Here is a 72,089-nt window from a genome sequence, read left to right on the forward strand (position 1 = left end):
TCAAGGCCTCGTCCACAATGATAAAGAATGATAAAGAGTAGAGGTGATAATGGATCCCCTTGCACAAGGCCTTTTTGGATCAAAAATTCCTTTGTTGGGCTCCAGTTTATAAGAACCAAGGCTCATCTAGAGCATAAGAAGCCTTTAAATCCACTTCACCATACAGCCTGAAAGTTCATTTGAGACGTCCTTATCCAAAAAACACCAATTAACGTTGTCGAAGGCTTTCTCAAAGTCAACCTTTAATAGGAACATCTTTTTGATCCTTTTTTGTTGATTGAATAAGTTCATTTATAATAAGAATACCATCGAAGATATCTTCCCTCTATAAACGATAATTGGAGATTACACTTTTAGACGGCTTGCCAATAATTTTTAAGTAATCTTATGAAGACTTCCTATAAGACTAATTGGCTTGAAATCATTGAACGAGATTGGGTTAAGAACTTTTGAAATTAACGATATGAAGGAGCTATTACATCCACGTGAGGAAACTACAGTAGCCGCAAATTCTTTCACATAATTGGCCACATCAGTTTCCAGAAACTCCCAAAACTGTTTTATAAAATTGAAGTTAAAATCGATCGGACTTGGAGCCTTCGAACTTGCACATCTGTGACGCCCCGTACAAAACCATCATGTACGAATTGTCAACAACAGGTCCATTACACGGTACAATACTACATTATGTTTTAAAACAAGTTTAGCATTCAAAAAGGATAACGTTTTACAAAAGATAACGTGACATAAAGGTCGTTACAAGCCATTATTCAAATAACATAAATTGTGAATGCAAGATAAAAGTTCCATGATTGAGACATCTCTAAGTAATGCAGCGGAAGTCTAACACAGCGAGTCTGTAACAGCAACTCTATAACACCAAGACAGCAAGTCTAAAACACCAAGACAGCAAGTCTCACAGTGGAAGCAACAATGTCTAAGCACCTAAAAAATACACGCTTAAAGTTCAACACGAATGTTGGTGAGCTATAGTTTGTATTCCGTAATGTAATGTAGACCACGAGATTTCGTATTCCAAAACAGTATGCAAAGTATATGCTTATCCGTGGGCACCCGGTAACTAACTTAACGTAATAGTAATACCCCCTAAAAGTACACTTGGCAAGTGCGTATGTCCTCGAAGTATCAAACACCCGTTAAATGCTAGCGCGACTAGCCCGAGTGGGGATGTCAAACCCTATGGATCCATATCTAATATTCGCGTTCACTGGTTCAAAAACCAATGATTAAACGTTACCGTGCTAAGGGGAATGTTTGTGCCGTTATATCACCCACACATATGTAAAGTTTAAGTACTCGTGTCTAGTATGTAAAAACATAAAAAAACGCATGTATTCTCAGTCCCAAAAATAGTAAAGTAAAAAGGAAAGCTATAACTCACAGTGAATGAGCAGTAAAAGTCGATACGAAAAGTATGCAGGTAGTAAGTCGGTCCGAAAGGTCGTCAACCTAAGTCAAAGGTCACCAAGTCGGTATATTGTCCCAAAAGTTTAAAATTACGTAAGTAAAGTCCTAAACATCATCATCGTCATCATCGTTCGTAAAAGATAAAGTAAGTTCTCATCAAAAATAGAGATCGAAACAAAAGGCTGACTTCGGACAGCTGCTACGACCTCTATACAAAACTAAAAAACGTGTGGTCAGTGGCCAAGACTCCGTATGTGAGTCCTATAACCGCTGTCCAATTTTCAGAACTTAACTCGTCTTCGTTTGACCTTGGCGACGGTTTAAGTGCGAGTAGGTCAGAATTTTCAGCACATCGTTACAAAGGCGTAGTGACTTTCGGAAGGCTATAAATCCTAAACCGTATACCGGATTTAGGCGAGGCCTAAATGAAAAGTCATCTAATCGAAACGAAGTATCTGAAAATAAATTTCCCAGAAGTCCAGGATTCTATCAGACCCCGAAAAACAGCAAACAAGTGCTCCGGTGAGTTTTTTGGTGCTTGATGCTCATCACGGTTCTCATCCTTGATGCGTGTAAGCTTCAAGTGTACAACTCTTTGATGTTTTAGCATCACTTTGACCAAATTTCAACCATCAACACACAACTAAGAGTAAAAGCTAACATTCTACAAGTTTTGAACATCAAGGTTGCCTCTTTATTGCATAAACCCAATAAAGCTTCAACCTTTGTCCTTTTTACACAAGTTTATGCATCTTCATCATATGAGATGATGAAGACTTGATCTTTATCATCACAACAATCACAAAAAGGTTCCAAGTAAGTGAGATCTACAATAATAACTTAGATCTCAAGTATTAAGAAAATCCTAAATTAGAAAGCTTGGATCTTTACAAGATTAATGAGATCATAAGCTAGAAAGCTAAGATCTAGTAAAAGTAATGAGACCATAAGCTAAAAAGCTAAGATCTTTAACAAAATAATGAAACCCTAAGCTAGAAAGCTTGGATCTTTAATGTTCTTGAAGATCCTTAAAGCAAAAGACTAGATCTTCAAGTTACATGAAAATCATAAACACAAGTTTTGATCTTTATAACAAAATAAAGAAATTATTATCTAGATCTAACAAGTAAATGAAGATTCACGGCTAGAAAGCTTGAATCTTTCATGTTCTTGAAGGATTCAAACCAAAGTTTGAATCTACAAGATATAACAAGATCAAGAAGCTAAAAGCTTGATCTTCACATGATGATGATGATGTCGACTACAAGAAGAAGAAAAGAAGAAGTATAAAACTTGAAACTTACAATTTTTAGAGTGAGAAAGAGTAGAGAGAGAATAAGAGAGTAAGTGTGTGTAATTTGTGAATGAGATCAATTGTGAAATGTGAGGAATTAGCATGGTATTTATAGGAGGTGATGGGGTGGCATGGTGGTGGTAGCCGTCGGCCATGGGGGGAGGGGGGACAAGGGGGACAAACTTTTGCTTTTTGGTTAATGGTTGTCTAAAGTTGGTGCTTATGTTGGGATCCCATGCAACAATTGTGAGTATGGTTAATAAAAATGCTAGTATGTTCTCTCTAATAAATGGGCATTTGTCTTACATTTATATGGGTCATAAACTTATTAAAATTGGGCTAATTAAATAGTCCATTAGCTAGAGTAGGGTGTGCTTGAGTCCAACAAGGTAGAAAGTCCAACAAGACTAACTGGTGAGCATAAGTAAATTACTAAGCATAATTAAGCAACCAAAAGCCCAAGTAATTGTTTTTAGAAAATAACAATTAGTATTATGTAGTCGTAATATTCTAATTACGACCAAAGTTAAACGTATACCAAAACATTTAGCTCGTTCTCAACGTCAAGTGACACTAACGGTCATAAAAGCCTTCGAGGATCAAGTTAAGTAACTAACTACTTAATGGCACGTTGTATGGTATAAACGAAGGTAATTAATCATGAAATAAGATCCCAGAATATAAACCAACACAGTACGCATAAATACGCAGTTTCGCAGAGAGTAACAAGCACAAAAGCAAGTCGAAAAAGTCGGTTCGTTACATTACCCACCTGTTAATGAAAATTTTGTCCCGAAATTTTAAGTTGAGGTAGACGGTAGAGTTGTGAAGAGGTGAGGATACTTCTGCATCATCTGATCCTCTCGCTCCCAAGTAAACTTAGGTCCTCATTTAGCATTCCAACGAACTCGAACAATTAGAATCTTGTTGCGTTTCAAGGTTTTGACCTCACGGTCCATAATTTCAAAAGGTTCTTTCACGAAGTGGAGTTTGTCATCAATCATAAGCTCCTCAAGTGGTATGACAAGTTCTGGTTCAGTAAGACATTTCTTCAGATTCGACACGTGAAAAGTGGGATGAACAGCACTCAACTGAGTCGAAAGATCCAAACGGTAAGCAACGGGTCCAACACGCTCCAAGACTTCAAAAGGACCAATTTATCGCGGATTTAGCTTCCCACGCTTTCCGAAAAGGATTACACCTTTCCAAGGTGCGACTTTCAACATCACTCGGTCACCTATTTGGAATTCACTATCTTTACGCTTAAGATCGGCATAGCTCTTTTGACGATCACGGGCCGTCTTGAGCCTCGCTTGAATTTGGACAATCTTCTTCGGTTGTTTCATGGACGAGTTTGGGTCCAGTGAGTTTCTTTTCACCTACTCAGCCCAACAGATAGGAGAACGATATATGCGGCCATACAAAGCCTCGAAAGGTGCGGCCTTAATGCTTGCATGATAGCTATTATTGTAAGAGAATTCGGCTAGCGACAAATGCTTCTCCCAAGCCTTTCTGAAATCAATTACACAAGCACGCAACATGTCCTCCAGGGTTTGAATCGTGCGTTCGCTCTGTCCGTCGGTTTGCGGGTGATACGCAGTACTCATATCTAAACGTGTTCCCAAAGCTTTTTGCAAAGAACGCTAAAATCTAGAAGCGAAACGGGCGTCTCGGTCTGAAATAATTGATAAGGGTACACCGTGTCGAGATACAACTTCCTTTATGTATAGTTGCGCGAGTTTCTCCATCGTATCAGTTTCCTTCACAGCTAGGAAGTGTGCAGATTTGGTAAGACGGTCAATGATAACCCAGATGGTATCATAATTGCCTACCGCCTTAGGTAGCTTCGTGATGAAGTCCATGGTTATTCCTTCCCACTTCCATTGCGGGATTTCGGGTTGCTGAAGTAACCCGGATGGCCTCTGATGTTCGGCTTTGATCTTAGAACAAGTTAAACACTTTCCGACGTAAGTCGCAACATCCTTCTTGAGGTTTGGCCACCAATATTGAACCTTGAGGTCGTGGTACATCTTACCAGCTCCTGGATGAATCGAATACCTTGACTTTTGGGCTTCATCTAGAATTAGGCTTCGTAAATCCCCATAACTAGGCACCCAGATTCTTCCGGCAAAGTATCGGAGTCCAGTCTCCTTGACCTCGAATCGAGAAACGAGAATCTTCAAGTGCTCTTGAGCAATATTCTCCTCCTTGAGAGCTTCCTCTTGAGCTACACGGATTTGGCTATTGAGATTCATGTGAATGATGACGTTCAAGGCTCGGACACGAAGTGGTACCATTCTTTCCTTTCGGCTCAAGGCATCGGCTACAACATTTGCCTTGCCAGGGTGGTAGCGAAGTTCACAATCGTAGTCGTTCAACGTCTTGATCCACCGTCGCTATCGCATATTCAGTTGCTTCTGATCGAATATGTGTTGGAGGCTCTTGTGATCGGTGAAGATAGTACTCTTGGTTCCATACATATAGTGTCTCCACAGTTTGAGTGCAAAGACAACGGCTCCAAGCTCAAGATCGTGAGTAGTGTAGTTTCGCTCGTGAATCTTCGGTTGTCGAAAGGCGTAAGCAATAACCTTCTTTCGTTGCATCAATACACACCCAAAACCTTATCGGGAGGCATCGCAATACACAACGAAATCATCACTGCCTTCGGGAAGAGATAGAATAGGAGCGATGGTTAACTTCTGCTTCAGGGTTTGGAATACGGACTCTTGCTCGGTTTCCTAAATGAACTTCTTCCCCTTGGGAGTTAACGCAGTCAGAGGATGCGCAATTAGAGAGAAACCCTCGACGAATCTACGATAGTAACCGGCGAGGCCTAAAAATTGGCGGATATAAGTAGGAGTAGTGGGGGTTTCCCACTTGCTGATGGCTTCGATCTTAGCGGGATCAACCTTGATACCCTGATCGCTCACGATATTACCAAGAAATTGGACTTCCTTCAACCAAAATCACACTTGGAGAATTTGGCATAGAGTTGCTCTTGTCTCAAGAGTTCAAGCATGAGTCGAAGATGTTGCTCATGTTCTTCTTCGCTTTTGGAATAGATTAGGATATCATCTATGAATACGATAACGAATTTGTCCAGGTACGGCTTGCATACACGATTCATGAGATCCATAAACACGGCAGGTGCGTTGGTTAAACCGAATGGTATCACTAGAAACTCATAGTGACCATAACGGGTTCTAAATGCAGTCTTCGGCACATCGCTCTCCTTCACCCTCAACTGGTGATAACCTGATCGTAAATCATTCTTGGAGTAAATGCTGGATCCTTGTAGCTGATCGAAAAGATCGTCAATCCTGGGAAGGAGATACCGATTCTTGATCGTCGACTTGTTCAGTTCACGATAATCGATACACATGCAGAAAGATCCGTCCTTCTTCTTCACGAACAAAACAGGTGCACCCCAAGGCAATGAACTCGGTATTGATAAATCCAAGGTCTAGTAGTTCCTGCAGTTGACTCTGCAACTCTTGCAGTTCGGAAGGTGCAAGTCGATAAGGTGTGCGAGCTACAGGTGCAGCTCCTGGCACTAGATCGATCTGAAACTCCACTGATCTCGGCGGGGGTAATCCCGGCAATTCTTCTGGAAATACGCCGGGAAATCCGTTCACAATTCGTACTTCATCCACGCTTCTCTCCTCAGTTTCTAACTTCTTCACGTGCGCTAAAATAGCAAAACGCCCCTTTTCATAACCTTTTGTGCCTTCAAGCAACTAATAAGGTTCAGCTTCGGGCTACATCTATCTCCGTAAACAATCAGTGGCTCACCATCTTCGCGAGGTATACGAAGAATCTTCTCACCACAGATAACTTCGGCTCTTACCTTGGACAACAGTCCATACCGACTATCACATCAAAGCTTCCCAACTTAATGGGTATCAAATCAATCTCAAAATCCACACCAGCTAAGTTTATAATACCTCCTCGGCCAATTTAGTCAACTTTCTCAAGTTTTCCATTGGCTACTTCGACAAGTATACTCTCATCCAAAGGTACTAACGACCAATCTATCTTAGAGCAAAAGTGTCTACATACATAACTCCTATCGGCACCGGTATCAAATAGGACAGAAGCTAATAGTTTATTGATAGTGAATGTACCTGTAACCAAGTCAGGATCTTCACGGGCATCTCTGGCATTCATGTTGAAGACTCTTTCACGTGCTGGCCCGTCATCCTTCTTCTTGTTAGGACATTCATTCTTGAAGTGGCCCTGCTGACCGCACTCAAAACACTTCCTTGGTCTACTTGGGTTTGTCCTCACAGCTGGGGCGGTGATTTTACAATCTCTGCCAATGTGTCCAGTCCTTTTACACTTCTCACACACTACATTACAGTATCCAGTGTGATGCTTGTAGCATCTCTTACACTGGGAAGACTACCTTTGTAGTTAGGGTTAGAGCTAGGGTTCGGGTTAGGATTCCTCCAGTCGTTGTTTCCCTTAAAATTCTCATACCTCTTAGTCGGGTTCTGGTCAAAACCTTTCCCCTTACTTATGTCCCACTTACGTTTCCCATTACTAGCTCCCGATTCTGATTTCGCCTTCTCTGGCTCTTGGCAGGTAATTTGATTCATCAGGCTGTGCGCCATACGCATAGCTTCTGGGACATTAGCTGGTTTTGATGAAGTGACATTTCCTTGAATGTCCTAGGGGAGTCCCCACAGATACCTCTCCATCCGTTTGTACTACGGAGTAACCATTGTGGGGCACATCAAAGCTAACTCCAAGTACCTTCGGCTATAGCCATCAAGGTCAGTTCCTACAACTTTCAGTTCCCAAAACTCCGCTTCCATTTTCTGAATTTCGGTTCTGGGGCAGTACTCTTCGATCATAGCCCTCTTAAACTCCTCCCATGGTGTAGCATAAGCTTCGTCAATTCCTCGCACCTGGGCGAGCGTATTCCACCAAGTCAAAGCGCCATCTGACAAAGTGCAGGATGCGAACTTAGTCTTATTCCCTTCGAAGCAGTTACTCACACGGAACACAGCTTCCAACTTCTCAAACCATCTCGCCAGTCCAACTGGCCCTTCTGTTCCACTGAAATTGTGGGGCTTGCAGCTCTGGAATTCCTTGAAAGTACACCCATTCTGGAAGTTCGGGTTAGCTGGTGGAGCTTGGGGGTTGCATTCGCCATAGCTGCGGCTACTCGAACGGCTATCATCTCCTCAAGCTGTGTTGCGGTGGGTATTTCTCTTGGACCTCTTTCGTTAGCCATCGATCTTCCAAACAAAAATTTCGACTTAAGTCAAAATCCATTAACCAACAACGTCACGGCATACGGTAAACAACATGGAAACAACACAGTACACGATAACTAAGCATGGCAACAAGCAGCAGGTAGCACAAAAGCCAACATGTAATAAAATGCCATACAATAAATCGGCAACAGTAGTTCCATTCCTAATAAGAAAATTGCATACAACATCATAAGGTTCGTACAATACATAAATGAAAAACAGGAAACTACAAACAGAAAACATAAAGAAATCTAATACAACAGTCCTATGGAGAGGGTGGGTAAATGATGTCCATCAGGTGGGTCATCTGGTCCTCGAGCTCAGTTACCCTAGCACGGAGGGCATGCACTTCTCTCGTCAGTTCCTCGACGGTGGGAGATGCTGGTGGGGCAGGTGGTGCAGATGGTGCAGATGGTGCATGTGGTGCGGATGTAGTACTAGAAGTAGACAGCACTGAGCGGTCGACCTTACGCATAAATAAATCGGCAGGATACGATACAACCCTCTTACAGGCGGTGACCCTAACCAACTGTCCATGTGCGTACACGAATGGCTTACCTCCATTAACCCCTGGGATAACAGTACCATCAAAGCGGTACCGCTTCTTCAGCGGGGTAGAGGGTGGCTGAACGGGCTCCTCCTCGAAGTCCTCCTCAGAATCCTCCTCGAAATCCTCCTCGTTGGTGTCATCGGATGATGATCCTTCTGAATCGTCGGAAGGTAGTGCAGGTACATCACGGGCGGGAGAAAGCGTCTGGCCGGTGGTCATGAGTCGATATCTGCCAGGTGTAATCGGTACGACTCGTCCGTCAGCGATGCGTCTAGCCCAATGTCCATGCTCGTTACGGAAGAGACCGTCTCCGTCTCCCCCAGGAATCACAGTACCACCGGAATGGTGCTGTGGCCCCGGGAGTCTAGGGCTGGGTGGTGCTGGAATCTCCTCGGGATCCTCGTCTCCGTCTGAGACGTCCATGAGGTCAAGCACGTGTCTACTATCTCCAGAAGACGAATCGCCAGAGTCGCCGGAGGGTAGTGGTGAGTCAGCAACAATAGTAGGCGAGGTAGCACACGTATCCGAGTCACTCTCGAAGTCAAAGGTCATGGGCAGCATGTCTGTCATCTGAACAAGGAAAAATAACTTTTTCCATGTCAGAAAGACATATAGTAAGCACGTAATCAGGCACTACAGCATCCTAGCAGTACATAGCATGGCAATCGTAACAGTATTAAACAAAAGTAACATGCAATCAAAGGCAGATAGTAGCATGCAGTAGCGAGAAAGTAGCGGCATACAGCAAGTTCACATAGCAGTAAAGGTAAGCAGTAGCATGCAGTAGTAGTAAGCAGTAACAAGTAAACGAGCAAGTTGTAGATTAGTCCTATTAGCGAATCCTACTCGGCTCAGTCAAGACTCACTAATGCAACCTAATTCCCTACAACCGATGCTCTGATACCAAATGTGACACCCCATACAAAACCATCATGTACGAATCGTCAACAACAGGTCCATTACACGGTACAATACTACATGTTGTTTTAAAACAAGTTTTGCATTCAAAAAGGATAACGTTTTACAAAAGATAACGTGACACAAAGGTCGTTACAAGCCATTATTCAAATAACATAAGTTGTGAATGCAAGATAAAAGTTCCATGATTGAGACATCTCTAAGTAATGCAGCGGAAGTCTAACACAGCGAGTCTGTAACAGCAAGTCTATAATACCAAGACAGCAAGTCTAAAACACCAAGACAACAAGTCTCACAGCGGAAGCAACAACGTCTAAGCACCTGAAAAATACACGCTTAAAAGGTCAACATGAATGTTGGTGAGCTATAGTTTGTATTCAGTAATGTAATGTAGACCACGAGATTTCGTATTCCAAAACAGTATGAAAAGTATATGCTTATCCGTGGGCACCCGGTAACTAACTTAACGTAATAGTAATACCCCCTAAAAGTACACTTGGCGAGTGCGTATGTCCTCGAAGTATCAAACACCCGTTAAATGCTAGCGCGACTAGCCCGAGTGGGGATGTCAAACCCTATGGATCCATATCTAATATTCGCGTTCACTGGTTCAAAAACCAATGATTAAACGTTACCGTGCTAAGGGGAATGTTTGTGCCGTTATATCACCCACACATATGTAAAGTTTAAGTACTCGTGTCTAGTATGTAAAAACATAAAAAAACGCATGTATTCTCAGTCCCAAAAATAGTAAAGTAAAAAGGAAAGCTATAACTCACAGTGAATGAGCAGTAAAAGTCGATACGAAAAGTATGCAGGTAGTAAGTCGGTCCGAAAGGTCGTCAACCTAAGTCAAAGGTCACCAAGTCGGTATATTGTCCCAAAAGTTTAAAATTACGTAAGTAAAGTCCTAAACATCATCATCATCATCATCGTTCGTAAAAGATAAAGTAAGTTCTCATAAAAAAAGAGATCAAAACAAAAGGCTGATTTCGTACGGCTGCTACGAACTCTATGCAAAACAAAAAGACGCGTGGTGAGTGTCCAAGGCTCCGTATGTGAGTCCTCTAATGGCTATCCAATTTTCAGAACCTAACTCGTCTTTGTTTGACCGTGGCGACGGTTTAAGTGCGAGTAGGTCAGAATTTTAGCACGTCGTTACAAAGGCGTACTGACTTTCGGAAGGCTATAAATCCTAAACTGTATATCAGATTTAGGCGAGGCCTAAATGAAAAGTCATATACTCGAAACGAAATATCTAAAAATCAATTTTCCAGAAGTCCAGGAGTCTGATCAGACCCCGAAAAACAGCAAACAAGTGCTCCGGTGGGTTTCTTGGTGCTTGATGCTCATCACGGTTCTCATGTTTGATGCGTGTAAGCTTCAAGTGTACAACTATTTGATGTTTTAGCATCACTTTGACCAAGTTTCAACCATCAACACACAACTAAGAGTAAAAGCTAACATTCTACAAGTTTTGAACATCAAGGTTGCCTCTTTATTGCATAAACCCAATAAAGCTTCAACCTTTGTCCTTTTTAGACAAGTTTATGCATCTTCATCATATGAGATGATGAAGAATTGATCTTTATCATCACAACAATCACAAAAAGGTTCCAAATAAGTGAGATCTACAATAATAACTTAGATCTCAAGTATTAAGAAAACCGTAAGCTAGAAAGCTTGGATCTTTACAAGATTAATGAGACCATAAGCTAGAAAGCTAAGATCTAGTAAAAGTAATGAGACCATAAGCTAAAAAGCTAAGATCTTTAACAAAATAATGAAACACTAAGCTAGAAAGCTTGGATCTTTAATGTTCTTGAAGATCCTTAAAGCAAAAGACTAGATCTTCAAGTTACATGAAGATCATAAACACAAGTTTTGATCTTTATAACAAAATAAAGAAATCATAAGCTAGATCTAACAAGTAAATGAAGATTCAAAGCTAGAAAGCTTGAATCTTTCATGTTCTTGAAGGATTCAAACCAAAGTTTGAATCTACAAGATATAACAAGATCAAGAAGCTAAAAAGCTTGATCTCCACATGATGATGATGATGTCGACTACAAGCAGAAGAAAAGAAGAAGTATAAAACTTGAAACTTACAATTTTTAGAGTGAGAAAGACTAGAGAGAGAATAAGAGAGTAAGTGTGTGTAATTTGTGAATGAGATCAAGTGTGAAATGTGAGGAATTAGCATGGTATTTATAGGAGGTGATGGGGTGGCATGGTGGTGGTGGCCGTCGGCCAGGGGGGGGGACAAGGGGGACAAACTTTTGTTTTTTGGTTAATGGTTGTCTAAAGTTGGTGCTTATGTTGGGATCTCATGCAACAATTGTGATTATGGTTAACAAAAATGCTAGTATGTTCCATCTAATAAATGGGCATTTGTCTTACATTTATATGGGTCATAAACTTATTAAAATTGGGCTAATTAAATAGTCCATTAGCTAGAGTAGGGTGGGCTTGAGTCCAACAAGGTAGAAAGTCCAACAAGACTAACTAGTGAGCATAAGTAAATTACTAAGCATAATTAAGCAACCAAAAGCCCAAGTAATTGTTATTAGAAAATAACAATTAGTATTACGTAGTCGTAATATTCCAATTACGACCAAAGTTAAACGTACACCAAAACATATAGCTCGTTCTCAACGTCAAGTGACACTAACGGTCATAAAAGCATTCGGGGATCAAGTTAAGTAACTAAGTACTTAATGGCACGTTGTATGGTATAAACGAAGGTAATTAATCATGAAATAAGATCCCAGAATATAATCCAACACAGTACGCACAAATACGCAGTTTCGGAGAAAGTAACAAGCACAAAAGCAAGTCGAAAAAGTCGGGTCGTTACAACATCCCCACACCGCTTTTTTATATCTTCCATTGAAAAATCATATTTTAATATCTACTGATCATCCTCATTAAGTCTTGCAAAGTTACTGTTGCTGAAAGATGGACGATAAGAATCAGCTTCCATGATTGTTTTTGCATATATTGAGAAGGCCGCGTTTTTATTGAATCTGGATCTGTTGCCCAAGAATCGTCAATAATGATGATACCAGAAATTTCATTAGTCGTCTCTTTCTTTCTAACAATAGAAAGAAAATAACTACTGTTTGCTTTTATATAGAACGCTTCTCACATTCCAGCTTGTGAAGATTATGAATGTAAACATTGTGCAAGTGGATTTCTTCTTCTGAAGGCGTGCATAATTCGGCATCTAATTCACATGCCACTATTTTATTCTTAGGGTTTTATGATATGAGAAATTACATACATACTTATACTTATCTAATTATATATCATGTACTTATGTGTCCTTTTACATAAATTCTCATGTTTAAGTTTCAGCTACAGCTATTTTTGTTCGAAAACTTTTAAAATAATGAATTTCTACTCCAATTTTAAATATAAGCTCTCAGCTTCAGCTCTAGCTCTAACTTTCAACTATAGCTACAATTAGTTAACACCCCTCTAATTCTACCCAACATCCCCTTTAGCAAAACTATAATCAATATGTAACTACTTTCTTGTTGGATCATGGTGCTTAGTTGATTGGCCAACATCCAACATCTAAAACAAATTAATGGGGACTGATACATACACCACTTGAAATTATTAATACACCACTAAATATGCTTTAGAGAGTTATACAGTACAACACTGTCTTACATATTTAGTGGTGTATGGATAATTTTGGTGGTATACGAATCAGCACCCAAAATTAACACACTTTTCCTACATAGTTACATCTATTAAGTTGAGTTCAGGATGTCTTATTTCAGATTTAAAATTACTAGGTAAAAAGTAGTTGGTGAAAAATTGATTACTATGAACTGATTTGTTAACTCCAAGAATTCACCAAATAAGTTGGATCCCTACTGTAGGGTCGTGTCATAAAATCTTATATACTTTTCCTATTGCATAACCATGAATAGCATTTAAGATTAATAAATAATGTAGTACTTAATTTAAATAATTATTTTATTAATACTTTGAAATTGATGGATCTTGTGGTCTTGAAAAATTGTGATACATGTATAGAGTTATCATTTTTTGATGATATACAATGCAATTAGGAGGGTTTCTTTACTAATTGCCAACTATACTACAATGGATAAACTGTTTGTATACAAAAACACAACACCAGGAATCAAACATTTTATGTATAACTACAATTGATGAAAGTAATTAAATAATGTATTACTGCATAAAGCTTGTATTCAGGTGTATATGAATAATATTGATTGCGAGCCTTTAGAACTTGAATCCAGTATGATCACACATCATACAACAAGATCACCGAAGTCGATCTAATAAACGGCCGACTAAACAACTTCGCAGCACCATTTTATCAGCATACATTAGCAAATTACATCAGGAAAACAACCAACTTTTTTTATATGGTCACTCAATCCATCAACCATTTGATAAATCTTATCATTTGCAGGATGCGCAGTATTTTTAACAGTAAATTCATGAACTCCGTCTTCTAATTCGATCAAACTAGCCCCTGATGGCTTATCGTTACCAGTGTTCTTCATCTTCAACCTTACATCAGCAACACCGGCCCAATTACCAGTTGCAGCGTATATATTAGACAACATTGAATAGTTTCCTGCATTTTGAGGTTCTAGTTTTACCAAATGTTCCAACACGTCTTGAGCTAGTTCGACTGCGTTATAAAGTCTGCAGGCCCCTAAAAGTGCGCCCCATATTATGACATTTGGTTCAACCGGCATGGTTCGAACCAACCTAAACGCTTCTTGAAGTCGCCCTCCTCGGCCTAAAAGATCGATCACACAACCATAATGTTCGATTTCGGGTGCAACCCCGTAATCTCGTTCCATGGTGTAAAAATACTGAATCCCTTCATCGATAAAACCGGCATGAGTACAAGCACATAAAACCCCGACAAAAGTAACTTTATCAGGGGTAAATCCGTCTTTTTTCATTCTAGAAAAAAGCTTAAGTGCTTCGTCTCCATCACCATGCATAGCTAACCCATGAATCATTGCGTTCCACGATACCAAATCTTTAACCCTCATCGCGTTAAAGATACTCAACGCTTTGTTTAAGTTACCACATTTTGCATACATATCAACCAAAGCGTTTTCTACAAGTGTACTACATTGAAACTTGTTTCTTTTAATAGACTGATGAACACGCCTACCTAACCAAAGCAGACCGGACTCTGCACACGCAGCTAAAATACTAATAATCGCACCATCATCTGGTCGATACCCTGCTTCCTCCATTCGCTCGTATAAATCAACAGCCTCTTTTGCTAGCCCTTTTCCCGCATATCCAGCTATAATTATCGTCCACGAAACCATATTTTTAACAGGCATTTTATCAAACAGCATTCGGGTCATATCCATATCACCAGCTTTACTATAACCCGTAAGCATCGTTGACCAAGACACAACGTTTCTCTCAGGCATTTTCTCGAACAACTCAAACGCGTCATTTAACGCACCCGCTTTGGCATACCCATCCAAAATAGTATTCCAGCTAACCATATCTCGTTCAGGCATTTCATCAAACAGTTGGCGTGCATCACTTAATCTATTAGCTTTTAACAACCCACCAATCATCGTGTTCCAAGATACAATATCTTTATCCTCCATAACACTAAACACCTTCTTAGCAGCACCAACACCAATCACCCCACACCTCGAATACGAATCAATCAACGCATTCGGAACATAAACATCCGAACTAAACCCAAACTTTTCGATACAACTGTGAATCATTTTAACCAAATTATAATCATTTTGACCACCACACGCTTTCAGCAGAAAAGGGTAAGTGAAATTATCAGGAAACACACCTGAATTCTGCATCAAAAGAAAGGTTTCAAAAGCTTGTGCAGGTTGAGAGTTATGAACATGAGCTCGAATCATGGTATTGTATAAATGAACGTTGGGTTCGTTAACTTGATTGAAGGCTTTAACTGCGGATGGTAGTTGGCGGCAAAGTGAGAATGCAGTGATAAGTTTGGGGATAACGAATGGGTCTTGGTGAAGATTTGATTTGTAAACGAGAGCGTGTATTTGGTTTAATTGCTTAAAGTCTGTACATTTATGGAGGTCCGATAGCTTTTGTTCGAGAAGGCGGCGCGTGGATACCCACGCCGGTGCTCGAACCGGGGCCGGAATTTGCATATTTGGGGATTGTGTGGAAAAGGGGGGGTGGAAGTGTTGTTGTCCATGTAAAACTTAACGATTGGGTTATCCGAATTATTGCAAAATAAGTAGAAATGCAAATTCAATTAAATAAATTAATTAATAATTAATAGATAAAAAACATTTATATAGTACAGAGCAAGAAGCAGCGATTGGTTTCGGAGGAAAAAAAAAAAAAGTACTGTAGCGGGTATTCGGGTCGGGTGGGTGGAGTAAATGATGTTTTAAAAAAAATGTTACTATTAACACAGCGCAGTGATATTTCCACATTCAATTTTTATAAATCCAAACACAATTATAGTTAACTTCCGAAAATACCCTTTATCACATTGGCTTGATACGCGTAGGAATCACCAAAGAAAAAAAAAAAAAAAAAAAAAAAACAAATGTCTTTGTCTCTCTCCTAAAATGTCTGTTGCTTTCTGTTCTTAAAAACAAAAAAACAATCTCAAAGTTAAACACAATTTGCTCTTGAATCCTAGAGATTTTGAAGCCACCACCTACACCATTAAAACTGTTGCACTTTTCCGAACCTGAGAGTACTATTTTTTCCTGAAAACGTCGCCAAACACACCGCCACGCGCAACCTGTTTTTGTCACCGAAATATTTTTCGACCACTAATTTCTTTGTTTTTTCCGGTTGTGTAGTTGTTTGTGGTCTATTTCGGCACCAGGTTCACTATCGACGGGTTTTTTTCGAACCAGAAACACAACAAATCTCCGTTTTCTGTCGTGTGCCGCAGTGTACCGCTAACGTCGATCGTACGTCGTTTGAAATTACAAAGATAATGGTGTTGGGTGACGTGATCAAGAAACACAGAGCACATGAATATTGTTTAAAACCAGAATTTTAAAAGAAAAATATTTGAAAGCTTGAAGAAGGAATGAAGTGTGGTCAAACATTTTATTTTCTTAAGTCAAGATAAAGAGTTGTTATATGGGTTTTGAGATTTGATGAATGAGAATAAAACAGTAATAATTTATTTAAGTAAATACCGAATATGATACAGTCAATAATTGCATGAGGGTAATTTGGGAACTAAATTGAAATTGTTGTGGATTTATAAAAAAGTAAGAGTGAAAATATCACCACCCATTAACAAATGTTGTCAACCAATCATATGTTGACACCATTTACCACAATTTATATATATATATATATAAATTAATGGTTAAAAATTTGTAGGGTATCTTAATAAAATCATCCCGTAGATGGTAGCTACTAGTTGATATATGGTCACAATGCCGGTTGCAGATAGTTAAGTTGTAGTTGATAGCTGATAGTTTATTAGATATATTTAAGTGTTCGGTAGAATAGCTTGAACCGTAGACTAACAAAAAACTATGAGCATTTTCTCAAACTCTAGTTTTAGTAGCTATTAACTTCTTTTCGGTACATTTAAAAGTTTTAAATTCTTAAGAAAACAAATGTTTTTAATAGATAAGAGTTTTTTAAACAGAGATAGAAGTTAGCTTCATAAAGCTTCGTACTAAGAATCAATCAATTAATCAGATTTTAATTTTGAAGAAATTTTTGTAAAAAATGCAGAGAAGTGAAAAAAAAAAAAAATTAAAATGGTAACGTTTTTTTCTAGAAAAAAAAAAATTGTAAGAAATTGAATGGAAGTTTTATTGTGATTTTTCTTCTAATCTTTTTTTTTTTTTTCTAATTCGAAAATAATTCATTTACATCTTCTTATCCATATTCATTTCTTTTTCTTATCATAAAACTGAACATAAAATCACAAACAATCTACAGTAAATTTGTGCTCATCAACAAATGACATTATTTTTTTTCATTGGACACATTATTGGGACACATTAATTGTTCGAATAACCAAAAGTAAATTTAAATCTTATTTGGAATTGTTAGTTTGAATACGTTTTGTATATGTTTCTTGTTTCTGCATGGACTTATTGGAAAATATTGAAGTTTAGCATATTTACTTATTCATCCAAAACTCAATATGTGTTATAGTTCGAAACTTCGAATGCAAGTTCTCAAGGTGAAAAATGCCGATTTGTTGTGTGAAAGTGTTTGGAAAATATGTTTTTTAATGGCTCAATTATGTCTTGTTGCGAGCTTTGTCTTATCCCTTTATTTTGTATTGTGCGTTAAAGTGCCTTAGAGTGTATTTATTTACTTCCAAATTGAATGGTTCATGGTTAAATCACCACAAATAAATGTTCATTTTTTGACACTTCTAATATTTTTGACACTTAGCTCATGAATAACTTTGACATATTTTTGACACCTATAAGTATCAAAAAGTTAAAAGCGTGGATAAATATGGTGTAAAAAAATTGAGGTGTCAAAAAATTTAAAGGTGTATCAACTTTTTGACACTTTTAAAATTTTCTTTTGGCAATTTTAAGTGTTAAAAACTTAGCAACACCTATAGGTGTCAAAAACATGTCAAATTATTTACATTTTAAGGCGTTAAAAAATAATGCAAGTGTCAAAAAATGATTTTTTTTTTTCCTTTTGTAGTGAATGCTGAATCATTCAACATTAAACGTGTTATTTTCGGTCTCTGAATGACATATAATGCTGAATAGTTAAGCATCAATGTTGAATCATTCAGCGTTGAAACACTCTCCTGATCATTAAGCACAAGGGCGGATCTTATATATACCCAGTGGTAGTACGGGCTACCACTAAAATACGCGATGCAGTGAGACTTTTTTTTTGGACTTTTAACTAATGATACCACTGGACGGTGTAATTTTTTTGTATGACACTATTGAATAGTGTCACATTTTTTTTAGCTTTTAACTAGTGATACATGTGGCTACGATTCCTAGATCCGTCACTGATTAAACACCTAAATTTTTTGTATTATCTTCCTCAAATCATATCCGGACGACTTAACAAACAGGTATATTGAATTTTATATTCATGTATTTGTTATAATTCAGTAGGCTTATAACTACCTTTAGTGGTTTGATTCTTGATGTTATAATTCAGTAGGCTTATAACTACCTTTAGTGATTTGATTCTTGATTAAGAATACTAATAATGAAGTGTAAGAACAAAGATGATAATGGAGAGAAAGAAAGAAACACTTTGTAAGTGTGAGAAATGGTGCAAGTTTAATGCTTGCATTCATGGCTATTTATAGCAAAAATATCACAAGTTTAGGTAATACAATAATATTACTTTTGTGTATCAATAATTGACTATCTATTTATATATATATTTATATATTATAACACTCCCCCTTGGATAGCAATTTTGTTTGTTGAAGATCAACTGTAAGTTACTGCCTCGTTAAAAACCTTGCTAAAGAAAACCCAGTGGGAAAAAAAACTTTAGCTAAGGAAAAAAGAGTGCAGCATGGAGTTGACTCCCCCTCAAGTAGACATCGCTTCAGTTGTTACATCTTTTGAACATGTCTCATACCAATGTTATGAACGTGTGTTCTGAAAATAGCAGTTGGAAGTGCTTTCGTGAAAAGATCAGCAGAGTTTTTGCTGGATTGAACATATCTCATTTCAATCTCGTTGTCCTTAATGAGATTTTGAGTGTATGAGAAGAATCTAGGAGGTATGTGTTTGGTTCGGTCACTTTTGATATACTCTTCTTTCATCTGTGCTATGCAAGCTGCATTATCTTCATAGATAATTGTTGAACTTTTATCGCGTTCTAGTCCACAAGAATCAGTAATGATTTGTGTCATTGATCTCAACCAAAAACATTCCCGAGTAGCTTCATGTAATGCAATCACATCGGCATGATTTGATGATGTAGCAACAAGTGTTTGTTTTTGAGAACGCCATGATATTGCAGTACCTCCATTTAGGAATACATATCCAGTTTGAGATTTAGCTTTATGTGGATCAGATAAATAACCTGCATCAGCATAACCAACCAAATCTTGTTTTGATTCGTTAGAATAAAATAATCCTAAATCAGTAGTTCCTCGAAGGTATCGAAATACGTGTTTGATCCCATTCCAGTGTCTTTTGGTAGGAGCAGAGCTGAACCTTGCCAACAAATTAACTGCAAAAGAAATGTCAGGTCTTGTACAATTTGTAAGATACATAAGAGCTCCAATTACACTAAGATATGGTACTTCTGGTCCAAGAATATCTTCATGATCTTCACATGGACGAAATGGATCAGTTTCAACATTGAGTGATCTAACAACTATAGGAGTACTTAATGGTTTTGCCTTGTCCATATTGAAACGTTTCAGAATCTTTTCAGTGTATGTTGTTTGATGTACAAGTAAACCATTAGGCATATGCTCAATTTGTAAACCAAGGCAATACTTGGTTTTTCCGAGATCTTTCATTTCAAATTCTTTCTTTAGAAGTTGAATGGCTTCATGGATCTCTTTATTTGTACCTATGATGTTAAGATCATCAACATAAACAGCTATGATCACATATTCGGATGTTGTTTTCTTAATGAAAACACAAGGACAAGTAAGGTTATTTGTATACCCTTTGCTTATCAAGTAATCACTTAATCGGTTATACCACATACGTCCCGATTGTTTTAACCCATATAAAGATCTTTGTAATTTAATCGAATACATTTTTTTGGGTTTTGCATTTGATGCTTCTGGTACCTTAAATCCTTCAGGTATCTTCATATATATATATCACTATCAAGTGATCCATATAGATAAGCAGTCACAACATCCATGAGATGCATTTCTAAATTTTTAGAAACTGCCAGGCTGATTAAGTATCTAAAAGTAATTGCATCCATAACAGGGGAATAAGTTTCTTCATAATCAATTCCCGGTCTTTGAGAAAAACCTTGAGCTACAAGTCTAGCTTTATACCTTGTAACTTCATTTTTCTCATTTCTTTTTCGGACAAAAATCCATCTGTATCCTACAGGTTTCACATCTTTAGGAGTGAGAATGATGGATCTGAAAACTTTTCTTTTATTGAGTGATTCTAATTCAGCTCGTATTGCTTCTTTTCATTGAGCCCAATCATGTCTATTTTGACATTCAACCATAGATGTTGGTTCTGGATCATCATCATTATTCATGATGTCATATGCAACATTAAATGAAAATTTCTCATCAAGATTTTTCATTTCATTTCGGTTCCATAATATTTTTGAATATGCATAATTGATTGCAATTTCTGTATTGACATCATCAATCTCCTCTGCAGTAGGAGTACTGATTTGTGGTTCTTCTTGAACACTTTCTTTTACTTCATTATCAGCTGATTTTCTTTTTCGAGGATTTTTATCCTTTGAACCAATTGGTCTTCCACGTTTCTGACGTGGCAAAGATTCATGAGTGACGTTATTGCCAGCTTTTGGAATTTCAATTCGAGCTGGAGTATTTACTGCTGGTATATATGATTTTGTCATCGTTTTTGTATCTGTAAATGCATCAGGCAATTGATTTGCAAGTTCTTGTATATGCATTATCTTTTGAACTTCTGTCTCGCATTCTTTTGTGCGAGGATCAAGATACTTTAATTGAGGTTCACACCATGAAACATCATTTCCTTTATTTTCCATTTTCCCCCTAATCTAGGGAACAATATTTCATTAAAATGACAATCAGCAAAACGTGCTGTAAAAACGTCACCTGTCATAGGTTCAATATACCTTAATATTGAAGATGTTTCATATCCAACATATATTCCCAACCTCCTTTGAGGACCCATTTTTGTACGTTGTGGTGTCCTAATTGGAACATACACTGCACAACCAAATATTCTAAGATGGAAAATATTTGGCTCTTGACCAAAAGCAAGTTGTAGGGGGGAATATTTATGACTTGCACTTGGTCTGATGCGAATCAATGCAGCAGCATGTAAAATTGCATGACCCCATATAGATACAGGGAGTTTTGTTCTCATTATCAATGGTCTAGCGATTAACTGTAAACGTTTAATCAATGACTCGGCTAAACCATTTTGTGTATGCACATGAGCAATAGAATGTTCAACAACAATTCCTATAGACATGCAATAGTCATTAAATGCTTGAGATGTAAATTTACCAGCATTATCAAGTCTCACCCTTTTAATGGTGTAATCAGGAAAATGAGCTCTCAATTTAATAATTTGGGCAAGAAATTTTGCAAATGCCACATTACGGCTTGATAACAGACAAACATGAGACCATCTGCTAGATGCGTCTATTAGAACCATGAAATATCTAAATGGTCCACATGGTGGATGAATTGGTCCACATATATCACCTTGAATTCTTTCAAGAAACATTGGTGATTCTTTCTCAACCTTAAGTGGTGAGGGTCTAGTTATCAATTTTCCAAGAGAGCAAGATGTACATGTAACCATTGTATCATGATGGATTTTTCTATCCTTTAGTGGATGTCCATGAGTACATTAAATAATCCTTTTCATCATTGTTGATCCTGGATGGCCTAATCTGTTATGCCATAAACTGAATACACCAGGATCAATATATTTTTCGTTAACTACCATATGTATTTCTGGTACATTTATATGTGTATAATGTAATCCAGAACTAAGTCTTGACAGTTTTTCAACCACATGACTCTTGTCAGTGATACTTAAATATTTCTCATTTTCTGTTGTCACTGACTGATAATCATACCCGTTAAGGTATATGTCGGAGAAACTCAATAAATTTCTGCTTGACTTGGGAGAAAATAAGGCATCATTTATTAAAAATTTTGTACTATTTGGTAGTATGAAATTTGCCTTTCCTATCCCTTTTATCAAGTTAGCAGGTCCTAATATTGTATGTATAGTTCCTTCCGTTTGTTTTAGATCCATAAAATATTTCTCGGATTTAAGTATAGTGTGTGTAGTTCCACTGTCTGCTATACAGAGATCTCCACCACTTGATTGATGTTGTATTCCAGCAAAATTCATATTGAACTTCATATATAAGAAATAAATAGTGAGTACATTAATATTACACAATATTTTACACGCAAATAGATAGTACTGAAACATTTAGCAAACATAATGACAAAGACAGATGATATTAAATCGTTTATTTTTCGAAAGACACACAACTTAAACATTCAAGAAATCTTCATATAAATCAGATGGTTTCTCAGTGACTGTTGGATCGACGTTATCCACAAAGTTTACTTCATTTTCTTTATCTTTCAGCGAATCCTGATACATCTTAACAAGATGTTTAGATGTTCGGCAAGTATTAGCCCAGTGGCCCATTCTACCACATCTGTAGCAAGATTCTTCAGAATTTTTAGAAGAATTTTCTTCAACATCTTGTTTAGTGGGCTTGTTTTGTGGTTGATATTTATATTTTCGTGGATTATTATTTCTTTGACCACCACGGCCACGACCACGACCACGTCCTCGCCCATTACCATTACCATAAGGATGGTTTCTACCATAGTTATGGCTTTTGGCATGATGATGGTGATGGTTATTATAACCACGACATTGCCCGCGTCCTTGTCCCTGTTTATAATTATTTGCAGTATTTGCTTCAGGGATTGCAAGTGTACCAGTAGGACGGGATTGCTGATTTTTCATTAATAGCTCATCATTTTGCTCTGCAACTAAGAGATATGAATTAAGTTCAGGATATGTTTTGAACTTTAGCATTCTCAAATTTCTTTGCACTGTGATGTTTGCAGCATTCATTGTGGAGAAAGTTTTCTCCATCATGTCTGCATCACTTATTTCATGTCCACAGAATTTAAGTTGTGAACATGTATTATACAGAGCTGAGCTATATTCATTTACTTTCTTAAAGTCTTGGAACCTTAATGTTCTCCATTGTTCCATAGCAGCTGGAAGTAAAATTTCTCTTTGATTATTGAATCTGCTTTTGAGACCTTCCCATAAAACATGGGGATCTTCTACAGTCACATAATTATTTTGTAAGCATTCATCAATATGTTGATGAATAAAGCAACATGCCGTTGCTTGTTCTTTTTCAGAACAAGTGTTGTTTTCATTTATGGCTTCAAGAATGCCCATTGATTTAAGATGCATTTTTACTTTTATAACCCATGGCATGTAGTTGTTTCCAGTTGATTCTAAAGGAGTAAATTTAAGCTTTTCCAGATTCGACATTTTCTATTAAAACAAACAACATGATAAATTATAGTCACTTTATATTCATAAGTATATAAACATTAAACATAAATTTAATATAACATAAATGATAAGTAGGTGACAGTGTCGACCATATGTAAGCAATCATTAATAAATGTTATATAACATAAATATAAATATTAGTAAACATAAATGATAATTAGGCGACAGTGTCGGCCATATAAATGTTAGATAATAGAAATATAAATGTTAGTAACATAAATGATAATTAGGCGACAGTGTCGGCCATATAAATGTTAGATAATTGAAATATAAATGTTAGTAACATAAATGATAATTAGACGACAGTGTCGACCATATATTATTCAGGTGGTATAACCGACCATATATCATTTAGGTGGCAGAGCCAACCATAATTAGTATTAAGATTATCATGCTGATAACGTGTTATAATTCAGTAGGCTTATAACTACCTTTAGTGGTTTGATTCTTGATGTTATAATTCAGTAGGCTTATAACTACCTTTAGTGATTTGATTCTTGATTAAGAATACTAATAATGAAGTGTAAGAACAAAGATGATAATGGAGAGAAAGAAAGAAACACTTTGTAAGTGTGAGAAATGGTGCAAGTTTAATGCTTGCATTCATGGCTATTTATAGCAAAAATATCACAAGTTTAGGTAATACAATAATATTACTTTTGTGTATCAATAATTGACTATCCATTTATATATATATTTATATATTATAACAGTATTACATTAATAAAGTAATTTTACCCCATTCATATCTTTCATTCAAATTATTCATATGATGAATCATTCGGCGCTAAATTAGTTTTATCAATTAAGGATTTAATTTTTACTTAGTTCTTTGTTTTTTTATTGAAAAATGGGATTTTTCTTTAAATCAATGCAAAAAATGTAACACATGTGAATGTGAGGTAGTTATTTCATAGAGTAACTTTATTATTAATATTAATATTAATATTAATATTAATATTAATATAGAAGTCTATTTTACATCTTTAAAAATTTTAATGGCAGCCTAATAACAGTTGTAAAAAAAAGATAAAATTACCGATGGGCCGATATACAACCCGAGGAAGTTTATGTTTTTGTGGTATAAATACAAACGAGAAGCCCGCGTGGAACAACCTAGAAACTTTGTGTCAGAGAATAATGGACAGCAGCAGCAGTAAGTCTCCTTCGGCGGTCGGATTGATAGTTTACGTCACGGTTATGACGACGATGATGATGTCAGCGGTTGATGTATCCGCTACACGGCTCAACGTAGGAGATCAAAAAGGTTGGACTTCAAACGTCAACTACACTCTTTGGGCCGCTAATCATACGTTCTATCTAGGCGATTGGCTATGTACGTAACACATTACACAAATTACACCCTTACATCTATAATAAATTCTGCTTATCTTTGTTTATATCTTTATATATAATTGATTAATTAACTCACTAATTTTATATGTTTATAAATATAAATACTGATCATATATAACAGCCTAAATAGATTGGTTTCTAGTATTGTATGCAATTTCAGTATAGTAAATTAATGCCTTCTCGTATTGTCTTTAGATCTTCTTTCTTAGTATTTTTTCAACACAAAAGACCCTTTGTTAGTTTGATTCATAAAGTACGATTTGTTTGATCTTGATCGGTCAACCCTGGTTTATAATGTGATAAAGAAACCACTTATCATTATGCCCGTGTGAGCTTCCTCACTAGTGTCTTTGTGTTGTTTGTACGTACTTTAGTTTGGTTAATTAATATGGTGTTTTAGGTGTTGTTTGTTTTTTAAGATGTTTTAATGTCTGTGAAAAGATGGTCTAAAGGTATACAAAATAATTTAATCTGCAGTACTTAGAAGCATGTTTAGACAGATTAAGACATTATTCTATCTTATGTCTTCAGAAAAACAAACAGTCTGCTATAAAAACGTCTGCGGGCGCCGAAAAACGAACAACGCCTCATTTTTTTGAGAAATTATGTCATGGATGGCATAGACTCATTTCTCATTCAGTTGTGGGATGAAGTGATGAGGTTATGCTGATGAAGAGGTTCATTATAGATTATAGTAGTCCAACTATATTTTGTTAAGATGTGCATGAAGTTAAAAAGCTTGATAGTTATCTTAAAATTTGGTTGTATTTAAGTGAGAGTTACAACTTACAATTGAATTGATGACCAACAAGCCAGACAAGTCCATAATAGACCACCTATTCGTATCTCAAAAGTTTGATTTTACTCTTATTTACCTTATAGGATTCTTCATTACGATACCATGTATCTGATTCTGATCAATATCGTTAATTGTTGGTGTTTTGTAATGACAACTTAACGTTCTTTTTTTGCACAATTAAGTTTTTTGTAATGAAATCATCAATCTTCTATCAAACATTAACTATTTTTTCCTCTTGTTGCAGATTTTGGATACGACAGGTACCAGAACGATGTTCTGCAAGTCAATGAGACAAGCTACGAGACATGCAACGCTGAAAATCCGCTTCATAATTACACCACAGGAGCAGGAAGAGAAGTGGTACAGCTCAACGTTACTGGAGATTATTACTTCATTAGCAGCAAAGGGTATTGCTATAGTGGTACGAAACTGCATGTACATGTCATCGATCTGCCACCACGTCCACAACCTGACCCTGTTAAGAGTCGTGGTTTAAGATTTGCGGTTGGTAGAACCCAGGTTTTTATGTCCATGATTGTTGCAGTTGCAGCTATTTGGGACTCATTAATCCTTTGTGTGTAAAGAAAACAAGAATTTGCAAATTAATGAATTATTAGTATTTATTTATGATCTTGTGTGGATAGCTAAACTGGGATACTTAATATGAGTAATTAGTCTCTGGTTTACATAAATCACATTGTTTTGGTGATGTATTGTGATTCATACGTCGAAGAACCTATAGTTGACCAGTATGCTTTATGTATAAAGAATTGGGATCAAGTAAGAACGTCATTTCGAATCTACAAAGCTGAAAAAATTAATCCATCTCGTGGCCACGGATATTCACCCGCGATAACTCCGAGTTGCCTGCATCAGGTTAGTTGCCTGGGAGTAGTCGGCCCGCAAAACGAGTCGGATACCAGGCATACCCAAAAATCAGATTAATTTCACAATTTAAATTATGTGAGTTTTCATATATATAAACGATTTATATTGTGATCATCACAAAAGTTCTACGCTCACAACCAAGTACTCGTGCTTTGAACAGATAAGTCACCGTCTTGTACTCTTTGTACTTTTTGCCTAGGTCCTTGCTAGTTTTTTATAATATTGACATTCCAGAAAAAAAAAAAAAAAAAAAAAAAGGGAAAAAAAGTCGCCGTCTCCGGGTAGTCTGAACAAAGAAAATTGTTTACTCGTTTATGTTTATATATTTTGATATTTGAGTTTTTTTTTTTTTTTTTTTTTTTTTTTTTTTTGGTAAAGGATTTTCAACCGGTGAATATAAAATAATTTTTTGAGTTTATTTTAATTATATTTAAAGACAATAATAACATACAATTGATAAGAGACTAAAAGGGTGATGGAGAGTTGTTTGCCAAATGATAATCAAATAGTCCTATAATTAAGCCATACCAAATTACCAAAACCATTCAGTATCCACACAATTAATCAAACCACCAAAAATTATGGTTTGTGTTTTATCTGTAGCAGATTTAAGGGACGATTTTTCTTACTTTCACCCGTTTCTTTCAGACCCAAATCTCCCTTGTGTGTCCATATGGGTCTCCCCAAAATCTATCTATTCGTTTGATGGGTTTTGGGGGTGAATGCAAATGTCAATGTACATAAATGGGCTGCATATGCTCCAAACATGTTGCACACTCTACTATTTCCCCTATTCATCATTCTTCCCTGACCGTTGCTAATCATCACAGTCACAAAAACCATGATTATAATCGTAATTATGGGTTAACAACATTGGATAATCACATTAATATTAAAGATGAAACACAAGATGTTAACAAGACCAGTAACGAAAATGATCCTGCTAGAAAAAAAGATGATGTTGTATTAGATATTCGCGATGATGAATTTTTTAAACATGATTGTGTTAACAAGCGCTTAAAAAGACCATCGTTTTCATTTAGCATTAAGTTTGGAAGATCGACTGTCGCGGAACATGTTGCTGCAGGGTGGCCCGCATGGCTTAGTGCCGTTGCAGGTGAAGTCGTTGATGGTTGGCTTCCATTAAAGTCTGATAGCTTTGAGAGGTTCGAAAAGGTATGCCATTCGAATATTATATACATTATTACATTATATTAATTGCATCAAAATGCAATTTAATTAGTTTTCATGCATTATTTATAACGTTTTTAGATTGGACAAGGTACATATAGCAATGTGTATCGTGCACGTGATCTTAGAACAGATCGAATGATGGCCTTAAAGAAGGTCAGATTCGACAGTTTAAATCCCGAAAGTGTGAGATTTATGACTCGAGAAATCACAATTCTTCGAAAACTTGATCATCCAAACATCATGAAACTAGAGGGGATAATTACGTCTCGTTCATCAAGTAACATTTACCTTGTTTTCGAGTATATGGAACATGATCTTGCAGGACTACTATCATCTCCCAACATCAGATTCAATGATTCCCAGGTTTAGATTCTACAAAAAAACATAAAATAAATAAAAATTACAAATTTAACTTCAATTTCTACACAATGAAATGGTTAATATTTCTTACTTAAAAGATTTTGTTGAGTGCAGATTAAATGTTACATGTGGCAGTTGCTGAAAGGAATCGAGCATTGTCATTCACGAGGAATCCTACATCGAGACATTAAAACGTCGAACATTTTGGTGAACAATGAAGGGCAATTGAAGATAGCAGATTTTGGTTTGGCAAAATTTGTTTCTAGCAGGCAACCGTTGACTAGCCGTGTAGTGACCTTGTGGTATCGTCCTCCTGAGCTTCTTTTGGGTTCGACACAATATGGAACATGTGTTGATATGTGGAGCGTTGGCTGTGTTTTTGCTGAACTCTTTGTCGGTAGACCAATCCTCAAGGGGAGAACAGAGGTATGTTACATGTTTGAATGTGCGTTATAGAAGTGGTTATGTATAAGTGTCCACTACTGACTTTTCAACGTCTTTATTTTTTCATTTTGAGTGTAAATGTAAATATAATACTTGATGAAAGTTATATTAATGAAAACACATTTTAATAAGCAATTCATACAAATAATTTTCAACAAATATTATATAACACAAATAAAAATATTTAAAGTCAAAGTTGAAAAACAAAGACTTTAAAAAATCAATAGTGAACACTTATAACATAAACATTGATAATGGGACGGAGGGACTATGATATATGATATAATCAGTATCAGATAATCAGCTGTAACAAAACGTTCTCTTCAGGTTGAACAATTGCATAGAATATTCATGCTTTGTGGCACTCCATCAGAAGATTATTGGAATAAACCGACACTTCCTCTTGCGAAAATGTCTAAACCGCGACATTCTTATGGAAGCTCTCTTCGAGAACGGTTTAAAGAACTCCCGACATCTGCTGTGAATATAATACACACTTTACTATCAATCGAACCTGAAAAACGTGCGAGTGCTACGTCTGCTCTTCAATCTGAGGTAACGGTTTATTTAATCAACTCTAAGTCGTATGAAACGATAAAAAAAATTATAGAGACAAATTTAAAGGACTGTTTTTTTTTTTTTTTTTGGCATTGTTAAGTATTTCCATATGAAACCGTACGCGTGTCATCCTGCAAACTTGCCAAAGTACCCACCTAGTAAGGAAATTGATATGAAGCTTCGCGAAGAAGCACAACGGTGATGATTCTAATTCTTTTTCGACTTAAATGTTTAAAACTTGAAAAAAAAAATCGAGATTTTCTGACTTGAAAAGTGATAAATTGTAGAAAGAAAGCGGGTGGCAAATATCTGATGTCCGGGTCTTCAAGAAACGTTAGAAGAGGCCGAAAATCTCTGCTAGAGCAGACAGAGGTTTCTCTTGATCACACTCTTGTTTTCTTTGTGTTTGCTGAAATTCAGATTGTTATAATTTTCTTGTTCTTTATGGTTGGTTAGGCATGTCGAAGTGCTTATTTCAACGGTCTAGGATCAGCTGATAGTACTGATACACGGTCCGATATTTCTCAAACAACCTATATATCTCAAACTGACACCATTGGCACATTGCCTGCGTTGGCAACCACATCAAGTGGGAACCTTGAGTGGTCAACAAAAAGACGAAAACAAGTCAGTTTTGCAACCCCAACAAGTCGGGACGTACGTCCCATAGAGCCAATAATACACGAGCAACATTTCTCTTATGTAAGTTATCTTTAGAATATCCAGAAACATAAAAGGCATTACCAATGACTCAATGAGCTGATAGCTCAGTGGTACCCGTTGCCTTAGAAGTTGGGGCGCACCATGTGAATGCCTTTACCAAAATGGGCGCAGGTTCGAGTCCCACTCTTGGCAAGGATTTACAACCCTTGAAAAGTGGGATGATACCCGTTCACGACACATTTGGGGTATTCGGTGGAGATATATTACAGGCATCGGACTCTTATGGGGTGGGTGTGGTCGGTTTTCAAAGGAAACACAGAGTTTGAGCCTTTTTTTGTTAGAAATAACTCTTAACTTGTGGTTCTTAACTTTTTATCATTTGATAGAATCATAATGAAGAAGAAAGACCACAATACTCTGGGCCTATGTTAATTCAGTCACATAGAACCAATGGAATGAAAGGTCACACTCGCAACGGTATAGCTAAATCACGATTATCAAGAGGTAAAAGCAATTCCATTAAATAATTTCAAGAACATATTAAAAAAAAGGCCAAAGATTTCATAGCAATGGGATGATTGGTGTTTGGAGCTTGTACCATGTGCTTGGATAATTGTAACGGAGAAGAAGAAGGAAAGAAAAATGGAACTAAAAGCAACATGCTTGGGAGAAACTGGAAGTGGTATACAAAGCACATGTGAAGTTCTCTAATTTAAGAGGGTTGATTGAAATAATAAAGGATTGATGCTCAAAGTATATTTAATTCTCAAACCGAGCTTCTTTGATGTGTTTTATTCTGTTCATTTGACCCTTTTGTAACTTTGTTCTCATCGTTGTTAATATGTCACATTCCATTCTCCAGATCTGAAACATTATAGTTAGTGCTATTAATCCAGTTACTTTAATATAAAGTAACACTATTTGGTATATTTCTAACTAAAAAAGTCATCTATAAAGTATAGTATCACACAGTGGTGATTATTACACCATATAGTTAGTGCTAATCACAATTGTTGAACAAAGTAACAGTACACATTTGGCCTAAATCCAAGGAAGTTAATAATTACACGACAAATGGAAACCGGATATTCATACTGAATATTCATTTCCAAAACTCAAGGTTCAAAAATTAGCAATAATTTACATAAGCGAAAGGTTATGTATGTATGCTACGTTCTGAATATACACAACCAAACAAACAGAACGAGTATGTAACCCTTAATAACCAGGGATAGATGCATAGCGATAACCTTGTGCACCCCTCCATGAGTAATACGCAATTCGAGTCTCGTAGAAGCCTAAAATGTATAAATTATCATCAAAAAGTAAGCAATCGTGAAATGGGTATTACCAAGTACATTCAAATCAGTTGGTTACACAAATTATATTAAATACTGTATAAGCAAATCGCCAAAATAAAGTAATAGAAAATGCAAAATATGTCACACGAATATATCCTAACTTCTTTGTCATATAAAGAAGCATAACATTCTAAGTTTACCAACAAAGAAATCTAAGATTCTATTATTAGTTTATTACCAACAAATGTGTGAAAGTTTGATTTTTTTAATTGATGACTCGAATGACCTTCGTTTTTTTGACGAAATGTGTCTGAACTCCCTCCTTTTTTGGCAAAAACTGAATATTACACTGCGCGTAAATAAAATATTTAATTTAATAGAGTAATATCATTGGCATACCTGGGAGGAAGGTGAGGGCCCCAAGTCCTAACAGGCCATATGCTTGAGATTTGTCTCCTCCCATATGACCTGTAAAGATGAAGATTGATAAAAGCAGAAGCCCACATCCAAGAACAAGCAGAAAAAGTGCAAGAGCGATAGATTTCCATGGGATTTCATCTACGCTTGATGGTGAGTAATCGAACCGTGGGTCATATCTTCCTTCATTGCCCATAATATAGTCATCGTCATCATCCGCAAGCCGAGTATAATTAACATTCCTTCTAAATGCCATCTCAAAGAGTTGTTTGTATGCACCCGAATCAAACTTGGAAAAACTGCCTTAATATATCATATGAGCAATCAGGTTTACTATAATATGGTAAGGAGTCAATTATGTGGAGAAAAGCTATATCGGTTCAATATGTATCATGTTGAGATTGATAAATAATTTCCCAATAATTCAGGTTAAACAAGTATGGACAGTAATAGAAGCATCGTACATTACATAGAAACGTTTCGGAATGAGCACACATCTCTAATGGGTCGAGGCCCAAAATGATATCCAACAAGTACTGTATGCTAGAGTGTATTTTAACAAGTACTCCGTACTTTGTTTACCTAGCAATGTTTTTAAGAGAAAATATAAATCACATAAATGTAATTGGAGCTCCCATATAGCTTGATGTATTAGATGAACTTAAAAGATGGTATATTGCTATATACGGATACGGATATAGCCTAAATAAAAGACCACATCATGTATATGTATGAACCGAACTTATGACCTACTTTAGAAGCTTGACCATTATAGATTCAACTTTCTTTTATAATGATTATTGTTGCAATAAACCAACTTCAAGTTGAATAGCGACTTTAGTTTTCTCTAAGAGTAGGTGTGAAGCAATGTTCATAATAATACACACGACAACGAACTCACATTTCATTTAAAGAGGAATTTGCATTCCATAATTTTCAAATATAGATAAAAAGAGCAAACATGTATGTGTCAATCTAAATACGTCATTGCAAAACTATAAGTTAGATGCAGGCTGAATTCTAACTAAAACTTTTGTTTAAGTTTCTGTTACACATACAGAGGCTAATATTACAAATTTGAATAAAACCTCTGTAGGCTTCAGGTTTTATCACAGTAAAAAGCTTAAGTATTGTGGTAATCCAGACTAAAAACTACAGATATATCAACAAATAAACATAGATACCATTTATCACATTTTAAAAAATATATACGGAGTATATATTAAGCAGCTTCCTTTGGAGCACTGAAAACCGTGCAATTCATATTCATATGGTAACTTGATTGTAGCGCTAATGATGTATATCAACTAATTAACAACCCTAAAACTGAAACTGCCAAAAGGAATTTAGCAAATCGGTGGTAAATTATCTAAATTGGAAACAGAGATGAGATAAAAGCAATGAATCACAGTTGTTGATGAAAAGGCTATTAATTAAATTAGGTCAAATGATGATAATAAGGACAATTAGTTACCTGATTGTTAGGTTTTAATATTGAATTAGTGAATTTGATTGGAGTAGGTAAGCGATATACGATTTAAATTTTGATTAGATCTAATAAAAGCAGCAGCTCCGCCGTTCGTTCCCTAACGTCGATACCAGCCAGTAAACCGTTTGATATATTTACTTACTATAACAAAAGAATATTATATTATCATATTATTATTTATTATTATTATTAATTATTATTAACCCTAAAAGTGGAGTGGTGGCTAGTTTCAGTTATATCAGATTGTCGTTTTGAGTTCGCGTTCACATTATAAACAGTGCCTCAACTTCGACTATATTTACACAACGGCTCCTCAAGTTTACACCTTTTCAGGGTTGCAAAGTGTAAATATATAATTTTATTAAAATAAAAGAAACTAATTCCACCTGGATTTATAACGGGCTCTATCTTCTCGCTCGGTGCCAGTTAAATATTTCAGATACCACCGTTCAACTCGAAAAAATCTTATGAACCCAACGGGACTTACTATACGTGAAATGGACACTTCTCAAAAAACGTTAAACAAAACGACAAACCGTATCTTCCCGCTCGCCACGAGTTAAATTTTTTCGATGGCAACGTCAGACTCGAAATAATTTTATGAACAAAACGAAACTAACTACGTTCGAAACTGACACTTTTTAAAAAACGCTAAACACAACGACAGCTCGTATCTTTCTGTTCATCGGAAGTTAAATTTTTCCGACAGCACCATTACATTCGAAAAAATTTATTGAACAAAACAAAACTAACTACGTTCGATGCGAATACTTTTTAAAAAACGCTTAACAAAACGACATCTAAAACGGCGCTTAACACATGAGACATGTTCCCCTCTGTAAATACACAACACTACGTTAAATATGAATACGCAAGCCGAAAGCCCCCGCGTTCAATTCAATTTCAATTTAATCTTAAAATAAATCTTAAGAAATTTGCTATTGTCTTTGACGTGCTTAAAAACACTCGTCTACAGTTAAGTTAATAACTTAACTGTCACCAGTAAAGTTAATAGTGCTATATAGTTGTTTTAAACGTGTCTAACACTTTATTTTTGAAGAAAAAAAAGAAGTTAAAAAAATTAACTAAATAGATGATTGTAGTATAATTTTTCTTTCAAATTGAAAGAACTCACTTCATTCTCTTTCACTTCTCTTCATTCTATTTATTTCTTTCACTTCTCTGCATTCTATTTATATTTTATATAATATAGAAGGATGTTCTTATTAATTGTAGGGTTATGGGATACGCAGGTATTATGATGGAATCAAACCACGGTTCAACAGGGGGTTTAATTCTTCAGTGGAATTAGGTTCGGACACCGGAAAGGCGGGCTTCCATGACCTGATGAAACTGACCGAGATGCTACAGGGTTTTGAGTTCGTGTTTGACAACCGTGACAAATGGAGTTGGTCTGCAGCAAGCGACGGCACATATACTGTGAAAAAAATGAGTTCCATTATTGATCAGCAGGTATTCGCATGCATCACTGATTCGATAGGCACTTTTCGCAATCTTTTTCTGCCTAAAAAACTTGAAATCTTCGCGTGGCGTGTGATTAAAAGAAGAATGCCGGTTAGATTAGAACTAGACAAAAGGGGGATAGATTTACATTCGGTAAGATGTCCTCTTTGTGACGATGATGTGGAATCAATCGAGCATTGCTTTATTTTCTGTAAATTCTCTATGGAAATTTGGGAACGAGTACATAACTGGTGGGGTCTTGGCGCGTTCACAAACCTAAGTTTGAACAAAATCCTAAGGGGTAATACTGCGGCTTCTACTACTTGTGAAGGGAAACTTATTTGGCAAGCGATCGAGTGGGTTTGTACGTATTTCAATTGGAAAAACCGGAACAACAAGGCGTTCCATGGTAAATCATGGTGCTCCCCGGTGGCTCTAAACGAAATACAAATCAAATCTTTTGAATGGATATCTGTTCGTGCAAAGAAAAAGAAAATCGATTGGTTAACTTGGTTGAATAATCCAAAAGTGTATCTATCTTCTTAGTTCTCATTTATTGATCGGGTTGGGGTGCAATCTCTGCACTAACCTTGTAATTTTGTTCTTATTGTTTGTATTTCGTGTAAGACTTGGGGTGGCCGCTTGGCCTCAATGTATGTATTCGTTTTCGTGATTAATAAAATTTCCTTGCTTTTCAAAAAAAAATATATTATATTTTATATATTATTGCATAAAAAAATTTGAAAATAGAGATTTAAGGGTTATAGTTAACGATTTTTTTTATTAGCACAAGTAAATCTTTATTAATAATAAACGGATGTACAATGAACCCTATATATGAAACTATACAATGCACGGAACTTATAACACGAGAATATTATACAAAAAACGACATATATGAGCAAAAATACATGATCCATGTTGAATTGGAAGAATGTTCGGTTGAACTTGCGAGCAAGCAGGATAGCAGACTCCACCAGTACCGATCAAACGGTGACAAAGGAGGAGACAACTAGCCTTTTAATCCCGAGAACATACACCCAATAGATGATGGACCGTGATCAATTAGCCAATACCCGTTCATGTGTTAAGAGAGGCAACATATGATGAAGGATTAATAAGTCATTGTTGCTATTCGAATCTTGTCTTTTTAGAACGCTTAGAGATCCATGAGAAACTTTGTGTTTGGATTTCGGAAATTATAGTTGCGGGAGACCATTCCTTATCGGCAAAGACTTTGAGATTTCTATATCGTTAACGAAATTTAATCTCGAATCATGAAAATAGTACACTTTTTTACGTACTTTTTTGAGTGGATATCTTTTATCCAACTATACTCTGATCGTCTCCCTTTCTTCAGTTCTCTTTGCTCCACTTTCACGCGGTGTCACATCCTTTTTATTGAAAACCTTGGACATTGTTTTTCCGAACTTGATACCCTTTCTCGGTCCCGGTGGTTCACGGAGGTCAACCACCACCAGGTGGTTTTATTAGTGACAGGAGGAGCGAAGTCATGGTTTATATGGTTTTACGGGGCTCGTGTTGTGATTTTACGGTTTTCTGAATTTTACTTCCAATGGTGATTCCGGGTGGTATTTTCCGGGATCATGAGTTTGGTGTGGTTACCTTTATTCTTCTGGTTAACGGTTACGAGTGAAGTGTTTAGTTTCAAGCTTTAATGGCGGTTCTTAGTTGGTTTCCTTAAGAATTCTGGTTTGCAAGTTTTGGAGAAATATCATGTACATGCACTACCGTTTGTGTAGGTTACGATTCTGGAGGTATGTGGTCATTTGGCTTGGATTTTGGAGTAGTCGTTTCAGTTGATTTTCTTGGTTGTCAAGTGGTTTTTTGCAATGGTCCTTAACATGTGTTTCTCGATATCATGGCACCTTGTTAATGTTATCGGATGCACTTTCAATCGCCTTTAGTTCGTTATGCGGTGACTCTCTGATGTGTGTTCAAGGTATTTTGGTGCTTCGTGGCAATGTTTAATCTCAATCATAGTTTTATGGTTAACCAATTTGAAGTTTCATTGCTGGTGGATGTTAATGGTGCATTAGTTCCAAGTTAATGACGTTATTATAGTTTGGTTGTAGAATTAGATGGTTGGATGACTGGTCTATACAAATAAATTTCGGGCAGTCTTACGTTAATACTCCCGCCTTCCCAAATTTAGTATAGTTATCGTTTTTGATTTGTTACAAATTAATTGTTTACTTTCTTTATAGATAAGAATAAATAGATAAAGTTTTTTATGCCCTTAATTACTTGCATCTAAAACAAAATGTTAAATAAAAAGTAAGGAGTAAAAAATTAGATAAAAGGGAAGGGGTAACCTGTAAATTGAAAAAGATATATATTATAATATACTACGGACCTGTTAACTTTCCACTTAATGATCTGTTTCGGTACAACTCTTAATTCAATAAGTAAAATTAATGTTTCTTTGTCACAATCTAAAAATTTGTCTAGAAGACATATAATCATACATCCCTTTATTGTGACGCCCCGTACAAAATCAAAGTGTACGGATCATCAACAACAGGTCCATTACACGGTATAATACTATATGCTGTTTTAAAACAAGTTTTGCATTCATGAAAAGATAACGTCTTTACCAACGCCAAATGTTTTACCAAAAGATAACGTGCTTCTACGAATAGAAAGCATTAACATAAGTACGTGACATAAAGGTCATTACAAAGCCATTGTTCAAAAAATAACATAAGTTGTGAATGCAAAATAAAAGTTCCATGCTTGAGACATCTCTAAACAATGCAGCGAAAATCTAACATAGCGAGTCTGTAACAGCAAGTCTAACAGCAGAAGCAACAACATCTAAGCACTTGATAAATACATGCTTTAAAATGTCAACACGAATGTTGGTGAGCTATAGTTTGTTTGTAATCAGTAATGTAATGTAGACCACGAGATTTCGTATTCAAAACAGTATGAAAAGTATATGTTTATCCGTGGGCACCCGGTAACTAACTTAACAAGTAATATATCACCCCCTAAAGGTGCACTTGGCGAGTGCGTATGTTTACGAAGTATTAAACACCCGTTGAATGCTAGCGCGACTAGCTCGAGTGGGGATGTCAAACCCTATGGATCCATATCTAAGATTCGCGTCTACCGGTTCATAAACCAATAGTTAAACATTACCGAGCTAAGGGGAATCTTTGTGCCATTATGTCACCCACACATATATAAAGTTTAAGTACTCGTGTCTAGTATGTAAAACATAAAAAGCGCACGTATTCTCAGTCCCAAAAATAGTTAAAGTAAAAAAGGAGCTATAACTCACAGTGAATGTGCGGTAAAAGTCGATATGAAAAGTATGCAAGTAGTAAGTCGGTCCGAAAGGTCCTCAACCTAAGTCAAAGGATACTAAGTCAGCAATTTGTCCCCAAAAGTTTAAAAGTAAATAAGTTAAGTCTTAAGTATCATCATCATCATCATCATCATCATCATCATTCGTAAAAGATAAAGTAAGTTTTCAACAAGAATAGAGATCGAAACAAAGGGCTGACTTCGGATAGCTGCTACGACCTCTATACAAACTAAAATGATGCGCAGCTAGTGGCCAAGGCTCCGTTTGTGAGTTCTCTTACTGCTATCCAATTTTCAGATCCTAACTCGATGTCGTTTGACCGTGGCGACGGTTCAAGCGCGAGTAGGTCAGAAATTTCAGCACGTCGTTACAAAGGCGTAGTGACTTTCGGAAGGCTATAAATCCTAAACCGTATATCGGATTTAGTTGAGTCTTAAACAAAAAGTCATCTACTCGAACCGAACTATCTGAAAATAAACTTTACAGAAGTCCCAGGAGTCTGATCAGACCCCGAAAAATATAAAACAAGTGCTCCGGTAGGTTTCTTGGTGCTTGATGCTCATCACGGTTCTCATCCTTGATGCGTATAAGCCTCAAGTGTACAACTCTTGATGTTTTAGCATCACTTTGACCAAGTTTCAACCATCAACACACAATGTCAAGACTAAGAAGAAATACAACTTACTTAAGAGTTTTAGAAGGATGATGAACCAAGGTTGCATCATGTTCTTAGTCTTAACACAAATACAAGTTCTATTCAAGATTAAAGCTACAAACTTTGATTCAAATTAAGCAAGACCTTAAGTCAGATTACTTAGATCAAACAAAGTAATGAAACCCTAAGCTAGAAAGCATGGATCCCTTAACAATAATTATGAGATTTCAAAACTAGAAAGCTTGAATCTTTTATGTCCTTGAAGATCTTTAAAGCAACACGCTAGATCTTCAAGTTTCATGAAGATCATAAACACAAGTTTTGATCTTTTAGCAAAAACAAAGTGATCTTAAGCTATAAAACTTAGATCCATCAAAGTAATGAAGATCCAAAGCTAGAAAGCTTGAATCTTTTATGTTCTTGAAGATCTTTAAAACAAAAGGTTAGATCTTCCAGTTTCATGAAGATCATAAACACTAGTTTTGATCTTTTAACAAAAATAAAGAGATCATAAGCTAGAAAACTTAGATCCAACAAAGTAATGAAGATTCAAAGCTAGAAAGCTTGAATCTTTTATGTTCTTGAAGGATTCAAATCAAAGTTTGAATCTACAAGATATAACAAGATCAAGAAGCTAAAAAGCTTGATCTTATGATGATGATGATGTCGTGATTAAGAAGAAAAGAAGAAGAAGAAGAAGAAGAAAATTTAAAACTTACAATTTTAGTGTGAGAAAGACTAGAGAGAAAATTAGAGAGTAAGTGTGTGTAAAATGAGAATGAAATCAAGTGTGTAATGAATGATCAAGTGTAACACCCATTTTTCAGTTACGCGTTGTTTTGAACGTCATTCGAATTACGAGGCATGTAAGCGTATATTTGCATCCCAAATAAAGTTTGATTTGATGTTCTAAAATCTAACCATTGGATAGTAAATCTCATTACGTTTCCAATGATATTTGATTCATCAAAAATGGAGTTACGGTTTGAAAGTTACGACCAAAACAAAATGATGTTTCAGTCCCAGTGTATTTGGACGCCGTCCAGCCATTTTGGACGCCGTCCAAATGGCCTGACGGGCCAGCTGTTGGAATTTTAATGAATTAAAAGGGGTATTTGTGTCTTTTCACTTGAGGACGGATTTGTAGCCTCAATATCAGTTTTAGATCCACTTTTGGATCATTTTCACATCCACAACTCTCTCATCTCATCTTAGAGAGAGAGGGAGATTCTAGAGAGAGATTTGGAGTTTTGGTGAAGAAGAAGCTCGAATCGATCAAAGGTGCGAGTGATAAAGTTGTTCCTTTCGTTCTTGACTATGTTTTGATTGTTATGGTAAATTCTAAAACCGAATTTCATTGTTTAAGATTTATGTTTGAGTTAGGGTTTGTGTTAGTTAGAGTTATAAACCCATTTATTGTGAAATTTGGGGGTTTTGGGTAAGATTTATGTAAGTAGGCCTAAATTGGTGACTTAGGATTTTGATTGATGAAATTGTAAGTTTGGGTCTTGCATGTGTTGGTTAAGCCTTAGAACACTTGTGTACTAGTGCTTCTGGTGTTGTGTTGACTTGATTTTGAGTGTAAACCCTAATTTGGGTCAAAATGGGTTTTGTGTCGAAATGGGGCAAGTGTTCTTGATTTTTGGTGTTAAATTGGTGATTTTATGACATAATCACTAGTAATGGTGCTTATGGGTCGAACTTGACTTGTTTTAATGGTTAAGTGCAACTTAGGTCAAGTTACACTTATGGGTTGGTTTTGTAAGATCAAGTGCATTAAGTGTTAGTTTGTACTTGTTCGAATGGGTCAGAATTACCACCCGTAGTGGTAATTGGTGAAGTTCATTTTAAGTGTCTAAATGGGCGGGCCGTTGGGTTAGATAGAAACCCTTGGTTAAGGGTGTTAGAGTCGAATTCTCTCGTAGAGAATGTATGTTGATTGTTTGTATATCTATATGTGTATTATAGGTAAAAGGTTTGCTCGGTTATGTTTGGAGGCGATTTACATACATGACTTGTGCGGGCATTTCGAGGTGAGTGGAATAATTATGCGTGTATGTATATAATGTATTTATTTGTGTGGAATAAGATGTGGGTTTAAAGTTCGCGTGTACGATACCACATTGTATAGGTATGTGGTATGGGTTTAAAGTTCGCGTGTTCGATACCATATCATTATGTATGCGTGGGCGTGAAGTGTGGGTTTAAGGTTCGCGTGTACGATACCACATTTCACGTGACGGGTGGGTGTAAAGTTCACGTGTACGATACCACTCGGGGGTTAGTGATATATTTTGTTGTACACTAGCGGTTGTTATGAACACCGATGGGAAATTCGAGTACCATTCCCTTCTTACGATTAGTTAACCATGGTTATGTGTTGTAGTGTAGCATATTATATTATTCGAGTTATATATGCTATTGTTGTGCTAGCTAGGGGTCTTGAAGATTTAGCGTTATACTTTGCAATGGTATACTATATATATTGCTAGCGTGTATGCGGTAATTGTGTAAGTGATTGCAAGTAAGTAGATGTATAATTATTGCATTCACTAAGCTTTATGCTTACCCCTCTCGTTGTTTACCTTATTACAGGTATTGTGTTATGAAGCTAGCTAGCTGTTAGACTAGACGTATATGAGCACTTGGGCTCGATGGGGTAGCTATTGGATATTTGGATGTGGATTGGGGATTTAGTAGTCCTCGGGATTATGCTCTTGGTATTGGGTTGGGTTATGGAGTCTTAATCTGTAGTTCGTGGTGTAAACACTTTTGTTTAATGTTTTGGTTGTTGTAAAACTTGAATTGGGTGTTACAAAGTGTTTGGTTGTTGATTTTAAGTGTTAAGTGTGTTTTGAAAGGAAATGGGACTGATCAGGTATCCTGGACGCCGTCCAGATTGGTTGGACGCCATCCATTTAATTTAATTGGACACCGTCCTAAACCCCTAGACGCCGTCCTGGTCTTTGTAACTGAACGCCGTCCAGAGATCTGGACGCCGTGCAGATGGTTAGTTAATTTTTTTTTTAAGTCATGTTTCTGGTAAAACGAAGTTGGGTCGTTACATCAAGTGTGATATATATAGTGGTGGTGGGGGTGTATGGCCGACGGCCTAAAGGGGGACAAGGGGGGACAAACTTTGTTTTTTGCATGGTGGTGGTCTAAAGGTGGTGCTTATTGTTGGGATCCCATGCAACATATGTGGTAATGGTTAACAAAAATGCTAGTATGTTGGCTCACCTTAATGGGTTTTTGTAATACATCTTAATGGGTCATAAATCCATTAAAGTTGGGGTAATTCAATGGTCCATTAACTAGAGTAGGGTGGGCTTAAGTCCATTAAGATAAAAAGTCCAATAAGACTAACTAGTATGCATTAGTAAATTACTAAGCGTAATTAAGCAACCAATAAGCCAAGTAATTGTCATTAGAAAATAACAATTAGTATTACGTATTCATAATATTCCAATTATGACAAAAGTTAAATGTGTAACAAGTACGTAGCTCTCTTTAAACGACAAGTGACACTAACGGTCATAAAAGCATTCGGGGATCAAGTTAAGTAACCAAGTACTTAATAGCACGTTGTAAGGTATTAACAAAAGTAATTAACATGAATAATGATCCCAGAATATAATCTAACACAGTACACACAAATACGCAGTTTTGCGAAAGTAATAAGCACAAATATAAGTCGAAAAAGTCGGGTCGTTACATTACCCACCTGTTAAAGAAAATTTCGTCCTGAAATTTTAAGCTGAGGTAGAGGGTAGAGTTGTGAAGAGGTGAGGATACTTCTACTTCATCTGATCCTCTCACTCCCAAGTAAACTCAGGTTCTCGTTTAGCATTCCAACGGACTCGGACAATTGGAATCTTGTTGCGTTTCAAGGTTTTGACCTCACGGTCCATGATCTCAATAGGTTCTTCCACGAAGTGGAGTTTGTCATCAATCATAAGCTCATTTTGTGGTATGACAAGTTCTGGTTCAGAAAGGCACTTCTTTAGATTCGATACGTGGAAAGTGGGATGAACTGAGCTCAATTGAGTCGGAAGATCCAAACGGTAAGCAACGGGTCCAACACGCTCCAAGATTTCAAAAGGACCAATATATCGCGGATTTAGCTTCCCACGCTTTCCGAAACGGATGACACCTTTCCATGGTGCGACTTTCAAAATCACGCGGTCACCTACCTGGAATTCGAGATCTTTACGTTTAAGGTTGGCATAGCTCTTTTGACGATCACGGGGCGTCTTGAGCCTTTCTTGAATTTGGACAATCTTCTCGGTTGTTTCATGGACGAGTTCGGGTCCGGTGATTTGCTTTTCACCTACTTCGGCCCAACAAATAGGAGAACGACATTTACGATCATATAAAGCTTCGAAAGGTGCAGCGTTAATGCTCGCGTGATAGCTATTGTTGTAAGAGAATTCGGCTAGAGGCAAATGATTTTCCCAAGCTTTTCCGAAATCAATTACACAAGTACGTAACATGTCCTCCATGGTTTGAATCGTGCGTTCGCTTTGTCTGTCGGTTTGTGGGTGATACGCGGTACTCATGTCTAAATGTGTTCCCAAGGCGTCTTGCAAGGAACGAGAAAATCTAGAAGCGAAACGGGCATCTCGGTCGAAAATAATCGATAAGGGTACATCGTGACGAGATACAATTTCCTTTATGTATAGTTGCATGAGTTTGTTCATTGTATCGGTTTCCTTCATGGATAGGAAGTGAGCAGATTTGGTAAGACGGTCAATAATAACCCAGATGGTATCATATCCGCCTACCGTCTTTGGTTGTTTCATGATGAAGTCCATCGTTATTCCTTCCCACTTCCATTGCGGGATTTCGGGTTGCTGAAGTAACCCGGATGGCCTTTGATGTTCGGCTTTGATCTTGGAACAAGTTAAACACTTTCCAACATAAGTAGCAACATCCCTTTTAAGATTTGGCCACCAATATTGTTCCTTGAGATCGTGGTACATCTTACCAGCTCCTGGATGAATTGAATACCTTGACTTGTGGGCTTCGTCTAGAATAAGGCTTCGTAAATCCCCATAACTAGGCACCCAAATTCTTCTGGCAAAATATCGGAGTCCAGTCTCTTTAACCTCGAATCGAGAGACGAGAATGTTCAAGTGTTCATGAGAAATATTCTCCTCTTTGAGAGCTTCCTCTTGGGCTACACGGATTTGGCTATTGAGATTCGTGTGGATGGTGATGTTTAAGACGCGGACACGAAGAGCTACCATTCTTTCCTTTCGGCTCAAGGCATCGGCTACAACATTTGCCTTGCCAGGATGGTAACGAAGTTCACAATCATAATCGTTCAATGTCTCGATCCACCGTCGCTGTCTCATGTTCAGCTGCTTCTGATCGAAAATGTGTTGGACGCTTTTGTGGTCGGTGAAGATAGTGCTTTTGGTTCCGTAAAGGTAGTGTCTCCACAGTTTGAGTGCAAAGACAACGGCTCCAAGTTCGAGATCGTGGGTCGTGTAAGTTCGCTCGTGAATCTTCAATTGTCGAGAGGCGTAAGCAATAACCTTCTTTCGTTGCATCAGTCCACACCCAAAACCATGTTTCAAGGCGTCGCAATATACAACGAAGTCATCACTGCCTTCGAGAAGGGATAAGATAGGTGCGGTGGTTAATTTCTGCTTCAGGGTTTGAAATGCCGACTCTTGTTTGGTTGCCCAAATGAACTTCTTTCCTTTGTGAGTTAATGCGGTTAAAGGAAGTGAAATCAAATAAAAACCTTCGATGAATCTAGGATAGTAATCGGTGAGGCCTAAAAATTGGAGAATATGAGTAGGAGTAGTGGGGGTTTCCCACTTGCTAATGGCTTCAATTTTTGCGGGATCGACTTTGATACCTTGGCTACTAACAACGTGGCCAAGAAATTGAACTTCCTTCAACCAAAATTCACACTTGGAGAATTTGGCCTAGAGTTGCTGTTGTCTTAAGAGTTCAAGCACGAGTCGAAGATGTTGCTCATGTTCTTCTTCGCTTTTGGAATAGATTAGGATATCGTCAATGAATACGATTATGAATTTTTCTAGGTACGGCTTGCATACGCGATTCATAAGATCCATAAACATGTCAGGTGCGTTAGTTAAACCAAATGGCATCACAAGAAACTCATAATGACCATAACGAGTTCAGAACACAGTCTTAATTACATCGCTCTCCTTCACCCTCAACTGGTGATAACCTGATCGCAAATCAATCTTGGAGTAAACGCTTGATCCTTGCAGCTGATCGAATAGATCGTCAATCCTAGGAAGGGGATACCGATTCTTGATCATCAACTTGTTCAGTTCACGATAATCGATACACATGCGGAAAGATCCGTCCTTCTTCTTCACAAACAAAACAGGTGCACCCCAGGGTGATGAACTCGGTCGAATAAATCCACGGTCTAGCAATTCCTGTAGTTGACTCTGCAACTCTTGTAGTTTGGAAGGTGCGAGTCGATAAGGTACGCGAGCTACAGGTGCAGCTCCTGGCACTAGATTGATCTGAAACTCCACTGATCGCAGCGAGGGTAATCTCGGCAATTCTTCTGGAAAAACTTCAGGAAATTCGTTCACAATCGATACGTCCTTCACAATTTTCTCCTCAGTTTCTAACTTCTTCACATGCGCCAAAATAGCAAAACGCCCCTTTTTCATGACCTTTTGTGCCTTCATGCAACTAATAAGGTTTAGCTTCGGGCTACATCTCTCCCCGTAAACAATTAGTGGCTCACCATCTTCGCGAGGTATACGAAGAATCTTCTCCCCACAGATAACTTCTGCTTTTACCTTGGACAACCAGTCCATACTGGCTATCACATCAAAGCTCCCTAACTTAATGGGTATCAAATCAATCTCAAAATCCACACCAGCTAAATTTATTATACCTCCTCGGCCAATTTGGTCAACTTTCTCTTGTTTCCTATTGGCCACCTCGACAAGTATACTCTCATCCAAAGGAACTAATGACCAATCTATCTTAGAGAAAAAGTGTCTACATATATAACTCCTATCGGCACCAGTATCAAATAGGACAGAAGCTAATTGATAGTGCTCCAAATGAACATATATTTAGGCACAATATCCTTCCAATATGTAAAGCTTTTAGTTCTAATTGTTCTATTTTTATGTAATATTCATTTAAATAATTAAGTGCGAAGACAAAAGAAGAAAATGACGATTTGAAGACGCAAATGACCAAAAAGCTCAAAAGTACAAAGTACAATCCAAGTGGTTAAATTTATTGATAAGAAACGTCTAAAAGTTACAAGAGTACGAGCCGCAAAATGCAAAGTACAAGATATTAAATAGTACGCAAGGACGTTTGAAAATCCGGAACTGGGACCAGAGTCAACTCTCAACGCGCGACGCAACGGAGCTAAAATTACAAGTCAACTATGCACATAAATATAATATAATATATAAATAATTCTTAAAATTATATATATATATTATATTATATATTAAAAACCGTCGGCAAACTAGGAGACAAATGATTGTGAGCTGGATCCTTGCTCCATGCGATCGCATGGCATGGAGGCCTAATTCCCATGCGATCGCATGGCCTACTTTTTCTGGCCACATTCCTATAAAAGGCAGTCTGGTGCTCGAGCTCAAAACACACCTTTTTCTTTTCCTTCATATGTAACGTATATATATATATATATATATATATATATATATATATATATATATATTTATATATAATTTTAATTTTAAGTTAATAATAATAAAGTTATTTTAAGAATGTTTTACGGGTTTTAAGTCGAAATTCTGTCCGTGCAACGCTACGCGATTAATCACCACTGTAAGCTATGTTCTTTCTTTTTAAATTAATGTCTCGTAACTAAGTTATTAATATGCTTATTTGAGCCAAAGTAATCGTGATGTTAGACTAAATATTAAGATGGGGTTATTAGATTTTGTACCATAATTAATGTTTGGACAAAAGACCGACACTTGTGGACATTGGACTATGACTATTAATAGATAGGGGTATTGTCTAATTGAATTACAACTTATTAGAATCTGTCGAACCTATCTTCAAATTAGTTAATCTAATAATTATTAAAATGATAATGTATGTTCTATTTAGTGACATTTATACGACATCTTTTACGATCATTTAATTAATTATTCGGGTTGGGTAATTTATTATTCATTCTGATCAAGTGGGTAAATTAATATTCATATCTCATTAAAACAGGGGTGGATTACATACAAGGATAATTGGTGTAATTGTTAACAAAGTAATAAAATCTTAGATTACACGCAGTCGATAACCTGGTGTAATCATTAAACAAAGTATTAAAACCTTGTTACAGTTTGAATCCCTAATTAGTTGGAATATTTGACTTCAGGAATAAGGTTAATTTGACGAGCATTTTATAATTATGACCGATGGACTATTATGGACAAAAACCAAATAGGTATCAAATAATCCAGGACAAAGGACAATTAACCCGGGTAATAATTAATTAAAACGTCAAACATCATGATTACGGAAGTTTAAATAAGCATAATACTTTTAATTCATATTTCATCGTACCTTTATTTACTGTCATTTTAATTACTACAATTTACTTTATCGCAATTTAAATTCTGTCATTTATCGTCATTTATCTTTACGCTTTATTTAAAATCGACAAACCGGTCATTAAACGGTAAAAACCCCCTTTTATAATAATAAAAATATATATAATTATATATATTTTATATAAATATAGTTGTTAAAAATATAGCGTTAAACTCAGCCGTCTCCCTGTGGAACGAATCGGACTTACTAAAAAACTACACTACTGTACGATTAGGTACACTGCCTATAAGTGTTGTAGCAAGGTTTAGGTATATTCCATAAATAAATAAATAAAACTTGTATCATATTTTGTAGTATTTCGTAGTAAAAATAATACTATTTCGTACTACACCTCGCATAACATCACTAATAGTTTATTGATAGTGAATGTACCTGTAACCAAGTCAGGATCCTTGCAGGCATCTCTGGCGTTCATGTTGAAGACTCTTCCACGTGCTGGCCTGCCATCCTTCTTCTTGTTAGGACATTCATTCTTGAAGTGGCCCTGCTGACCGCACTCAAAGCACTTCCTTGGTCCATTAGGGTTTGTCCTTACAGCTGAGGTATTGCTCTTACAATCTCTGCCGATGTGTCCAGTCCTTTTACACTTCTCACACACAACGTTGCAGTATCCAGTGTGATGCGTGTAGCATCTCTTACACTGAGGAAGGCTACCTTTGTATTTAGGGTTAGGATTAGGGTTCCTCCCGTCATTGTTTCCCTTAAAGTTCTCATACCTCTTGGCTGGGTTCTGATCGAAACCTTTACCCTTGTTTCCATCCCATTTACGTTTCCCATTACTAGCTCCCGATTCAGATTTCACCTTCTCTGGCTCTTGGCGTGTAATTTGATTCATCAGGGTGTGCGCCATGCGCATAGCTTCCGGGACATTTGCTGGTTTCGAAGAAGTGACATTTCCCTGAATGTCCTTGGGAAGCCCCCACAGATACCGTTCCAATCGCTTAAATTCAGGAGTAACCATTGTGGGGCACATCAAGGCTAACTCCAAGTACCTCCGGTTATAGCCATCAAGGTCAGTTCCTACGACTTTCTGTTCCTAAAACTCCGCTTCCATTTTCTGAATTTCGGTTCTGGGGCAGTATTCCTCGATCATAGCTCTCTTAAACTCCTCCCATGGTGTTGCATAAGCTTCATCAATTCCCTGAGCCTGGGCGAGTGTGTTCCACCATGTCAGAGCGCCATCCGACAGTGTGCAGGATGCGAACTTAGTCTTGTTCACTTCGGAGCAGTTACTCACACGGAACACCGATTCCAACTTTTCAAACCATCTCGTTAGCCCAATTGGCCCTTCTATTCCACTAAAATTTTGTGGCTTGAAACTCATGAACTCTTTGTAAGTGCACCCGTTCTGAGCAATTCGGTTCGCCATTGGAGCTTGTACAGAGTTGGCATCTGCCATAGCTATGGCTACTCGAACAGCTATCATTTCCTCAATTTGCGCTGCAGTGGGCATTTCTCTTGGACCTCTTCCGTTTGCCATTGATCTTCCAAACAAATTTTTTGACTTAAGTCAAAATCCACTAATCAATACTCGATAACATCGTAGCATAAGGTAATCAACATGGAAGCAACACAATACACGTTAACTAAGCATGGCAAACTAGTAGCAGATAACATAAAACCAGCATGTAATATCTTAAATAAAACACCGTACAATAATTCAAACAACAGTAATTTCATTCACAATAAGAAAATTTGCATACAACTACATAAGGTTTCGCACAATACATGAATGAAATTGTGAAACTACTAACGGAAATACATAATGAAATCTAATACAACAGTGCTAAGGTGAGGGTGGGTAAATGATGTCCATCATGTGGGACACCTGGTCCTCAAGCTCAGTTACCTAAGCACGTAAGGCATGCACTTCCCTCGTCAGCTCCTTGATAGTGGGTGCTGCCGGTGGTGCAGGTGGTCCAGATGGTGCAGATGTAGCACTAGAATTAGATGGCACAGTGCGGGCGACCTTACGCACAAATGGATCAGCAGGATACGGTACAACCCGCTTACGGGCTGTGACCCTAACCAACTGTCCATGTGCGTTCACGAACGGCTTACCTCCATTAACCCCTGGAATAACGGTACCATCGTAGCGGTACCGCTTCTTCGGCGGGGTAAAGGGTGGCGGTACAGGCTCCTCCTCGGAATCCTCCTCAGAATCCTCCTCGGGATCCTCCTCGCTGGTGTCATCGGATGATGATCCGCCTGAATCGTCTGAAGGTAGTGCAGGTACATCACGGGCGGGAGAAAGCTTCTGGCCGGTGGTCATGGCCCGGTATCTGCCAGGTGGAATTGGCACGACTCTTCCATCAGCGGTGCGTCTAACCCAATGTCCACGCTCGTTATGGAAGGGACCGCCCCCGTTTCCCCCATGGATCACAGTATTGTCAGAATGATGCTGTGGCCCCGGGAGTCTAGGGCTGGGTGGAGCTGGGATCTCCTCGGGATCCTCGTCTCTATCTGAGATGTCCATTAGGTCAGGTGCGTGTCTACTATCCACTGAAGATGAATCGCCAGAGTCGCTGGAGGGTAGCGGTGAGTCAGCAACAATAGTAGGCGAAGTAGCGGACGTATCTGAAACACTCTCGAATTTAATGGTCATGGGCGGCATGTCCGACATCTGAACAAGGAAAAATAACTTTTTCCATGTCAGTAAGATAATGGTGTTGAAAGGACCCGTCCTAATCCATCCAGACGAAGTCCATATCGATTATAAACGATTCATAACAGTTGATTACATCGCGAGGTACTTGACCTCTATATGATACATTTTACAAACATTGCATTCGTTTTTGAAAGACAAACATTGAAAGTTGACAAGCATGCATCACATTTCATAATATATCAGACTATCAACGACTTATTAATAATCTTGATGAATTCAATGACTCGAATGCAACGTCTTTTGAAATATACTATGAAAGACTCCAAGTAATATCTTTAAAATGAGCAAATGCACAGCGGAAGATCCCTTTCGTACCTGAGAATAAACATGCTTTAAAGTGTCAACCAAAAGGTTGGTGAGTTCATTAGTTTAACATGAATAATCATTTCATAATTTTAATAGACCACAAGATTTCATATTTCCATTTCTCATAAACATACGTCCCATGCATAGAGACAAAAATCATTCATATGGATTGAACACCTGGTAACCAACATTCACAATATGCATATAAGAATATCCCCATCATTCCGGGATCCTCCATCGGACATGATATAAATTTCGTAGTACTAAAGCATCCGGTACTTTGGATGGGGCTTGTTGGGCCCGATAGATCTATCTTTAGAGTTCGCGTCAATTAGGGTTTCTGTTCCCTAATTCTTAGATTACCAAACTATATAAAAAGGGGCATATTCAGTTTCGATCATTCAACCATAGAACGTAATTTCGATTACTTGTGTCTATTTCGTAAAACAGTTATAAAAGTTGCGCATGTATTCTCAGCCCAAAAATATAAAGGGTAAAAAGGTAAATGAAACTCACCTAATGTATTTTGTAGTAAAAATACATATGACTATATTGAACAATGCAGGGTTGGCCTCGGATTCACGAACCTATATCAATTACATATATTAAAACATATAATAACATTTAAACAAGTTTATTTAAATATTATTATTTATTAATAATTAACTTAATTATATTTATTTATATATATTTTAAATAGATACTTAATATTTATATACCAAATTTTTATTAATGTGTTTAATATAATGTAAATCATTTATGATAATTATTATATATTAATGATCAAAAACATCATATAATGTTTTTAAAATTAGTACTTATATATATATATATATATATATATATATATATATATATATATATATATATATATATATATGATTATATTTTAATATAGATTATAAATAACTTAACCAATATTGTATAATGATAACTTTTTATTAAAAAAATTAGTATTTACTATTATTATAGATATGGTGTACGTAATAAATATAATTATTTATAAAAAAAAATTATTTATTTGTTATTGTAATAATAATGTAATAATGATAATAATAATAATATTAATAGTAATAATAATAATAATAATAATAATAATAATAATAATAATAATAATAATAATAATAATAATAATAATAATAATACCTACTATAAAGAATATACGCTTTTTAATTAGGGTTCCCAGCACACACACTGATTCAGATCGAGTTAGCAGAAGCAACCCGTAGAGAGAATTGTCATCATTGATTCAATCCATCAACAATCATCATCGCTATTATCGATCTTCTTCATCATCGTTTCCCGATTTTAACAGGAACAGAAGAATGAGACTGAAATCTGTCGGTGGTTTTAGGGTTGAATACGAATAAGAACAGAACAAACTTGATCTAATAGGTTTCGATTATCATTGTTATCAGTATCAGGTACTTGATTCATTATCATCCTTTCTTCATTCATCTATTAATTTATTCTGTGTATTATTTATGTATTTAATTAATTATTATTTTTATTTTTCTGAATCAAGTATGAACCTTAACAATGGAAAGGTTTTAAATGTTATTGATGACGATTTGAGGTATTTTTGAAGTACGTAGTGATGGTGATTGATTCGGCGGTATGATTGAATGAAAACCCTAATTGGAAGTTCAAATGTGAAGCAGCAACATGGGATTACAGGTCTGCTAATGGTTGGTTGCAGGGTGTTTATTGAATCACAATGGTTTCACATAATTTTCTTCATATACCACAGGTCTGATCCTTATTAATTCATTTAGAAGGATAGTCTGGTTATAATCAGTCAAACAGGTATGTATATAATTATCTAATAAATTTTGATTTTTCTAACATAATATAGTTTGGAGTATAGATGAAGGTAATATATATTATGTATTTGTATCCATTAGTTTAAATGAAATCTTGTATAACTATTAATCATATATTTACCTTTTCATACATATATATGGCCCGACGGCAAGTTTGGAGTGAAGGCTGCTGTAACCGCAGCTATTAATGGTAGAAATGATGGTTTGAGATGGTGGCCCGACGGCAAGTTTGGAGGAGACCTCCTTGGCTTGTGCTCATTGTATGAAAATGGACCGGTTGCGGTGGTGAGAGTAAATGATGGCGGGTTGGTGGTCTTGGTGATCATGGTCGAAGATGGTGAATCGAAGATGGTGAAGTTTGAACATAGTTATCCGCAAGAAGTTCCATCTAACAGCAGCCCTCAATCCTCATTTAAATCAATTGTTTAGGTGGTTTTAGTGGGTGTGATTTGCTTTTGGAGCTTGGAGAGAAATATAGTATAAAGAATGCCATCGTGGTCACCTTTTTCTTTTGGAGTTTGATAATGTTTACAGCTAGGATAATTGTTTGTTTGTTGGTTAACATAAAAGAATCACACAACTAGTTTTTAAATAATTTGGATAGTTATGCTTTAAGTGGGGTTCAGTTAGGGTGAGTGATTGTTATCTATATCTATGCTATATGTATGTATATACATCGAATGGTGGCAAGAAAACAAGTAGTAGCATAGTAATAATAATATGACTATAATTTCGATCATTAATAGTATGTACAGTAATTCATTCAATCAATTTCATTCATATTTGACATATAACAGATTGGAAACATCGTTATATAATATGATAATAAATAAATATAATACTATAATAATTAATAGGAACCTAAACATGTTATTTATTCACATCACCAGCCATTCATTTGTTTGTAGTTACTGACCGTTTTCACGGAATGTTAAATCGTGGTTCGTTGTTAAATCAGTGGTGGATAAAAAGTACTCAGTTAAATTTCCAAAATTTTATGATAATTATATTTATTTATTTGTATATTTATTTACACATAATGGTTCGTGAATCATCGGGATTAGTCAAAGGGTAATTGGATATATGAAATAGTTCAAACTTTTTGAGACTTACATTACAGACTTTGCTTTTCGTATCGAAATCAATTAAGATTCAAGTTTAAATTTGATCGGAAATTCCCGGGTCATCACAGTACCTACCCGTTAAAGAAATTTCGTCCCGAAATTTGAGTGAGGTCGTCATGGCTAACAATTAATATGTTTTCTTGACGAATATGAGCTGATAAATAGAGTTTTCATCATTACAGAATAATACAGATAAAATAATTCAATTATTCAAAGAGCACGAATGAAGCTATCACAAAATAGTGAAATGAATAAATGAAGTTTCGTTTTAACTTTTTGACGTTGCCTTGGTTGAATTCCGGAATTCAAGGGATTTAAAGAAAATCTTCGAAATCTAAAAGATATGATTCTTCGGTAAATGAGGAAATTAGGATCTCTTTAATTAAATGCGATGATCTGCCTTGATTGCTCTGTCTGATATTTCCACTATAAATTTATCTTTTCCATTCCATTAGTTTCCACCACTTCTATACCTTCTTTCTCAGTTCATATATCTAAAAGATTATAATAATGCTTAATCCGGTTCTAATCCTTGTTCTTATTCTGACTATCGCAATGATCATTCTTCTTTTCCAACTCCCACCGGAAGAATCTGTTTATTTCTACTATGGTCTAGGGATTATTGTATTTATAATTCTCCCGTGTCTTTATATTGCTATACGCACTGATATCCACAGTTTGTAATTTCGGTGGTGTTGTTGGGCTTTATATTTTTCTTATATATCGGAGCTTCATGCTCTTGTTTTCTCTTCCCGACTTTAAATCAAGCGAATAATGGTCCAGAATTTGTAGATATAGGGTTCTAAATGTTTATAATGTTCTAAGCAGGGTGGAACGTGATAGCACGATTTGATTTTCAAATTTATCAAAAATACAGATGATAGAACTATCAAGAATATATTCTTCTTGATATGTTCGGAGGTTATGTAAAATGAAAGAGTTATGTAACATGACACATGATGATGGTATAATCTACTGTGAACCATCATCAGGTTTCATTAGAAACTCAGCATGACTTACTGTAATATAATCACGTTGATCAAGTGTCATTATATTATACTAACTCATGCATCAGTTCCCAACACTACTTCCAAAAACATTCATATTTTAAACTCGAAAGTTTACAGAATATAGAAACTAACAGTTTCTATATGATGTAACATTGATAGCATGAATAGATTATTGATTTCAGATAAGAATAATTATGAAAATATCTTCAGAAATATGGAGGATATTTATAATGAAAGATACGATGATATCTTGGAATTTCTAATATCGATGGATGATGAAGAAGATTTATCCGTAAGGGTTTAGATTCGGAAGCAAGGTATTCGTTAAATATTTCATCAGAAACGGAATCATTTGGATTCTTTGAAGTCAAACTTATTCTTTGTGATTTGTTCACGGCTTCCTTCATAGTTTCGCATAATCCGCTTTTCGATACTAAATTTTCCATTGAATGTTTCCAACATAATGATACACAGGACGCACAAAGAGATATATAATTTCAGACGAGAATATTTATGAAAATATCCTCAGAAATATCGAAGATATTGATGATGATATTTTGGAATTTCTAAGTTCGATGGTTGATGGAGAAAGATTTTCCGCAAGATTTTAACATGACTTCGGAGCAAGATATTCTCTAAAGATTTCAACGGATCTAGATTTATCTGGGTTCTATGAATTTAGGGTATGTTACTTGTATTTCTCCTTGGTTTCCTTTACGGTTAGCTCAATCCGTTTTCCAGTTCCAACTTTTCTGAGCTTTTCCAACATATTAATCTTTATCATCAAACTTCCAACGACTAAGATCATTTATGATTGCCTACAGTTTCTGCTGTTTCATTCAGCTTTTTCAACATACAGAGTATCGATTCGTAAACTGGGTACCTTTTCAAAATTTTTGAATTGAAGGTCGTAATTCTAGGAGATAATTATTATATATATAATTGTTGATGTAGATATGCTGTGAGTTTTCAAAGTACTGATTGCCGATTCCTCTACATTTACTGCTACCATATCTGAATCATTGGTTATCGTTCTGAGATGATTTCAAGATAATTGTGTTTTTAGATGATTAAACGCTGACGGTAATATGGTGGAATATAACAGGTTCTCCGATAATAATAAAAGAGTACACATATAAATCAAGGTTATAATAAGTTTGTTTTGAACGAAAAGTCAAAGTTGATTTGCTGAAGCTGTGACAAAATCTGCTACCTTGAAAAGGGATCGCAAAGTTATTTTTGCTAATAAATGTCAAAGGATCTGACGCGACTACGTGTTAAACTTTTACTCAGTTGCCGAGAGTTTCTCAGGTGCATAACTATATGCACAAATCTTTCCTTCCGTAGATGAAGTGTGGTTGATTCATCCTATCGATTGAGGTGTTTTCAAGAATTATGAAAGTTTGAATGCAGATTGGAATCGTCAAGGTACAATTAAGGTTTAAGATGAAATCAAGTGGCAACTTGAAGAATTGTTTAGTTTCATATATTATAATCAATATTTTAATTCATTTTAATTGTCCAAGGTTGGTAGTCATCAGTTGATAGTCCACAGTTGACAGTCCAATAATTCATATATAGTTTAATATATAATATTCGAATTAATTAATACGTGTCGTGACCCGTATACGTCTCAGACTCGATCACAACTCAAAGTATATATATTATTTGAGAATCAACCTCAACCCTGTATAGAGAACTCAATCATTACTGCATATAGAGTGTCTATGGTGATTCCAAATAATATATATAGATGCGTCGATATGATATGTCAAAACCTTGTATACGTGTCCCGATATTTAAAGTGCGTAAAATAAATAACAGAAATTAAATGACGATAAATAAAGTGTGTAAAGTAAATAACAGAAATTAAATGACGATAAATAAAATTGCGAGAATGTAAATTGCGATAAATAAACTGCGATAAATAAATTGCGATAATTAAATGGTAATACAGAATTAACAGTTAGCTAGGACTTTGTTAGCGTGGATTCTTAATAGAATTTCATATTGTTAATTAATCTGTTTCTAATCAATTTTTATTGTGTCCATTATTTCTTCATTATGCCACTTGCTGGATTCTGATAGGTCAAAATCCAAATATGTAATTGGATGAATATGGTTATTCTGTGGTGAACGAATTTGTATATCGGTGGATGTAAGTAGGATAGTAAATGAATGTTGAATCAGATTTGAAAGAATGTACAGTGTACTTATTAGTGTGAAATCTAAATATTCCTCGGGTATTACCTACCCGTTAAAATATTTTCACCATTAACAGTTTGTACGAAAGAATTTTTAGTTACAATCTTTATGAAACAATATATATACATATATATTTTCTTCAGACGTAATCATGGATTTAATGAGTCAATGTGATATTAAACTCATTAGATTTATGGCTAGAACTAGAGTACATAATCTCTAAAACATTAGAGATTACATAATCACCATGAAGGACGAAGATAGTTTATGTTGAACAATTCGTAGAAAGATGATTAAGCTTGAGGTATAGATTGCGAGGTTGAGACGTGTGATGATGTTGTCGTTGTTGGTACTGGTTATGCTGCTGGTGTTGCTGATGGTGGTACTGTTGATGCTGTTGATGTTGCTGAAGCTGGTACGTTTTGCACCATATTTTCCAAGGCTACAACTCGGGAGCGAAACTCGTTGACTTTTATTACTCCGGGATGATTGTCGGTAGGAACGAGCGAATGAATAAGGTTTAGAATTGTGGATAGAATATAATTGTGACGAGCTACTCTGGAAATGAGGCTGAAAATGGTGTTTCAGATAGGTTAGCCGGTAAGTGTTTCAGGTTCTTTGCCAATCGGTGAATTCGGTTGGTGGAAGGGATCGCCTTCTTCACGTCTCCATTGATTAAGTCGACTACGAAACCATCAGATGAATTGGGAATGGCTGAGTGGTTGATTCATTCCGGTGACGCTGTTAGGTGAAACTCCATATCGGAATAGCTGTCGGGATCCGAGGAATTCGAACTGATTGAGGGATTCATCTCGTACGATCAGATGAAGGACTTTTCGATAAAAAATAGATTATATGATGTAAATTAGTACCCTGCAATACATAATTTACATATGCATATATAATACTAAAATCCCATAAGTTACGGAGAAATTCTACGGAAGCTGTGAGGCAAAGTCTACAGTAACAGATATGCTAAGATATTAATTAGCAGATACGCTAAGATACGAATTTTGTCTATACATTATTCATGCAATCATTGCAGTAAGATGTGTCTAGACTAAGAATGATAAGCAGGTAATTTCCTGGGGATGATAAGCAGATGATTTCCGACACAAAATGATAAGCAAAACTTTTGACATGCAGACACGGTCGAAGTCCAGACTCATTAATGCATCCTAACGACTATCAGTTAGACATACTAATGCAAGACCTGGTTCGCTAAGACCACCGCTCTGATACCAACTGAAAGGACCCATCCTAATCCATCCAGACGAAGTCCATATCGATTATAAACGATTCATAACAGTTGATTACATCGCGAGGTACTTGACCTCTATATGATACATTTTACAAACATTGCATTCGTTTTTGAAAGACAAACATTGAAAGTTGACAAGCATGCATCACATTTCATAATATATCAGACTATCAACGACTTATTAATAATCTTGATGAATTCAACGACTCGAATGCAATGTCTTTTGAAATATACTATGAATGACTCCAAGTAATATCTTTAAAATGAGCAAATGCACAGCGGAAGATCCCTTTCGTACCTGAGAATAAACATGCTTTAAAGTGTCAACCAAAAGGTTGGTGAGTTCATTAGTTTAACATGAATAATCATTTCATAATTTTAATAGACCACAAGATTTCATATTTCCATTTCTCATAAACATACGTCCCATGCATAGAGACAAAAATCATTCATATGGATTGAACACCTGGTAACCAACATTCACAATATGCATATAAGAATATCCCCATCATTCCGGGATCCTCCATCGGACATGATATAAATTTCGAAGTACTAAAGCATCCGGTACTTTGGATGGGGCTTGTTGGGCCCGATAGATCTATCTTTAGAGTTCGCGTCAATTAGGGTTTCTGTTCCCTAATTCTTAGATTACCAGACTATATAAAAAGGGGCATATTTAGTTTCGATCATTCAACCATAGAACGTAATTTCGATTACTTGTGTCTATTTCGTAAAACAGTTATAAAAGTTGCGCATGTATTCTCAGCCCAAAAATATAAAGGGTAAAAAGGTAAATGAAACTCACCTAATGTATTTTGTAGTAAAAATACATATGACTATATTGAACAATGCAGGGTTGGCCTCGGATTCACGAACCTATATCAATTACATATATTAAAACATATAATAACATTTAAACAAGTTTATTTAAATATTATTATTTATTAATAATTAACTTAATTATATTTATTTATATATATTTTAAATAGATACTTAATATTTATATACCAAATTTTTATTAATGTGTTTAATATAATGTAAATCATTTATGATAATTATTATATATTAATGATCAAAAACATCATATAATGTTTTTAAAATTAGTACTTATATATATATATATATATATATATATATATATATATATATATATGATTATATTTTAATATAGATTATAAATAACTTAACCAATATTGTATAATGATAACTTTTTATTAAAAAAATTAGTATTTACTATTATTATAGATATGGTGTACGTAATAAATATAATTATTTATAAAAAAAAATTATTTATTTGTTATTGTAATAATAATGTAATAATGATAATAATAATAATATTAATAGTAATAATAATAATAATAATAATAATAATAATAATAATAATAATAATAATAATAATAATAATAATAATACCTACTATAAAGAATATACGCGTTTTAATTAGGGTTCCCAGCACACACACTGATTCAGATCGAGTTAGCAGAAGCAACCCGTAGAGAGAATTATCATCATTGATTCAATCCATCAACAATAATCATCGCTATTATCGATCTTCTTCATCATCATTTCCCGATTTTAACAGGAACAGAAGAATGAGACTGAAATCTGTCGGTGGTTTTAGGGTTGAATACGAATAAGAACAGAACAAACTTGATCTAATAGGTTTCGGTTATCATTGTTATCAGTATCAGGTACTTGATTCATTATCATCCTTTCTTCATTCATCTATAAATTTATTCTGTGTATTATTTATGTATTTAATTAATTATTATTTTTATTTTTCTGAATCAAGTATGAACCTTAACAATGGAAAGGTTTTAAATGTTATTGATGACGATTTGAGGTATTTTTGAAGTACGTAGTGATGGTGATTGATTCGGCGGTTTGATTGAATGAAAACCCTAATTGGAAGTTCAAATGTGAAGCAACAACATGGGATTACAGGTCTGCTAATGGTTGGTTGCAGGGTGTTTATTGAATCACAATGGTTTCACATAATTTTCTTCATATACCACAGGTCTGATCCTTATTAATTCATTTGGAAGGATAGTCTGGTTATAATCAGTCAAACAGGTATGTATATAATTATCTAATAAATTTTGATTTTTCTAACATAATATAGTTTGGAGTATAGATGAAGGTAATATATATTATGTATTTGTATCCATTAGTTTAAATGAAATCTTGTATAACTATTAATCATATATTTACCTTTTCATACACATATATATATATATATATGTTCTGTTATGTGCTTAAATCAAAGATTTTGTTGTGGTCTTACCAGAGTTGTAACGGCTTGTAGTACTAATCGTTAATGATTATGGTAAGGATTCGATTGTAAGCAGATTCAACATATGGCTGCATAGCAGCAGCAGTAACGTGTTGATGGTGTGGTTCAGTTTGGGTACATGATTGTTAACAAGGCAGAAGTTGGAACAACTTGCAGGTGGTTTTGGATTCAGGGTTTGGTTCACATTTATACTTCGTATTTGAATTATTGATTGGTTGGAAATGTTTATAGTGTTGTGGTTTGTTGGTGAAGTGATTTGCAGGTGATCGTGGAAGCTGTCATAGTAGTAATAGTTGCAGCAACACAGATTAAATTGATTCGATGGTGACAGTTTATGGGTCTGTGACTCCAACAGAAAGAGAAAGAAAGAAATTTGAGAGAGAGAATAGAGAAAGAGGGATGTTGAGAGATAAGGTGAGGTGATTATTGTAGTGATGTAAGGTGTTCTTACGACTTTAAAACAGGAACAAGCATCACGTACCAGCTGCAGTGAAGGCTGCTGTAACCGCAGCTATTAATGGTAGAAATGATGGTTTGAGATGGTGGCCCGACGGCAAGTTTGGAGGAGACCTCCTTGGCTTGTGCTCATTGTATGAAAATGGACCGGTTGCGGTGGTGAGAGTAAATGATGGCGGGTTGGTGGTCTTGGTGATCATGGTCGAAGATGGTGAATCGAAGATGGTGAAGTTTGAACATAGTTATCCGCAAGAAGTTCCATCTAACAGCAGCCCTCAATCCTCATTTAAATCAATTGTTTAGGTGGTTTTAGTGGGTGTGATTTGCTTTTGGAGCTTGGAGATAAATATAGTATAAAGAATGCAATCGTGGTCACCTTTTTCTTTTGGAGTTTGATAATGTTTACAGCTAGGATAATTGTTTGTTTGTTGGTTAACATAAAAGAATCACACAACTAGTTTTTAAATAATTTGGATAGTTATGCTTTAAGTGGGGTTCAGTTAGGGTGTGTGATTGTTATCTATATCTATGCTATATGTATGTATATACATCGAATGGTGGCAAGAAAACAAGTAGTAGCATAGTAATAATAATATGACTATAATTTCGATCATTAATAGTATGTACAGTAATTCATTCAATCAATTTCATTCATATTTGACATATAACAGATTGGAAACATCGTTATATAATATGATAATAAATAAATATAATACTATAATAATTAATAGGAACCTAAACATGCTATTTATTCACATCACCAGCCATTCATTTGTTTGTAGTTACTGACCGTTTTCACGGAATGTTAAATCGTGGTTCGTTGTTAAATCAGAGGTGGATAAAAAGTACTCAGTTAAATTTCCAAAATTTTATGATAATTATATTTATTTATTTGTATATTTATTTACACATAATGGTTCGTGAATCATCGGGATTAGTCAAAGGGTAATTGGATATATGAAATAGTTCAAACTTTTTGAGACTTACATTACAGACTTTGCTTTTCGTATCGAAATCAATTAAGATTCAAGTTTAAATTTGATCGGAAATTCCCGGGTCATCACAGGTGTATCCTAGGAGCTACACGCATAAAAACATCATTTTTATACAGAAAACTCGATCAAAGAGTACAAGAGATAACTAAATTTGGTGGTTTTCAGCATTTGCCGCTCAGCGTCAAGCGTAAGCCCTGCAGGTAGCTTCTATGCATAAGCCCTATAACTCAGCGCGTGAATGGCACGCATCTACGTCAGCACATGCCACCGATATTCCGAATACTTCACATAACAGAACCACTCAGTGATTGACACGTGTATCCCGTGAATTTCGGACATTCTGCGCCTATAAATAGACCCCCTGGGTCACCACATTTCAGGATCATTCTGATCTGAACTTCAGTCAGAGAGAATTACACTTTCTCTCTCACACAGTTCTTTCTCACTCTAAGATAACATTAGCCGCTTAGCATCAGTACGCTAGACGGATCATTACCGATTGATCCACAGATTGATTGAGGCCACCCCACAGATCTTACATCTGTGTTCCGGGTCTGCAGAGATTATTTCTCGAGGGCAAACAACAATCAACAGTATACGCCACACGCTGAGCAGCTATTGTCTTGTACTGGTACCTTACAGCCATTATACGGAAAATCGTACCAACAAATGGCGCCACCCGTTCTAAAGAATCACTCAATTTTCAAGAGCACCAAAAGGCGTAATTGTCAGATAACACCCATTGAAGCAAACATGATACATTCATGGTGAAGCGTCCCGTTCATATCGAATATAAACGTTACGTACTCATTGGTGTCATTGCGAGGTATTGACCTCTATATGTGACATTTTTAAAAATTTGCATACGTTTTTATGATACAAACCATAATCTTTATTATAACCAAAGGCTTAAACAACATAATAATGATTTTCGTTTAGCGATAATCTTAGTCTTACAAACTTTACATTTGATAATAATAATAATACGATTTCCAACATATTTCACATTACAAATCTTCCGATATGCAGTTTTATTTTTGACACAAATATGCATACTCCAAATCTTGCTTAAATTCGACATAATGCAGCGGAAGCTTTTATTTATCACATGAGAATAAACATGCTTAAAACGTCAACATAAAGTTGGTGAGATATAGGTTTAATGCTAGCATCGTTATAAATATAGACCACAAGATTTCATATGTATAAACGTTTTAATAAAACTATTCTAAGTGGTTGAGCACTTGATAACCATACTTAACATTTAATCAACGTCGCATATTCCCTTTATTATGAAATCTCATTACACCATACCAAGTGTAGTCACTGAAACGAAGTACTGTCCAGTCCGGTTGGGGTTGTCAGGCCCGATAGTTCTATCAACAGGATTCGCGTTTACAATACCGCATGTAAATAGTAGTTACCAAGTTACAGGGAAGTATGCCAGTGGTACAACTCAACGTAGAATATATATTTTTAATCACTTGTGTCCATAACGTAAATCATAAAATACATGTATTCTCATCCCGAAATATTTAGAGTTTAAAAATGGGACTATATACTCACTTTTGCCTTGAAGATATTTAACACGACTTGGTCTCCGATAGATATCACGAACCTAACCATATATATAATATATCAACATATTTTCTTTTCAAATAATCGTTACATATATACTTATAATACTTTTAATATCTATTAGTCCGTAGTTAGCCGTCCGATGTTAGTGGTCCACAATTAGTTGCTCAATAAAATAAATAAAGACCCCATCGTATTCGTATTGATCAGAATTAATCTCGACCCATGGTACCGTGTTGTCAAATGACGTGTTGCGTACATAAAGTACCGTGTTGTCAAATGACGTGTTGCGTACAATCATGAGGTCTTATAATTAATCTTCTCGTGTTGTTTACGGGTGGTCCTGAAATATGTAAAATCAAATTATGAGTAAATATATATAAAATATCATGTTAATTAGCCAAGATATGATTAGTTTGGTTTTAGTCAAAATATTTTCGTACCTAAACTAGCTTCGGATACCCGATTTTGTTTTAGTCGTAGTTTCTTCAATACAACTCCGTTTTTGTTGATTCAACTTGTCACTTTCTTGGATCGAGTCATTATTTATGAATATGAACTGTAAATACCTTAGTTTACATTCAAAATCACAGGTTATAGGTCAAACTTGGGTGAATCTTATGAAAGTGATCATTTCCATCATAAAAACAACATCTAAATGATCATTTTTAAAAATACTTACACTTTAAGTTAAACCATGAGATTTTTATATGTTAACATATTCATAATAAATATCATTTTTCCAGAATATAAACTTCCAATTCAAAGTTTAAGATGGTTTTTAATTATCCAACCCAAAACAGCCCCCGGTTGCACTCCGACGACGTAGATTCAGTTTTAAGGTGTTCTTTGTAAAATCAAGTTGTATCTTGTTAAGTTAGCATATCATTATGATATATTACAGGTCTTGAAGTGTTTTAAAAGTTAATTTAGAAGGATCTAATTAGTTTGCGAACAAGTTTGAAATCATTCAAACTATGTTCTTGTTGTTATAATTTATAACTCAAAATAAGGTAGCAATATAAATATGAATCGAATAAGATTATGAATAAGGTTACTACCTAAAATTACTTGGATAAAGCTACTGGAAAGGAAGTATAACTCTTGATCCTAAAGAGTGGTGAAGTTGGATTGAAAGATTGGAAGTAAACTTAGAATATAGACTTGAAATGAAAGTAGTATCTTGTAGTGTTCTTGTTTGATCTTAATATGATGGTTATTAAGGTGATTCTTGAGAGAGTTTTTACTGGATTTCTTAGAGATAAATGAAGCTTACAAGTAGGTGTTTTTAGCTAGAGAAAATGTGTAGTAAAAATGAAAATGGAATGGAGTATAAATGGTGGTGAAATGATGTATAAGTTTGTAATATTGTGTAAAAGTCTTGTAATATGCCAAATTGATTAATCATGCATGCTAAGATCCAAAATTTGCTGACTCATGGCTGCTAATAAAGTGATTGTGATGTGTATATACCAATAGTAAATACGTATAGAAGCTGGGTATGATACGGGTACATATACCCTAGATATACTTGTAGAAATCTTGAGGAAACGGAACGAGGATTCAAATATAGATATCTTTTGTAAATATACTTATATTGTTTTATGTATATAAGCCATTTAAAAGTGATTAAATACATATTTATACGATACTTGTATAAGCATTATAAGTTATAGGTATATATGTCAAAGAACGTTACATATAGTTATCGTTTTGAAAACTTAAGTTAGTAGTCTCAAAGTATACTTATAACTCATTGTTATTAGTACACAATGATATGTTAAACCATCCTTAGATCATGTTAAATATGTATAAATAAGTATATGTACATAATTGTAAAATTATCGTATGTTATATAGTTTGTGATATCATCGGTCAAATTGGACGGTCAAACGTTGTGTAAAAGTCTTTTCAAAAATACAAGACTCAACAATTTGGATTGCTTATCCTATTGGTAATGTTTAATTTATGTAAATATTAATCTCATATGTATAAAACGATCGGAAAAATCTGGGTCGTTACAGTACCTACCCGTTAAATAAATTTCGTCCCGAAATTTTAAAGTTGTACCTATTTTGCGTTCTCGGGAAACAAATGTGGGTAATTTTGTTTCATCTGATCCTCTTGTTCCCAAGTAAACTTGGGACCCCTTCGAGCATTCCAACGAACCTTAACGATTGGTATGTTGCTCTGCTTGAGCTGTTTAACTTCACGGTCCATGATTTCGACTGGTTCTTCTATGAATTGTAGTTTCTCGTCGACTTGGATTTCTTCAAGAGGAATGGTGAGGTCTTCCTTTGCAAGACACTTCTTAAGGTTTGAAACGTGAAACGTATTATGTTCTCTGGCGATTTGTTGTGGTAACTCAAGTCGATAAGCTACCGGTCCAATGCGTTCGATGATCTTGAATGGGCCCACATACCTTGGGTTCAGTTTACCCCTTTTGCCGAAACGTATTACACCTTTCCAAGGTGACACCTTTAGCATAACTATGTCACTGATCTAAAACTCTAATGGTTTCCTTCTGACATCGGTGTAGCTCTTTTGGCGACTACGGGCTGTTTTCAATCTCTCCTTGATTTGTACTATCTTCTCAGTAGTTTCATGTATGATCTCGGGACCAGTTAATCGTCGATCTCCTACTTCATTCCAACAGATAGGGGATCTACACTCCCTTCCATACAGTGCTTCGAATGGTGCAGCTTTAATGCTCGTATGATAACTATTATTATACGAGAATTCTGCTAATGGTAGATATTTATCCCATCCATTTCCAAAATCGATCACACATGCCCTGAGCATGTCTTCAAGAGTCTGAATTGTTCTTTCACTCTGCCCGTCAGTTTGTGGATGATATGCAGTGCTCATATCCAAACGAGTTCCTAGGGCCTCCTGTAGTGATTGCCAGAACTTTGATGTAAATCTACTATCACTATTGGATATAATAGAAATAGGTATTCCTTGCCTTGAAACAATTTCCTTTATGTATAATCGTAATAGTTTCTCCATTTTATCCGTTTTTTTTATAGGCAAGAAATGTGCAGATTTGGTGAGACGATCAACTATTACCCAAATGGTGTCATAATCCCATGCATTCTTGGGTAACTTCGTGATAAAATCCATGGTAATACCGTCCCACTTCCATTCTGGGATTTCTGGTTGTTGAAGTAACCCTGACGGCTTCTGGTGTTCTGCTTTGACTTTGGAACAAGTTAAACATTCCCCAACATATGTTGTAACGTCTGTCTTTAAATTAGGCCACCAATAATGCGTCTTAAGATCTTGATACATCTTTCCAACTCCAGGATGTATCGAGTATCTTGTCTTATGTGCCTCGTTCAATATCAACTTCCTTAATCTACCCAACTTTGGTACCCAAATACGTTTTGCAAAATATCGAATTCCGTCTTCCCGTATAACGAGTTGCTTCTCATACTTTTTCATTATTTCATTTCCTATGTTTTCCTTAGTAAGAGCTTCTCGTTGAGCCTCTTTGATTTGTGAGTTGAGATTCATACGAATTTTTATGTTCATTGCTCGTACTTGAATTGGCTCTCGTTCCTTTCTGCTTAGAGCGTCAGCCACTACATTTGCTTTCCCGGGATGATAGCGAATCTCACAATCATAGTCGTTTATCAGCTCGACCCACCTACGTTACCTCATGTTCAGCTGTTTTTGATCGAAAATATGTTGAAGGCTTTTATGATCGGTAAACACAGTGCATTTAACCCCATATAAGTAGTGTCTCCATATCTTCAATGCAAAAACTACTGCTTCCAATTCTAGATCATGCATCGTATAATTTAGCTCGTGAATCTTCAATTGTCGGGATGCGTACGCAATAACTTTCTTTCGTTGCATAAGGACGCAACCAAAACCTTGTCGTGAAGCGTCACAATATATCTCAAAATCATCGTTCCCTTCAGGTAACGATAAAATAGGCGCCGTAGTCAACTTCTTCTTCAGTAATTGAAATGCACTCTCCTGCTCAGAGGTCCACTCGTACTTCTTCCCTTTTTGCGTTAACGCTGTCAATGGTTTAGCTATTCGAGAAAAATCTTAAATAAACCTTCTATAATAACCGGCTAAGCCCAAAAATTAACGTATTTGTGTTGGTGTCTTAGGAGTCTCCCATTTTTCAATGGCCTCAATTTTAGCTGGATCAACCTGAATTTCTTTGCTACTAACAACGTGACCAAGAAATTGCACTTCTTTCAACCAAAACGCACACTTAGAAAATTTGGCATATAACTGTTCTTTTCTTAACAATTCTAATACCAACCTTAAATACTGCTCATGCTCTTGCTCATTCTTGGAATAGATGAGAATATCGTCAATGAAAACGATAACAAACTTATCTAAATACGGACTATAAACTCGATTCATGAGGTCCATGAATACAGCTGGCGCATTCGTCAACCCAAACGGCATGACCAAAAATTCGTAATGACCGTATCGTGTTCGGAAAGCAGTTTTCGGAATATCTTCTTCTTTGACACATAGTTGATGATAGCTCGATCTTAGGTCGATTTTCGAGTAAACATATGATCCTTGCAGTTGATTAAATAAGTCGTCAATTCTCAGTAGTGGATACCGTTTCTTAATAGTTAACTTATTTAATTCACGGTAATATATACACATTCGGAAGGATCCATCTTTCTTCTTGACGAATAAAATCGGAGCTCCCCACGGTGAAGTGCTCGGTCGAATGAAACCACGGTCCAGTAATTCTTGTAACTGGCTTTGTAACTCTTTCATCTCAGATGGTGCAAGTCTGTATGGAGCACGAGCCACTGGTGCAGCTCCTGGTACTAGATCTATTTGAAATTCTACAGATCTAAATGGAGGTAATCCCGGCAACTCTTCCGGAAAGACTTCAGGAAAATCTTTTGCTACAGGAACATCGTTGATGCACTTCTCTTTTTCTTTCGTTTTGACTTTATTAACATGTGCTAAGATAGCATAGCACCCTTTCTTCAAGCACTTTTGGGCTTTCAAACAGCTAATGAGTTTTAGCTTTGAGTTACCCTTCTCTCCATAAATCATTACTGGCGTTTTATCCTTACGAGGAATGCGAATTGCCTTCTTGGCACACACAACTTTAGCTCCTATTTTGGATATCCAGTCCATGCCGACTATTACATCAAAACTTCCTAATTCTACGGGTATCAAATCAATTTTAAACGTTTCTCCGGCTAAATTTATTTTACAATCACGGAAAATTTTATCGGCTTTAATTAGTTTACCATTAACTAACTCAATCATGTACTTAGCATCTAGGGGTAATGATGAACAATTCAATTTACCATAAAAATCTCTACACACGTAACTTCTATCGGCACCAGTATCAAATATAATATATGCTGATAAGTTATTAATGGTAAACGTACCCGTAACAAGCTCCGGGTCTTCACACGCCTCTCTAGCATTAATAATAAATGCTCTTCCACGTGCAGGTCCGTTATTCTTCTCTGGATTCGGGCACTGGCTCTTAAAATGACCCTGTTTCCCACACCCATAACAAGTAACAGTGGCCAAGGCAGTTCTATTTGCATTGGTGGCAGGAGTCTTGGTGCCATTTGTATTTGTAACGGGAATCTTACAATCTTCAGCAAGATGACCCCTTCGATTACAATTGTTGCACACCACATTACAATAACCAGAGTGATGTTTGTGGCATCTGTTACATAAAGGATTTTGTCCTTTGTAACCTGAGCTTGAACCACTACCCGCACCTTGCGTGGTTTATTGTTTCTTGTTGGATTGTTGATGATTACCTTCCCACTTTCTTTTGTTTTCCGATGTCTTGACATCGGTGTTCTTATCCAGAATAATCTAGTCCATCAACTCGTTTGCCATAGTGATGGCTTCATGAATAGTCTTGGGTTTCGATGCTGTAACATTTGCCTTGACATTTTTAGGCAAACCATCTTTGTACAGTTCTATCTTTCGTTCTTCGGTTGGTACCAATTCGGGACATAGCAAAGCTAATTCCATGAATCACTGATTGTAGTTGGTGAGTTCAGTACCAACAACTTTCAGGCTTCGTATTTCAGCTTCCAACTTCCTAACCTCATTCCTTGGACAATACTCGTTGATTAGCATTGTTTTGAATTCTTCCCATGGAGTATCATAAGCTACAACTCCTCCTATGGCCCTCACATAGTTTTTCCACCACGTGAGTGCACTATCTTGTAAGGTGCACGATGCATACTTGTCATGTCCTTCTCAATACAACCACTGATTTTAAACACAGACTCAATCTTTTCGATCCACCGGGTTAAACCGACCGGTCCTTCTGTTCCACTGAATGATGGGGGCTTGTAACCTTGAAAAGTTTTGTAGGTGCATCCCACACGAGGATTTAGGTTAACTGCAGCACCTCTTATAGCCTCGACCCATAACATTCTGTCGTTCACTCGCTGATTGATGAGTTCCTCGATTTCTTGTTCCGTCATTCGGTTCAATCGCGCCATATTCTTCAATAAGAATGAAAAAATAATAATTATTCACATGGAATATTATAGATGTAGTGTGTATTTACAGTACATCGTAGCTTATTAATAATATGAACCAGTTATTATTATAAAAGCCTTTTCTTCTTATTAGCGTTTTATAATTATATCTAGGGTAGTACCTACCCGTTAAAGTTCATACTTAATAGCTTAGTATGGAAATCAATTACTACCACCCAAATAATACTCAACCATGGAAAATTATTGCATTTCACACTCACTATTTTACATATGCTTATCTTACATCAAACATTAAGCAAACCACACTAGTAATATTACACAAAACGTTATATGATCCCATGGTTTAAAACAACAGCGCATCATTTAGCCTATATCCCAAAACGTTTGTGTTCAGGGAATCGCTTAACGCTAATCCTAGCTGTCTCCCTACGTTTTGGCTGAGGGGCCGAAGAACTGGATGCCGGGATAGAACTAATAGGAATAGCGGGAATAGGGGTGGAAGTGTCTGGTGGAGTTGGTGCCACAACATCCTCACTAAACTCGGGATTTGGATTTTCCAATTCAGTAGCCTTTCGTTTCTTTCCTTGTTCGAACTTGTCTTTCGTAATTTCCTGTATTTCTTCCTCCTCAGGATCACTTTCCGGTTCCTCTTCAATTGATTCATCCGAAAATTGTGAGTCTTCCCCAAAGGTGTCGTTTTCATCATCGGATAGGTTAATGACTGGAACACTATCTGAGGATTCTGGTTCGGAGTCGCTGAATGTGATAACAAGTTCTAAGCCAGACATCTATCACACAACAACTAGCACGTTAGTACCACATAATATTTACATATTAATTTTTAACCAACAAGGATAAGCAATAGTTTTCAAAATCAAACACGGTCAAAGTCCAGACTCACTAATGCATCCTAACAAACTCGATAAGACACACTAATGCAAATTTTTTGGTTCTCTAAGACCAACACTCTGATACCACCTGAAGCATCCCATTCATATCGAATATAAACGTTACGTACTCATTGGTGTCATTTCGAGGTATTGACCTCTATATGTGACATTTTTAAAAATCTGCATACATTTTTATGATACAAACCATAATCTTTATTATAACCAAAGGCTTAAACAACATAATAATGATTATCGTTTAGCGATAATCTTAGTCTTACAAACTTTACATTTGATAATAATAATACGATTTCCAACATATTTCACATTACAAATCTTCCGATATGCAGTTTTATTTTTGACACAAATATGCATACTCCAAATCTTGCTTAAATTCGGCATAATGCAGCGGAAGCTTTTATTTATCACCTGAGAATAAACATGCTTAAAACGTCAACATAAAGTTGGTGAGATATAGGTTTAATGCTAGCAGCGTTATAAATATAGACCACAAGATTTCATATACATAAACGTTTTAATAAAAATATTCTAAGTGGTTGAGCACTTGATAACCATACTTAACATTTAATCAACGTCGCATATTCCCTTTATTATGAAATCTCACTACACCGTACCAAGTGTAGTCACCGAAATGAAGTACTGTGCAACCATTGAATACTGGTCGTCCAGTCCGGTTGGGGTTGTCAGGCCCGATAGATCTATCAACAGGATTCGCGTTTACAATACCGCATGTAAATAGTAGTTACCAAGTTACAGGGATGTATGCCAGTGGTACAACTCAACGTAGAATATATATTTTTAATCTCTTGTGTCCATTACGTAAATCATAAAATGCATGTATTCTCATCCCGTAATATTTAGAGTTTAAAAATGGGACTATATACTCCCTTTTGCCTTGAAGATATTTAACACGACTTGGTCTCCGATAGATATCACGAACCTAAGCATATATATAATATATCAATATATTTTCTTTTCAAATAATCGTTACATATATACTTATAATACTTTTAATATCTATTAGTCCGTAGTTAGCAGTCCGATGTTAGTGGTCCATAATTAGTTGCTCAATAAAATAAATAAAGACCCCCTCGTATTCGTATTGATTGGAATTAATATCGACCCATGGTACCGTGTTGTCAAATGACGTGTTGCATACATAAAGTACCGTGTTGTCAAATGACGTACTGCGTACAATCATGAGGTCTTATAATTAATCTTCTCGTGTTGTTTACGGGTGGTCCTGAAATATGTAAAATCAAATCATGAGTAAATATATATAAAATATCATGTTAATTAGCCAAGATATGATTAGTTTGGTTTTAGTCAAAATATTTTCGTATCTAAACTAGCTTCGGATACCCGATTTTGTTTTAGTCGTAGTTTCTTCAATACAACTCCGTTTTTGTTGATTCAACTTGCCACTTTCTTGGATCGAGTCATTATTTATGAATATGAACTGTAAATACCTTGGTTTACATTTAAAATCACCAGTTATAGGTCAAACTTGGGTGAATCTTATAAAAGTGATCATTTCCATCATAAAAACAACATCTAAATGATCATTTTTAAAAATACTTACACTTTGAGTTAAACCATGAGATTTTTATATGTTAACATATTCATAAGAAATATCATTTTTCCAGAATATAAACTTCCAATTCAAAGTTTAAGATGGTTTTTAATTATCCAACCCAAAATAGCCCCCGGTTGCACTCCGACGACGTAGATTCAGTTTTAAGGTGTTCTTTGTAAAATCA

General features: G+C 36.0%; 5 protein-coding genes across 7 annotated transcripts; 3 read left to right on the top strand and 2 right to left on the bottom strand.

Moving 5' to 3' along the window:
* Positions 1-13,639: 13,639 nt before the first annotated feature.
* On the bottom strand, positions 13,640-15,665 carry LOC139862199 (pentatricopeptide repeat-containing protein At3g29230). The gene has a single exon (XM_071850758.1). It carries the CDS (start codon positions 15,622-15,624, stop codon positions 13,822-13,824), a length of 1,803 nt encoding a protein of 600 aa, XP_071706859.1. The 5' UTR covers positions 15,625-15,665; the 3' UTR covers positions 13,640-13,821.
* Positions 15,666-24,837: 9,172 nt separating this feature from the next.
* On the top strand, positions 24,838-26,434 carry LOC139863644 (early nodulin-like protein 17). The gene is made up of 2 exons (XM_071852255.1): positions 24,838-25,033; positions 26,097-26,434. Exons 1-2 carry the CDS (start codon positions 24,838-24,840, stop codon positions 26,432-26,434), a joined length of 534 nt encoding a protein of 177 aa, XP_071708356.1.
* A 1,014-nt stretch (positions 26,435-27,448) lies between these two features.
* Positions 27,449-30,729, top strand: LOC139862644 (probable serine/threonine-protein kinase At1g54610). Its single transcript, XM_071851264.1, has 8 exons — positions 27,449-27,916; positions 28,013-28,297; positions 28,409-28,720; positions 29,066-29,293; positions 29,397-29,494; positions 29,584-29,668; positions 29,753-29,998; positions 30,346-30,729. Exons 1-8 carry the CDS (start codon positions 27,485-27,487, stop codon positions 30,484-30,486), a joined length of 1,827 nt encoding a protein of 608 aa, XP_071707365.1. The 5' UTR covers positions 27,449-27,484; the 3' UTR covers positions 30,487-30,729.
* A 238-nt stretch (positions 30,730-30,967) lies between these two features.
* Positions 30,968-33,281, bottom strand: LOC139863096 (uncharacterized). 3 transcript variants are annotated; one of them, XM_071851739.1, is made up of 3 exons: positions 33,152-33,281; positions 31,660-31,976; positions 30,968-31,257 (listed from the first exon to the last, which is right to left on the bottom strand). In XM_071851739.1, exons 2-3 carry the CDS (start codon positions 31,931-31,933, stop codon positions 31,178-31,180), a joined length of 354 nt encoding a protein of 117 aa, XP_071707840.1. In that variant the 5' UTR covers positions 31,934-31,976; positions 33,152-33,281; the 3' UTR covers positions 30,968-31,177. The 3 variants fall into 3 exon arrangements, with proteins under 3 accessions (XP_071707840.1, XP_071707839.1, XP_071707841.1); XM_071851738.1 differs by having other exon boundaries at positions 31,660-31,980; positions 33,152-33,274; XM_071851740.1 differs by lacking the exon at positions 33,152-33,281 and adding an exon at positions 32,142-32,256.
* A 1,247-nt stretch (positions 33,282-34,528) lies between these two features.
* On the top strand, positions 34,529-35,176 carry LOC139863645 (uncharacterized). Its single transcript, XM_071852256.1, has one exon. It carries the CDS (start codon positions 34,529-34,531, stop codon positions 35,174-35,176), a length of 648 nt encoding a protein of 215 aa, XP_071708357.1.
* The last annotated feature ends 36,913 nt before the right edge of the window (positions 35,177-72,089 follow it).

The sequence above is a fragment of the Rutidosis leptorrhynchoides genome, chromosome 8 (assembly GCF_046630445.1).
Source record: "Rutidosis leptorrhynchoides isolate AG116_Rl617_1_P2 chromosome 8, CSIRO_AGI_Rlap_v1, whole genome shotgun sequence".
Taxonomy (NCBI): Eukaryota; Viridiplantae; Streptophyta; class Magnoliopsida; order Asterales; family Asteraceae; genus Rutidosis; species Rutidosis leptorrhynchoides.

Excerpts from the sequence above, each read along its gene's own strand:
- LOC139862644 (XM_071851264.1), top strand. The coding sequence starts at position 27,485 with ATGGGCTGCATATGCTCCAAACATGTTGCACACTCTACTATTTCCCCT. Across the intron at positions 28,721-29,065 it reads TCCTCAAGGGGAGAACAGAG|GTTGAACAATTGCATAGAAT; the intron begins GTATGTTACATG and ends CGTTCTCTTCAG. Across the intron at positions 29,669-29,752 it reads CTCTGCTAGAGCAGACAGAG|GCATGTCGAAGTGCTTATTT; the intron begins GTTTCTCTTGAT and ends ATGGTTGGTTAG.
- LOC139863645 (XM_071852256.1), top strand. The coding sequence starts at position 34,529 with ATGCTACAGGGTTTTGAGTTCGTGTTTGACAACCGTGACAAATGGAGT.
- LOC139862199 (XM_071850758.1), bottom strand. The coding sequence starts at position 15,624 with ATGCAAATTCCGGCCCCGGTTCGAGCACCGGCGTGGGTATCCACGCGC.
- LOC139863644 (XM_071852255.1), top strand. The coding sequence starts at position 24,838 with ATGGACAGCAGCAGCAGTAAGTCTCCTTCGGCGGTCGGATTGATAGTT. Across the intron at positions 25,034-26,096 it reads CTATCTAGGCGATTGGCTAT|ATTTTGGATACGACAGGTAC; the intron begins GTACGTAACACA and ends CTCTTGTTGCAG.
- LOC139863096 (XM_071851739.1), bottom strand. The coding sequence starts at position 31,933 with ATGGCATTTAGAAGGAATGTTAATTATACTCGGCTTGCGGATGATGAC. Across the intron at positions 31,258-31,659 it reads GGCCCTCACCTTCCTCCCAG|GCTTCTACGAGACTCGAATT; the intron begins GTATGCCAATGA and ends TATACATTTTAG.